This window comes from Eulemur rufifrons, chromosome 14, assembly GCF_041146395.1.
Source record: "Eulemur rufifrons isolate Redbay chromosome 14, OSU_ERuf_1, whole genome shotgun sequence".
Classification (NCBI taxonomy): domain Eukaryota; kingdom Metazoa; phylum Chordata; class Mammalia; order Primates; family Lemuridae; genus Eulemur; species Eulemur rufifrons.
In genome coordinates, this window is record NC_090996.1 from 17,642,577 (window position 1) to 17,700,239 (window position 57,663).

Sequence of the window (57,663 nt, forward strand, 5' to 3'; positions counted from 1 at the left end):
AGGTCAAAACTCCCGTGCTGGTCGGTAGCAGGATGGAACCTGTGAATAGCCACTGCACTCCAGCCTGGGCAACACAGCAAGACCCTGTCTCTTAAAAAAAAATTAAAAATTTAAAAAACAAGCAAAGCTTTCCACCTTCTCAAACCACAACCCTCTCTCTCTCCCCTTTTCAGGCCCATTCCTCCTCCTACCTGGCCTTCCATTGACTCCTCAAACCACTACCATTTGGCTTCTGCTACCACCACGTCCCTAAAATTACTCTCACCCAGGTGGCTGAGCAATCTCTTCATTATCAATGTCTTGGTTTTTTTTTATGTTGTTTTCTCATCACTATACTAATGAGGAATCAACGTCTTCTGTAGCAGACAATGGCAGTGCACAGCCCTGATCCCCAGGGATCCCTTTTTACCATTTGGGTATGTGTTTGCCCATTTCTCCCGACACGCACACATCCTATACTCCCACACTTCCTGGTCTTTGGTGTGTGGTCTAACAGTTAGGATTATAAGATTTTTTTTTTTTTTTTTTGGAACACCCTCAAGCTATTGGAGGGCTTTGTCATGATGGAAGTACCTGGGAACTAACATCTCCCAGGGCATAGTAGCCCTTTGGTTAACGGCTGAGGGATGTTTGTGTCTGAAAGGCCCAGCTCCCTCGTCTCTGGACAAATCTGAGGCATATTTATATCTCGGGCTCCACTGTGAGATCAAACAGAACTACATTCCACCTGATATCACACACTTGATTGGCTTCCCCTCCTTCCCTCTCCTGCTTCTCCCACTCCCTTACTGGTTTCTCCTGGTAGCTCTTTCTTAATTAATCATTTGCATACAAATCCTCATCTTAAGGTGTTTCTGGGAAACCTCACCCAAGACATCATCTCAGCACTTTTTACTTCTCTTTCTTTGCCTGTTAAATGTTGATTATTCCCCAGACTAGGCCCTGGGCCCTCTTCTCCTTTCTATATATGTGGCCTGGACAATCTCATTGACGGCCATGGCTTCACCTATTTCTCATGTCTGATCACCACCAAACTGCTTTGCGCGGCTCACTATAAATTCATCTCTGCTGGACAGCTCCACCTAGTTGTCCAAGGATACCTCGTGCACTGTCTAGTAGCCACTAGCCACCTGTGGCTGTTTTAATTTTAATTAATTTATTTTTAGAGACAGCGTCTTGCTCTGTCACCAAGGATGGAGTGCAGTGGCACAATCATAACTCACTGCAGCCTGAAACTCCTGGACTCAAGGGATCCTCCTGCCTCAGGCTCCCAAGTAGCTAGGATTACAGGTATGTGCCACTATTTTTTTTTTTTAATTTTTTGTAGAGATGGGGTCTCACTGTTACCCAGGCTGGTCTCTAAACTTCTGGGCTCAAGTGATCCTCTCACCTTGGCCTCCCAAAGTACTGGGATTACAGATGGGAGCCACCATGTGAGAACTGTTTTAATTTTAATTAACTAAAACTTCAGTTCTTTAGTCACATTAGCCACATTTCAAGTACTTAATAGCCACATGTGGCTAGTGGCTACAATATTGGACAGTGCCAGTGTGATGTAGAACATTTCAATCATATCCCAGAAAGTTTTATTGGACAGCTTAGACATAACACTTTCAAACCCAACTCATCATCGCTAGCCTCTTGCCTTTCTGTAATCTTCAGCTGTGTGTCTCTCTCCCAGGCAATGATGGACCAACTACAGAAAAAGGGTGTGTAAGAGTATGTGGGGCGAAGGTGGGTGGACCACAGGAATAGGGTCCTTTTCATTGACATCTTCCTCTGAACTGGGAAGAGGGATGAACCAAGCTGGTGTGTTGTGAGCTGATGTTAGTTTGGTTAGAGCTAGGGGCTAAGATTGCCTGAGCCAGGCCTTTCCACAAGTTCTTCCACCTCCGTCTGGCAGTCACAGCTGTGAACAAACATGGTTATGAGAGTCAGGGTATTTATCCATCTCCATTCTTTGGGTTAGTTGCCTCTGTAAGGTTCCAGGATGGGCACTTGATTCAATCAGCTGGTCAGTTCTGGCAATTTCATTGGGAATCTCAGAAAAGAAGCGTTTTCCTTCCAGAGTTGCTAGGCTAGTAGGACTTAAATTTGGAGCTATAGAAAGCCACCTTGCCACTAAGAGAGGACAGCCTGCCTTAGAGTGAAGCGAAGTGCACAGGGAAAGCAGGACCAGAGATAGTGAACCACAGGTTCCTGATTATCTTTTGGCCCCTGTCTTCAGCTGTCTGGAAGAAGTTTGATCCACTCTGGACTTTTCAATTACTTGAGTCATAGGTTTCCTATTGTTTAGGCCAGCTGGAGCTGGGTCAATGAGAGACAAGATTGATAGAGGATCTCAATATGCTCACGATTTCGACCAACCCTGTATACCTTAATTGTTCTCAGTTTCAGCTGGCCTTGATGTCTCTCTTGAGCTCTGGGCTGTATGTCCACCTGCTTCCTGAGGTCCCACAAGCACATCCAAAATTGACCTCATTATTTCTCACCCCTATCTTTATTTCCCCTCTCAGAGAAACCAAGGTCGTAAGTTCAGGCTCCGCCTCCCCGCGGGGCCTCCCGAAGGTCACCCGTTTCTTTCCTCGTCCAGATCCTTGGGGGCGGTGTCCGCGTCCCCCTAAGCGGCCGGGCCGGCCGGGCGCTCTAGGCTGCAGCGGGCCCTTCAAAAAGCCTCATCATCTCGCTGGTTTCCGGTACTCGGCGGCCACTCTAGCCTTCAGCAGGGCCGCAGGACTCTGTTGCCTAAAGTGCCCTCTCTATGGTTGACGTATCTCCTTTGTCCCGAGTGTCCTGCGGGAGGACGTTCTGGTGGCATCCCACCCCTTCCCACGGCTGTCTCTGTGGTCCCTTTTAGGTGCAACCGGAGAAGTCCCTGAAGCCCTACGAGGTTGACACCTATAGGTCTTAAGGGTCTGTGCGAACTAGGAGGATGGCGGAAGTTAGTATGAAGGTAGCCTTCCCTTCGCCGCTCTTCTCTATGGTCGCTTCCTTCTGCGACAGGAAAAGGGGTCCCGGCGCCTGCGCAAAACCGGGCTGGGCGCTCGTCGCGGAGGGGGTGGGGGTGCGCAGGGAGCGGGAGGTGCCGCCGCCGCCGGAGCTAACCGCGGGGACCGAGATGCAGGTGGGACCGGAACCGGAACCCCCCCTCTTCAAGTGCCTCTTTCCTCTCCGCGTCCCGGCCCCGGCGCCTGAGAACGAGCCCTGGGTGGGGGTGGGCGTGGAGGGCCGGGCTGGGGGGCGCTCGGCCCCGCAGAGTGCAGCAGACAGGGCTGGTTCTGAGGAGGCTGTGTCCCCGGAGAAGGGACGGGTGCGGGGTGGATTGACCACCGGGCCCGGAGGGTCCGAGCCAAGGAGCGGAGCCTGCACTCTCCACCACCCGCCCTTCGGGAAATATCAGAACTGAGCCAAGAGGCAGGTGCACCGGGAAAATGTGTCTGAGTCCTGCTTGGCAGGAGAGAAACTGAGTCACCAGCTCAGGAGCCGCAGGGTCAGCGGACCTGAAGGGGGCTGGCTGCCTGTGGTGCAGAGGGTTGGGTGGGCCTGTGCAGGCTGAGGTGGCCTCTGGCTGGAGATTGGTCTCTGCTGTGTCTGCACCTCTTGGCTCGGTTCCCCGGTGCTCCATGACTCCTGCATCTTCTGGCTGCTTCTCGTTGGTTTGGAGTTATCCCTGTGGTTGGGGCCGTCTGAGTGTGTAGGGCTTAGGCCGAGGTGATAGAGGGGGAGTCGCTGACTTTCAGCCTGGCTGTGCGTTTGAGTAGGAGTCAGGTTGCGGAGGATTTGGGGAGAGTTTTCTGAGCTGCCCTAGCCCCAGTTACCTTCCAGTACGGCACGGAGGAGCACTAACAAAAGAGCCGTGGGTTGTAAATTCCACGCCCAGCTCTGCCACTTTCTAGTTGTAAGACCTTGGGAAGGCTCTTCCTTTCTTTAATTTCTCTTTTAGAGTGTTAGAACCGTGATACTCTTGTCCTCCACGAAGAGAGTAACAATGGCAGTCATTTCTTGTGTGCTTACTTTGTGTCAAGAACTGACATATTCCACTTAATTCTCCCAACAATTCTAGCAGGTGGGGATCATTAACTCTGTTTCACAGATAGGAAAACTGAGGCTCAGAGAGGACATGTAATTAGTTAAGATCACACAGCTGATAGGTGGCTGACCTGAGGTCTCAGCCTAAGTCTGACATCAGGACCCCTGGCCTTTAAGCAGCAGGCTAGCAGCCTTTAGGGCACACTCCAGTGAGAGAAGAGCGAGAGGAAATATCTTAGGGCCCCAGCTCCCTGTGATATTTTGGCCAGCAGAGACTTGCCCTGACCCAACCCACAGTCTCTCCTCGGGTGCTGCCACCTCAGGGCCCCAGGCTGAAGGGGCACCGAAGAAGTGGGCTGGGCTGTAGCTATTCCAAGTCTCCTGCACGCAGTCATTGGGTGCTGGACTCCGGGGTGAGCTTTCAAAACAATTGCTGTTTCAATCTGTCATCCATCCATCCCCCTTAATGAGTAACCTCCCTCCAAAAAGCTGGACCATAAGGTGCACGAGGCAGGATCTCTAAGCTCTGTGGTCCCCGCTCTTCTCTGGCCCCGTGAGAGCTGGAGCGGTAAGGCACTCCCTGGGGACAAGGACTGTGCAGTGGGAAAACAGTAGACCTGGAGTTCTGAAACTTTTCTGAGCTTCAGTTTCCTCATCTGTTAGAGCGGCTATTAAAACCTCTCACAGGTAAGGGTAAGATAACCACGTGGAATCCTCTAGAATGTCACATGGGAAGTGTATAATGAGCATTGGAGGATCCATCATAGAGAAGGAGGTGATCTGGAAAAGTTGTTTGTTTGTTTGTTTGTTTGTTTTGGTCGGGGGCGGGGGAGGGGGGCGCAGGGGAAGGTGCTCCACAGTCCTCTGTCACTTGTAGATCTGAAGCCAGGGGAGGTGGCCAGGAAAGCAGCAGGGTGTGGGCAGGCTAGACCTTAGGGCACCAGTTGAGTGGGGCTTGTGGGGTGCGAGGGTCTGGGAGAGGGAAAGGCGGTTTGGTTCTCTTGCCCATTGCTCTATGAGGAGTCTGAACTGGCCTAGGGAGTCTGGCTTGGGGTGGGACTCTCCACTAGTCCCACCTGAGCAGTGACCTGGTGTATGTGCCTCTCTTTCCTGCAGCTGCTGCCGCTCAGCCCGTGTCTTCTGGCCGCTTCCCTCTTTGCTGCCCCTCCCCACAGGCTCCCCCTCTCCACCTCCTGGGGACCATCATGAATGGTGCCCCTTCCCCGGAGGATGGGGCCTCCCCCTCCCCTCCCCCGCTGCCACCACCTCCTCCCCCTAGTTGGCGGGAGTTCTGCGAGTCCCATGCCCGGGCTGCCGCCCTGGATTTTGCCCGCCGTTTCCGCCTCTACCTGGCCTCCCACCCGCAATACGCGGGGCCGGGGGCTGAGGCCGCCTTCTCCCGCCGTTTTGCCGAGCTCTTCCTGCAGCACTTCGAAGCGGAGGTGGCCCGGGCCTCTGGCTCCCTCTCACCACCCATCCTGGCTCCCCTGAGTCCTGGTGTGGAGATCTCGCCACATGACCTGTCCCTTGAGAGCTGCAGGGTGGGCGGGCCCCTGGCTGTGCTGGGCCCTTCTCGATCATCTGAGGACCTGGCCGGCCCCCTCCCTTCCTCGGTCTCTTCCTCTTCTACGACCTCCTCGAAGCCGAAGCTAAAGAAACGCTTCTCCCTCCGATCAGTGGGTCGCTCCGTCCGCGGTTCAGTCCGTGGCATCCTGCAGTGGCGGGGGACCGTCGACCCCCCCTCCCCAGCGGGGCCCCTGGAAACCTCATCAGGCCCCCAAGTCTTAGGTGGAAACAGCAACTCCAACTCCTCTGGCGGGGCTGGGACCATTGGTAGGGGACTGGCAAGTGATGGAACATCCCCTGGGGAAAGATGGACTCACCGTTTTGAGAGGCTGAGACTGAGTCGGGGAGGGGGGACCCTGAAGGACGCAGTGGGGACGGTACAGAGGGAAGAGCTGCTGAGTTTCATGGGGGCTGAAGAGGCAGCCCCTGAGCCAGCGTGCTTGGGCCGGGGAGGTGGGGCAGCTGGACCTACCTCAGGGGGAGGAGGGCAACCTCAGTGGCAGAAGTGTCGCTTACTGCTTCGAAGTGAAGGAGAAGGAGGAGGAGGAAGTCGTCTGGAGTTCTTTGTACCACCCAAGGTGAGCCCCCAAGGAGGGTGGGTGACTGGGAGCGAGTGATAGAGCAGCCGGGGTGGTAACTCAGCCCTGCACGTAAGCCCTAAGCCGCGGGGTTTAGCAGCCCACTTGCAGAGTTTTACTTACTGTTTGTTTTCAAAGCTAGCTCCAGGCTCTGTGTTAGTAGCTGCGGGCAGGATGGAGAAAGCAGTGTTACTACCTCTGTCTACCTCCCCTAGGATGCAAAGGGAAAGATGGTCCCTGCACACCAAAAACCTGGATTTTCTTCTCCCTCCCAACCTAGGCATCTCGGCCCCGACTCAGCATTCCCTGCTCCACGATCACAGATGTCCGGACGACCACAGCCCTGGAGATGCCTGACCGGGAGAACACGTTTGTGGTTAAGGTAGGAGCTCTGAGGTCCCCACCCCCTGGGAGTGCTCATGTTGGGGAGAAAGCTCTCAGTACATTTAAGCAAGTAACATTAGCAGAGTGGGGTATGTACATGTCCAGTGCCTTGAGAGTGTGTGCCTGGGGCTGTAGCTTTTCTGGAAGGTGGGTAGAGAGGGAGATTTTTTTTAGACAGGGTCTTGCTCTGTTGGCCAGGCTAGAGTGCAGTGGCATCACCATAGCTCACTGCAGCCTGCCAACTCCTGGGCTTAAGTGATCCTCCTGCCTTAGCCTCTTGAGAAGCTGGGACTGCAGGCACACGCCACCATGCCTGGCTAATTTTTCTGTTTTTGTAGAGATGGGGTCTTGTTCTGTTGCTCAGGCTGGTCTGGAACTCCTAGCCTCAAGTGGTCCTCCCACCTCGGCCTCCCAGAGTGCTGGGATCACAGGCATGAGCCACCACACCTGGCCCATGTTTTCTTTTTAGACAGCCTACATGTCTTGTTCTCATTAGGGGTGGATTAAGGACTCAGGATGTGGACATGGCTTGTGGGCCTCCTCCCTGCACCCTGCGCTGGGTGAAGCCCTCCACTTGTGTCCACAGGTGGAAGGCCCCTCGGAGTATATCCTAGAGACAGCTGATGCTCAACATGTGAAGGCCTGGGTGTCTGACATCCAAGAGTGCCTGAGCCCAGGGTGAGGAGCCTGACTTCTGTTACTGAGGGGACCTGGAGGTGGGGGTGGGGAGCAGCCTTGTGCCTCTCACCTGGTGACTTTCCTCCCAGCACCATTTTCCCTGTCTCTGCAGACCCTGCCCTGCTACCAGTCCCCGCCCCATGACTCTCCCTCTGGCCCCTGCGACCTCATTCCTTACAAGGGAGAACACAGACAGCCTGGAGCTATCCTGTCTGAATCACTCAGAAAGTCTGCCCAGCCAGGATCTGCTGCTGGGACCCAGCGAGAGCAACGATCGCCTGTCGCAGGGTAAGGATGGAGCCTTAGAGGAACTGTGAGCCTCAAAAGCTGCCACGTGAGCCCCTGCCGTACTCTCTCTAGGCTCTGCTGTGTGTCCCATCCCTTCCCCCAGCTGCCCTGCCCCCACTGAATGTCTGTCTTTTGTCTCTGAACATGCCAGGCACTCTCAAGCCACAGTTTGCCATTTAGAACTGTCACCATCCCCACTACACACAGGCCCCAAGCAAACTCCAGTTCAGTCTTCCACACCCAGCCCTGTCACTTTTACCATAAGTCTCCTGCAGGCCACCACTCTGGCTGGAGATGACAGTTCTCTGCTCCAAGCTTCCCGAACACTTTGTAGAAATCTTTGTTTTGCTCTTAGGTTTGTGTCTCTGTATGTACGTTGATGGCACTAAATTTTCTTTTGACTCTACTTTTTGGTCTGACCAAGTGCACATACCCTACCCACACAGATACGCACAAAGACGTACAATGCCTGGTCCCAACTCACCTCTCCAGACTCGGCTTCCACTGTACCCTTTTCTCCTGATCCTCCGTTCTGAGTTTCAGCTGCAGAGTGCCTGGCACACAGGCTGTATTCAGCGAACGAACAAATGAACCGTAGAATTTTAGAGCCAGAATGGACCTTACGAGTTATCAGCTCTCAGGCAGCTAAGATCAGGGAGAGGAAAGGGCTTTTCTGGGGTCACCTGAGTGTCATTGACAAAGATAGGGGCTGTGCCAGCCTGATTCCTGAGTCACTGCTCTCTGCTCTCCACACATACCTGTCTTCTGTGCACCGACTATGTACGACGTCCGTGTCGGCTCAGGCCTGCTGCTCCCCAACACCCAGGAAGGCAGGCCTAGTACTTCCCTGGCCCTGTGCTGGTCTCAGATGAGGGACCCAGAGATGCCTGAGATGAGCTCCTTGCCCTCCACGGGCTCACAGTCTAGCTGGATTGACAAGACATCACTCCCTATAAAAAGCAGGTACCCAAGGCTGAGAGTCTATGCTTAGTGTCCCCTGAGCAGCACAGGCAGGAGGCATGTTGGGAGCTCAGAGGAGAAAGAGAATGGGAAGGTAGAAGAGGTGAGAGAAAGAACACGGCTTGAAGGAGGCGAATGATGAGGGCAGAGACTTGAGGTGGGAGGGCTCAGGATATCTGGAAAAATTAGGATGATTGGGCTGAAGTGAAGGATACGTGAATACAAGTTAAGGTAAAGATCAAGAGGCCGGGCGCAGTGGCTCACGCCTGTAATCCCAGAACTTTAGGAGCCCCAGGCAGGAGGATGGCTTGAGGCCAGGAGTCCAAGACCAGCCTGGGCAACATAGTGAGACCCCGTCACTACCAAAAAAAAAAAAAGTTAAAGATGGAGTTGGAGGCTGGGCACGGTGGCTCACGCCTGTAATCCTAGCACTCTGGGAGGCCAAGGCGGGTGGATCGCTCAAGGTCAGGAGTTCGAGACCAGCAAGACCCCATCTCTACTAAAAATAGAAAGAAATTATATGGACAACTAAAAATATATATAGAAAAAATTAGCCGGGCATGGTGGCACATGCCTGTAGTCCCAGCTACTCGGGAGGCTGAGGCGGTGGGATCGCTTGAGCTCAGGAGTTTGAGGTTGTTGTGAGCTAGGCTGACGCCACGGCACTCACTCTAGCCCGGGCAACAGAGCAAGACTCTGTCTCAAAAAAAAAAAAAAAAAGATGGAGTTGGTATAGGTTGGGGGGATTAATAGAAGGAAGATCTTACAGTTGGAGGCTTTGTTCTGTAGTCCAAAAAGGACTCCTTTTTAATGTCAAAATATTTGAGGCATTCAACCCCCCGCCTCTGCAACCATTTTTCAGCTGTTGATTGAGAAAAGATAGAGGCATTTGGATTCTGGGACCTCCTTGCAATAACTTGGAGCGATTGGTGACAGGCCAGCAGGGGTCACCGCCTGCAGGGGTGTTGGCGATAGGCCCGCCCGCTGACCCTGCCAGTGCACACGGGGGAGGCTGCTGGCGGGGGCCCAGGAGACCAGTCCTGTGCAAGAGGAGCTTGTTGAGTTCTCAACTTTGCCCTCCCGTTTTTTCCAGGGGCATACGGGGGCCTCTCAGACCGCCCCTCGGCATCCATCTCCCCCAGTTCCGCCTCCATTGCCGCCTCCCATTTTGACTCAATGGAACTGCTTCCCCCAGAGTTGCCCCCTCGCATCCCCATTGAAGAAGGACCCCCAGCAGGGACAGTTCATCCCCTCTCAGCCCCCTACCCTCCCCTGGACACTCCGGACACAGCCACAGGTACCAGAGGTGTGAGTGTGTGTCCCCAGGCCCCGGTGCCTGCCTTCCTGAAACTCATACCTTGGGGTCCTGAGGGATCTGACCCGGGGGAGGGAGATGCCACGTGGGGGGAGGAGGCGCCTCGAGAGGATAGCAGGGCTCTTTTCTCCCAGGATGGGGGAGGCTTCCCTGACACCCCGGTTTCCCTCCCTCTCTCCTTCCTGAAGGGTCATTCCTGTTCCAGGGGGAGTCAGAGGGAGGTGATGGGGACCAGCCCCTCTCCGGATATCCTTGGTTCCATGGGATGCTCTCTCGACTCAAGGCTGCCCAGTTAGTGCTGACAGGAGGCACTGGCTCCCATGGTGTCTTCCTGGTGCGGCAGAGCGAGACGAGGCGGGGTGAATATGTCCTCACTTTCAACTTCCAGGGCAAGGCCAAGGTGAGTGGCTGAGGAACAGGCTCTGTGTGGGTGGATGGGGGGCGCCGTCCCAGGGAGCTTGGGCTCCTGCCTAACTGCTCATCCTGCCCTCAGCACCTGCGTTTGTCCCTGAATGAAGAGGGTCAGTGCCGGGTCCAGCACCTGTGGTTCCAGTCCATTTTCGATATGCTCGAGCATTTCCGGGTGCACCCCATCCCTCTGGAGTCTGGAGGCTCCAGTGATGTTGTCCTTGTCAGCTATGTCCCGTCCTCCCAGCGACAGCAGGGTGAGCAGAGCAGGTCTGCAGGGGAGGAGGTGCCCGCGCACCCAAGAAGTGAGGTGTGTGCGCCAGAAAGATGGGGCGGGGGGCTCTGAGGAGAGGCTTTGCGTGGGAGAGCAGGGTAGGGAAGGTTCCTCCCAAGGGGTTTGGGAGGGAAAGAAACACGCTGATAGGACGTAGGAAGGCAGAGGGCTCCCTGCTGGAGCGGGAGGCAGCTGTGAGGTGGGCTGGTGCATCCCCATTCCATCGGACCCCTCTGTTCCATCGTCTGTCTGTCTCCTGGATCCATCCTTCCCGGCCGTGTCTTTGCCCTGCAGCACAGCCTGGCCTCGGGCCTGCCCTCCTTGGGGACACTCGGTCTGCTCCCCTCCCTGCTCCCTTGGTGTCTGATGCCCCTGTCTGATCTCTCCCTTTCCCCCTGCCCCAACGTCCCATCTGTCCCCACGTTGCCCCTCCCCCCAGGCCGGGAGCAGGCCGGGAGCCATGCAGGGGTGTGCGAGGGAGATGGATGCCACCCCGATGCCTCCTCCACCCTCATGCCCTTCGGAGCGAGTGACTGTGTGTAAGTGTGGTCCTCCTCTCACCACCGCCCATGATCCATCTTCCATGGACGGGGGGTGGGGGTGGGGTCACTCAGGAGATGGGGTGCGGGGGAGATAGCACATGGCTCCTGGGGCCCCAGCGAAGGGGAGGCCGCCGCAAGAGCTCGCCTCCCTCCACAATCGGTCTGTCTTCTTACCGTTCCTATCCAGAATCGAACACCTCCCATGACCCACCCCAGCCCCCTGAACCCCCTTCATGGACAGATGCCCCACATGCTGGGGCAGAAGAGGCGTCGGGGGCGCCAGAAGTGGCGGCAGCAGCAGCCGCAGCAGCCAAAGAGAGGCAAGAGAAAGAGAAAGCGGGCGGTGGAGGGGTCCAGGAAGAGCTGGTCCCCGTGGCTGAGCTGGTCCCCGTGGTGGAATTGGAAGAGGCCGTAGCACCTTGCACGGAGGCCCAGGGAGGCGCTGGATCTGGTGGGAACTCTGGGCTGACCCTGATGGTGCAGCTCCAGCAGTTACCACGAGGGGGCGATGGAGAAGAAGGGGGCCACCCCAGAGCCATTAATAACCAGTACTCGTTTGTGTGAGACGCCCTACCCACCCTTCCTCCACTCGTTGTTCCCCAGCCCTCAGTTCCTGAGACCGGGCTGGGCAGGGACATAGAGGTAGAAACCCCTCCCACGTGCTTCCTGACCTCATTGGCCAAGGGCATACGTGTTGGTACAAGCAGAGGTTCAAGAGCCCTGTTGCCCCCCCAGTTCATACACTACAGGCGCCCCTTCCCCTGGGCAGAGGATTTGGGCTCCATTACCTCCCTGAGGGGCTCTTGTGGTTAGCCCCACCCCTGGGGGCCATCTCCCCATGAACCACCCCTCAGCCCAAGGAAGGGTGAGGGGGGAAGGGCTGTCAGTTATATTAAGATTGTTGTTGTTGTTGTTTTAAACAAAATGAAGAAGCATAAATAAATAAAAGGGTTTATCTCAGTTCCATCACGATGGCTGTGGCCAGTGTTTGCAGCAGGGACCGGGACAGGCGGGTTGGGAAGGCAGTGCAGCGCTGTGAGGCCAGAGAGCTGGCCCAGGCCTTGCCCCTGTCACCCTCCAGTCCAGTGCTTCCAGGGCCGTCCCTCTCTGAGGCAGTCTTGTTTATCGAGAGGTAAGTGCACAGCTAAATGGTGCTTCTTGGGGTCTCCAGCAAGTTCTTTCAGTGCGATAAGACAGGGAGCGCAGGACTGATGATCTAGGGCCTTTCCTGCGCGAGGGAGAAGGCAGGCAGAGAGACAGAGGGACACATCGTGTTGGGAGAGAGTTGATGTGGCAGAGTCTGGCTGCAGAGGGGCCTAAGGGCAGACTGGTCGCCTGTCCCCCTCTCGGAGCCAGGCTGGAGGACCGATGACAAAGGGCATTGGCTTTGCTCCTGACTGCCGCTCATTGGCTGTGAGCTGGGCAAGGTGTAGTCACTCTGGGCCTTCCTGCCCTCATCTGTAAAATGTGAAGTTTCCTCTAAGTCACGGCTGCTGACATGATTTGTTTGGCATGGATAGTGTTTCCATGTGAGGTGCACGTAAAAATCCAGATGACCGGCTTCCACACTGCTCCACCTTCCACTCCTGCTCCAGCCCCACCGGCTCATCGCTCACCTGTTGGGTTTGCAACGCCTCCCCCCTTGCTGCACCCCCTTAAACACAGGCTCTGCCCTCAGAATCTCCAACAGAGGGCACACCTGGGCTTCCCAGCCACGGGGCTGGCGGGTGCCAACAAGGAGGGGCTGGCGTTTGAAGAATCCCACCTACTGCGCTTGGCCCTCTCCCCACCTCCATCCAGCTCTGCCTCTGACCATCCTGCCTCTCTCCCTCCAGGCAGCGTGGAGCCCGCACCCACGCCGCTCAGCCTCGGCCCCCACCGCCACGCGGCCCTACCCACGCTCATGACCTTGCTATTCTGGGCCTCTCGTCCTGTCAGGAGATGGACAGGAGACAGCTGGGCTCACAGGCCACCCAGACTCGGAGCTAGCCGGGGGAAGCCTGCTGGCTCTCCCTGTTCCATCTAATCCCTGGGGCTCCCCCAAACCTTGGCCTTAGGAAACTGGGGATAGAATCAGCCTTGAAAAGGAGGGGGGATGCTTTGGAGATCTAGGTGCCCTGTTCTCCAAGTGAGATGGTGAGCGAAAGCCATGGTGCCCTGGGGTAAGCAGGGCCTGATCCTCCTAATCTAGCAGCAACTGGTGCTCTGAGGCTCCCCCTCCCCCAAACCCTGCCAGCCTTCGGCACTTGCCTCCCAAAGATGGGGCAGGGGAGGGGTATGAGGACACCCACCCAACAGGCACATCTTGTCTGTTGGAGCCTGACACAGTATCTCCCTCTAAGTCTTTCTTTGCAGATGGTTAAACCCAAGTTCGGAACTGGCCAGGGATCGGCCAGGCTCTGTCTCCATATCCTTCAGACCCAGGTCTCTCCCGTTCTCTCAGCTCCAGTCTTCAGGTGTGGGAGGAAGAGCACCTTCCAGCCCCGGGCTTGCAGACCCCCGCGGGAAGGGACGGGACCCAGCAGAGAGCCTCTTCGCGCAGCCTCCCTCCATCCCAGTTCACACCCACAGCCTCCCTGCTGGTGATCCTGCTGCAGCTCTGAGCTGGTGGCTTTCCCTCTCTGGCTTCAGTTTCCCCCTCTGGGAAGCTGGGGGAGGTAGGAACGAATAACCTTAAAGGCCCCCCGTTGGCAGGAATGTCCTGTAAAGCCTGCCTCCTGTCCTGGGTCTCATGCTCTCAACTCCCTTGAAGCTACCCATCTCCCCTGTCAGCCCTCTCCATATTTGGGCATTCCTGCTGCTGTAAGACAGTGGCCCCTGTCACTCCTCCAGGTGCGGGTGGGGAGAAGCCAGCCAGTGCCAAAGCCAGAAGGCTTGGTGGGTGTTGAGCCTGACTCTAGCCTGAGACAGTGGGCGCTGGGCCAGGTGGAGATGCCGCGATGTGACCCCCAAAACTTACACCCCATTGCCTAAGCCCCCTCACATTCCAGGTCACAGCAGGACTCTGCTTCAGGGGAGGGGTTTGTTGGAACTGTGAAAAGGGGGCGGGAAGGAGTACCTTGTCCTCAACTCACCCAGGAGGCTGTGCCTCCCCCAAATCTAGGCAGAAGAAGGGATGAGTCTGGGAGGCTAAATCCTCTAGTTCATCCACCCCTGGGGGCCCCATCTCCCCAAAAGTGGGGGCTCCCCTTTTCTCTGCCCTTGTGTCTTCTATGATGTTCTCTGCCTAGCATCCTGAGCCCGAGTGAGGAATGCTTTCATTAGTCCATACTCCTCCTTGCTCATTTCAGGAAACTGAGGCCTGGACAGAGGAAAGACTTGAGCCCAGGGTCACCCTGCTCCTTCCCCTCACTGACCTTTCCCCAACACTCTGATCTGCCTTCGTTTCCTCCCCTGCCCATACCCCATGGTACCCTCCCTCTGTTCCTCCAGCAGCTGCCCTGGTGGTAACCAAGAGACGCCCCCATCTTGGAGCAGGGGTGGGGAGGGCTGGCTCAGAGCAGCTGCTTCTCTGAGGAAGCTGACACCAAGGCCAGCCGCTCAGCAACAACTTGTGGCTTTGCACCCAGCCCCGGGGTCCCCGCCCACCTGGCTGCTGCTAGCCAGCTCCCTGCTGTCCCTTTTCCCCACTGCTCTCAGACTTCCCTCTGACCCTGGTGGCCCTGTCTCTCTGCTCCACCCCCTCCCCAGCTCTCTTCTGTCCTCATTTCCCCTAGACGTGTCCCAGAAATCTGCGCCCACCGTTCCTTTGGTCTGGAGCCTCTGCTTTACCCGGCTTCCCCAGCCCCCTTCCTTGCCGCCTGTCAGCGGGGCGTGCCCGATCCCCATTGCCCCCACCGACATACGCAGTGGCAGAGTGGAGTGAGGACCAGGCACCCCTGCGCTCTGCCATGTGAACCTCTTGGGTTAAAGAGAGTGCGGTGTGGGGTGAGGTGACCCTCATTTCATGACTTGGGGTGACCCCTGCCCTCATCCTCAAACAGTTATCCTTCCCCCTCTGCCATCAGCACATTCTGTAGCCTCTTGGGTTACCTGGCCGCCTGGGTGTCCCATTTTCTTGGCGGGGGGATACTCCGTCAGGGATGGGGGGGCCCTGAAGGCTGCGTTCCCAGAGGCTGAGTTAGAGCAATGGGGGGAGAGACAGGCAGTGCAGCGCTGGCTTTGCTCACCCGGGCCTGGACACTAAATCCCTTGTTGATGGCTGTGGCAACCCCTCCCTAGGGTAGGGTTACCATCTTCTGCCCTGTCCCCTTGACCCTCTCCCCTCCTTACTTCCCCTGTCCCTCTAGGGCCACTTCCTCTGGCCCCTAAAAGATGTCTTCCCTGCTTCAGTGCCCCAGGGCTTGGAGTGTCTCTGCCACTCATTCACAACTAGCTGAGGGAGAAGGAGATGGGCAATGGCAACAGGCTCAGGGCAGATGGGGCAGGAAGGGGGGGTGTGGAAAGCGAAAGGTGAGGCCCGGTGTGGAAGAGGCCTTAAGGGAAGAGCTGGGGGGATGAGTTTGGAACAGGAAATTCAGTGCAACTGGGGAAGTCGAGGCACCTGGGGGTGAGGTCAGTAGCAGATGACAGAAAGTGAAGTCTCCCTGTCCCCCCCCCCCCGCCCCATTCCTGGGGCTGGGGCCACCTTTGCTTCCCTCATGAGTGACATCTCAGGCTGCAGCCCCACTGTTCCCCCTCTGTCAGCAGAAATATCTCTCTACTGACCCCTCCTGCTGGAGTCTCAGCCAGCCAATCCTTGATCTAGGGGAGGGGGGAGCCTGGGCCCCCCCCACTCCCTCATAAGGACCAGCTGGGGGCCGGGGGGGTGGCCGGCTGCTGCAAGTGGGACGGGGGTCAGAGCTTCATAGAGGAAAGAAAAACCTGGGGGGGGGCAGGAGAGGAAAAGGAGGAAACCCAGGCAAACAGGCAGGTGGACACACTGAGGAAGGACCCCACGAGTGAGAAGCCCCCAGAAGAACACACCGCGCCCTGGCCCCCAGGAAGGGAGCACAATGGATGCCGCACACGCCAAGACCACAGAGGAATGTTTGGCCTATTTTGGGGTGAGCGAGACCACAGGCCTCACCCCGGACCAAGTTAAGCGGCATCTGGAAAAATACGGCCCCAATGGTGAGTGTCCCTTGGAGGAAAGGCTGGTAACGCCCTCCTGCAACCCCAACACACACACGCACACACAAAGTTTCTCCCTCCAGAGTATCTCAGGGAAGAGCTGGGCCTTGGTCCAATGATTGCAGGGGGAAGAGGACACTGCGAAAAGAGGGTGCCTGAGATCTAGAGTTTTGGAAGGTTTTGTGGGATGACCTTGATGAACCTCAGATGCCCTTTTGACAGCCTGATTCTCTTACCTTTGCCACAAAGTCCTGGATGTGGGGGGCATGAGGCCAAACCCCAAAATGAATATGTCCTTTTCTTCTTTTTCCTTTTTCCTGGGAAGAGCTCCCTGCTGAGGAAGGTAAGTTACTGGAATCCCTGGGCTCTCATAAATAACCCTCCCTCCTCACTGTGTCCCATTCCCTTCTCCATAGACTCCCTGGGCAAATACCCCTCCCCAATGATTAGAGTCCGGGGGGTGGGGGGCACTTTCTCCTGGAGGCATCCAACCATTGAACAACTGCCTACCACTTGGAGGAGCCTGTTTTTGGACTCCTGGCGAGCTCCCTCAGCCCTTCTCGCCTACCAAGCTGCCTGCCCATCACCCTGGAGCCTCCCCGCTCCAGGCCGGAACTCAGGGCATTCCAGTCCCTGGACCCCAGCCTGCACGCGCAGTCCCAGACCCTCATCCTCTAGACCTTAACTCCGGGCCCCTCTCCGTGCCTTTCCCCCAGGGAAGTCCCTGTGGGAGTTGGTGGTAGAGCAGTTTGAAGACCTCCTGGTGCGGATTCTTCTCCTGGCCGCCTGCATTTCCTTTGTAAGTGTGAGAGGGCGTCTGGGGCTGGCTGGGGGTATGAGCGAGGGGCATCAGGAGCGTCTGCTCGCGGCAGAGGACAGCGGGGCTCCCAGTCACCGGCTCCTCTAGCCCGAGCCCCGAGCATCCTACTTTACAGACGGGGCGGGGAGGGGCTGAGTCGCGTCCTCCCCTGTCCTCCCCTACACCCCACAGGCAGGTTTTATTTTAAGCTTTAAGGGTGTTCTCGGCCAAAACACTGAAGCTAAGCCACCCTCGCAGCTTGAAGGGCTTGGAGGGCTCGGGTTACCCCCCAAGCGCTGGGCTCGCAGCAGGGCTCTAATGCCGACTGCGGCTCCCGGGCCACTACCTCTCCCGGCATGCCCCAGGCCGCCCGCTCCACCAATCCCCGAGCATTCTGGTACCCCTGCCCCGCCCTCCCCGGCCTCCTGACGCTGATTGGTCGAGGGAAAGACTCGCTCATCGAGGCGGGAAAGCTAGCGTGCGAGGGTGACTCCAGACACGCCCCAAGGCCCCGCGCCCTGGCCCGCCCCCATCAGGGCTGGGACTCTGGATCGCTCTCTTCCCTGCCCAGCCTGACTTGCCACTACCGCTTCCCCGCCCTCCTCAGGGCCTGCCACCTCTCCTGCCGGGGCGTTCCCCTAGTTCCTCCAGCCCCGTGGCACCCACGACCCCAGCAGTCCAGCCTTAGTATCTCAGTCCTGCTGGAAGACGAGACTCTGGGGGCAAAAAAGGCTCCCTGTCCCTTGGTCTCCTTAAGGGAGGCCCCGTCCGTCCCTGAGCACAAGCTGGCAGGGCCTCACTCCTCCCCTCTCAGATTTGCTCCTTGACATTTGCCTGTGTCTGTTGCCTGGCAGTGGCAACAGCTGGGGCGGGGCGTGTACAGGAGGCCCCAGTAACACTATCCCCCCTCCTGCTCCCTCATGAAATCGGAGCTCCCTTGCCTTGGCTGTGGGGGAGGGCTGCGGGTGGGCCAGGCGCCCATGAGGACCACAGGGTTTTTCCTATGGGTTTTGGCTCCCTCGGGATGGATGTGGCCGTGGGGGTAGTTGGCCTGGGTGGCCCCTGATGCTGGCTTCCAAGCCAGCGACACAGCCAGGGGAACCTGAAAGCATTCGCAGTTAATCCCCAAGTTGTGCATGTCTGTGCCCGCCTGTTCCCGCTGAATAATGGCAGTGGTGGTGCGTGCCGAGTCTGAGCCTGGAGTGTGCAGAGCCTCAGACAGATGTGGGGCAGCAGTACCCCCAAGATGCCCTGCCCTGTTAGCACCTGCACATGGTCTCACCTCCGCAGTGGCCCCTGGAATCCTTCCACTTCCTTTCTTCACCCTTTTTGGGGGCTTTATTACCTGTCATTCTCCTCTCCCCTGCTTCCCAGGTGCTGGCCTGGTTTGAGGAAGGTGAAGAGACCATCACTGCCTTTGTTGAACCCTTTGTCATCCTGTTGATCCTCATTGCCAATGCCATCGTGGGGGTTTGGCAGGTTAGCTTCAACCTCTCCTCGCTCCTTCATGTCCCAACACTGAACGTGAAGCCAGCCCTCCCTCCAACCTCCTCCATCACTTCCCCAGGGCTTGCCTTTTCCTCGGGTCCTATCGCCCGGTTTGGAAGTGGGATGGGGTGTTGGGAAAAAGGTGGGAGAATGTGACCCACTATCACTTGCTGGCTATATGACCCTGAGCAAGTTTCCTTCATCCTTCTGAGCCTCAGTTTCCTCATCCATAAAATGGGGCTAATAATCCCAACCCTTGGGCTCGTGGTGAAATCAAACAAGATGGTGAGTGTGCCTGGTATAGACTAGGAATTCAATAGATGCTAGTTTAATTTCCTTCTTCCTCTTATCTCACCACCACCCTCTACTTTTCCTGTCCCCTGCTTTCTGATTTTCTTTGATTCTTATTTCTTCTTTCCCCAAAACCTTCTCGCCTGTTTTCAGCCATAGGTGACAGTTTCCTCAACACCCACCCCCCACACACCCCTGCCTTCATGTGGGGTTTTGTCTCCTCCCTTGTGCCAGGAGCCAGGACTGCATGACCCTGCCTCCTGTGCGATGTCCCTGTTTCCCCCAGGATCCTGGTCACTGCTCCTCCATCTCTACCCCCCCCCACTCCCCAAATCCTCCCCTCCCCTATCCATGAGCTTCCTTCCTCTGATGGCCTTCCTCTCCCCTGCCCTGTCCCCTCAGGAGCGTAACGCAGAGAACGCCATCGAGGCTCTGAAGGAATATGAACCCGAGATGGGGAAGGTCTACCGGGCTGACCGAAAGGCAGTGCAAAGGATCAAGGCTCGGGACATCGTCCCAGGGGACATTGTAGAGGTGGCAGGTGAGTGTTGGGAATGAGTGGTCCAGGACGGGAGGCCGTGGGTCCAAGGCCAAGAAGAAGGTGGGGGCTGGTCAGCCCCTGACCCTGGTGTCCAGGAGGATGGTGGAGTCTGCTTCTCCTTCCCAGACTCCTCAGAAGGTCAGCCCAGGGCACTCCGGCCACGGCACCTTCTCGCCGTCAGTCTCAGCAGGAACAGCCAGTCCTGTCCCTGAAGCTGCAGGCAGACCCCCTGCTCCCCCTGCTCTCAGCCAGCACTTGCAAGCAACAGGTGGAACCCAGGCCGTGCCAACAGCCCCGTCTCCACCCCCTCCCGAGGAGGCCTGGCTTCTCTCTCCTTCCACCCACCCCCAAGCTTGGTCAGCTTTCAGTCTTGACCTCTCCATGCCCTTGAGGCCTCTCGGAGGGGAAGGAGCGAGTGTGGAAGGGAGGAGGGAGGCTGAAGGCTCAAGCCCCCGGCCATGTAAGGGAAACTCAGGCCCAGCAGAGAGCACGGGACCTGGGAGGAGGGGAGCTCAAGGAGGTGCCCCGCCCCTCCGGTGAGGGACACTTAATGCCTGACCAGGGAGGGGTGGGGGCCGGTGGCTAAGATTACTGGGATTCTGCCCCCTTCAGCGGTTTTTATATTTGCCCCGCACAGGCCTTCTCACAACTCCGGGCCCCTGGCAGGCGGCGTAGACCTCCCTAGGCCTCCTTCCCTCCACCAGACACCCACGTCACTGCCCCGGGAAGCTTGAGGAGAGGGAGCGGGGGTGGGCTGAAGACCCCGGTGCCCCATGGCAGGGCTGTCCTACCGCGGTGACAGTGTGGAGCCAATGCCATAAGCATCTATAAATATCACTCAGGCTTGGGTGTCAGGGTGTCCCATCTGTACCTCCCCCTCTCCTCCATCCTCCATCCACTTCCTCTGGCACAGGAGGGACCTTAGAAATGGAGGGAAAGGAGAGCGGTGGGACCCTGTCCCCAGTACCGTCCTTGGGCCCAGGCGGAGCTGGGCAGAGGCCCTGGGAGGTGTGTACCCTGCAAAGGCCTCTGAGTCTGGGGGGCGTCGGCCTCTTCAGCCCCTCCCAAGCTGGTTTCTGTGGTCGCCCTGCCCCACCTGTGCATCCCCCCCCAGCTCCGCAGCATGTCGCTTTTCCTGCTCTGCCACACCTGTCCTGTCTGTCTCCCCAGCTCACTCCGCCTGGCTCCCTGCCTGCCCTCAGATGCTTGGCCCGGCTGGCATGGTTCTGTCACCAACCTGCGCCCCCCTCCCTCCGCCATCCGCTGCTCACACCTCCCTCTCACTCTCTTGTCTCCAGCTGCACCCTCCACTCCGTCTCTCAGTTGACCTTGATTTTCTCAATTCCCGTATTTTCTTCTGTCTCTTCCTGTCTTCCCCGGCTGTCCCCTTCACTCTCTCACCCTGACGTCACTTCTCACCCTGTTTTCTCCGAGTCCTTTTCTTGCCTTTCCCTCCCCACCTTTCTCACCCTCGTCTCCCTGTCTGTTTCACCCGTTCTCAGTTTTACTGTCTCGTCCTACAGCTGGACTGTCCCTAAGTTTCCCTTGAGTCACTCAGCGTGCATTTGTCGAGCACATAGCATGTGTCAGGCAGGACGCAGGCACTCCCCTCCCGGGGCTCACGGCGGGAAGAGAAGCCATTGACAAGGGGACAGCAGGGATGGGCGCTACAACAGGGGTCCCTGAGACCTGCAGGATTGATGAGGGGGGTATCAGACATGGACGAGGTTTTTCTTAGGAAGGAAGAGAACTCCACTCTCAACTGACCTCACTCTTCTCTTCTGTCTCCGCAGTGGGGGACAAAGTCCCTGCGGACATCCGCATCCTCTCCATCAAGTCCACCACGCTCCGGGTGGACCAGTCCATCCTGACAGGTCTGCTGGCCGGGGGGGAGGTGCGTGGGGGAGGGTGCAGGGAGGAGAGCTGGGTGGACAGACAGGGACAGAGTCCAGGTGGACAGAAAACCCCAGCACCAGGCCTCTCCTGGCTCCGTGGTGGCGGCAGTGTCAGTGGTGGTCAACTTGGTTCACTCTGTCACAAGCCTGAAACACAAGGGGTCATGGAAGAGGGCCAGACGATTGTGCCCATTCTCTATGTGGCCATCAGCCCACCCCTTCCCCATGGACACAGGGGTGTACACACCCAGAGAACTGTCCTGTCTCCTCCAATGTCCTCAAAAGTCCTCAGAAGAGGAACCATAAGATTCTAGGACAAGATGGAAGGTTCAGATGCAATTAAAACCATGGCTGCTTCTGTTTCTCCCCTGGGAAGGAGAGTGTGACGAGCAGAGAACATTCTCCGTGGCTCAGTGGTTCAAGGCGGCAAGGCTGGGCTGGCCCAGGGTGACTGCCCTGAGCCCCCGCTATTAGGATGAGGGAGGCAAGGTCCCAAGGGCGGGGACTCTGGCCTCCCAGGCACGTGCTTGACAGTTGACAACGCACTTTCAGACACATCAGTTTATTTGATTTCCACCAAGACATTGCTCTGAAGTGCACATATTCTGGTCCCCGTTTTACAGGGGAGCAAATGGAAGTTAAGTGATCAAAGTCACGCAGCTTGTAAGTGGTCACGCTGGGGCTAGGACCAAGGTCTTTTTGCTCTAAGTGCAGTGGACCTCCCGTTACCTCCAGGGACTTCCTCTGGGGTCCAGACGTCCTCCAGGATGGCTGGTCCTCATCAGGCCCTGTCTTGCTGAGCAGGGGGACAGTCAGGAGTGAGAGGTCAGGCAGAAGGACATGATGTCATCTGAAAACCCCTTGGCCCCTTCTCCACAGGCGAGTCTGTGTCCGTAATCAAGCACACAGAGCCTGTCCCTGACCCCCGTGCCGTCAACCAGGACAAGAAGAACATGCTTTTCTCGGTGAGCAATCCAGGGCCGGCTGTCACGTGCCCCAGCCAGAGACCCTGGTCTGGGAGAAGCATGGTGGCGTGAGAAGAGATGAGGCTCTCGGCTGGGGGGATGTGACATGAGGGTCACCTCTCACCTGATTTCTGGCCTCTTCTCCTTCCCCAGGGCACCAACATCGCCGCCGGCAAGGCCTTGGGCATCGTGGCCACCACGGGCGTGGGCACCGAGATTGGGAAGATCCGAGACCAAATGGCGGCCACCGAACAGGATAAGACCCCCCTGCAGCAGAAGCTGGATGAGTTCGGGGAGCAGCTCTCCAAGGTCATTTCCCTCATCTGCGTGGCCGTCTGGCTCATCAACATCGGCCACTTCAACGATCCCGTCCACGGGGGCTCCTGGTTCCGTGGAGCCATCTACTACTTCAAGATTGCCGTGGCCCTGGCTGTGGCTGCAATCCCAGAAGGTATGGCGGCTTCTTTCTCCTCCCGTTTGCTAATCTCACCTGCAAAGACCCTTTTTCCAAGTAAGGTAATATTGACGAGTCCCAGAGATTAGGACCCGGTATCTTCGGGGGCCGTTATGTAGCCAACCACACTGGTCTCCCTCCCTCCCCCCACACTGTCCGCTCAGCTCCTCCCTCCGTCCCCGCAGGTCTTCCTGCCGTGATCACCACCTGCCTGGCCTTGGGCACCCGCCGGATGGCCAAGAAGAACGCCATCGTGAGGAGCCTGCCCTCCGTGGAGACCCTAGGCTGCACCTCTGTCATTTGCTCTGACAAGACAGGCACTCTCACCACCAACCAGATGTCCGTCTGCAAGGTCAGGAGCAGTGAGGGCGGTGCTCCCCGTGAGAGGGACGCCTTTTGGGGTGACATGAGCTCTCAGGAAACGGGGTTGCCCCTTCATCATTTTGGCCTGTGAAACGCTCAAAGGGCAGATAGAGCAGCATCCTGCCGGTGACGAGGGCATCAGAGAGGACCTTTATGCAACAGCCAGATGGCTCGCTGTGGCCACCGTCCCCGCGCCAGACACCACCACGCATGGTTTCTAAACCTCCGTAACGGCCTGTTCAGGGAAAGGTCTCTTTAACCCCGGTTTTCAGAGGAGGAAACTGAGCTCTGGGAGATTTGGTGACTTGCCCAAAGATCCACGGTTAATAAACAGCAGAGCTGAGTTTCAAACCCAAGTCTGTGTGGCCCCAGAGCTCCTGCCGGTGCAGCTCACTGCTCTTGAGAATGGTCACTCCACGGCAGAGCGCAGCAAGCTGGCCGTTCTGATCTTGTGTAGCGTTGCCTAAACCAGGTCTCTTTTTTTTTTTTTTTTTTGAGACAGAGTCTCACTCTGTTGCCCGGGCTAGAGTGAGTGCCGTGGCGTCAGCCTAGCTCACAGCAACCTCAAACTCCTGGGCTCAAGCAATCCTACTGCCCGAGTAGCTGGGACTACAGGCATGCGCCACCATGTCCGGCTAATTTTTTCTATATATTTTTAGTTGTCCAGCTAATTTCCTTCTATTTTTAGTAGAGACGGGGTCTCACTCTTTCTAAGGCTGGTCTTAAACTCCTGACCTCGAGCAATCCTCCCACCTCAGCCTCCCAGAGTGCTAGGATTACAGGCGTGAGCCACCGCGCCAGGCCTAATATTTTTAATGTATAAAATAAAGCACATAGGATTCTGTTTTAAAAATACATACGAAAAATATGTAGGATTACACAGGAAACCAATGATTGAAATAGAGTTATATCAAAATATTTTAAAAACAAATTTCTAATTTGAACATAGATGTTTTATTAATGCATTAAATAGCAAGTTCTAGCAGTGGATCTGAGAACTATCATGTTGAAGCAGTGATGAACGTGAATTATGCTATTTTGAGAGATCTGCGACAACAGTGATATGATAGGAGGAAGGTATTGGTGATTATATTGGTGACAAAGTCACTGGTTTTGCTGATACTAATGTAGTCCATTCACTGCATGCATAACTGGAAGGAAATGCTAAATGTCAGCTACAGAAAATATAAATGATGTCATTTTTTTTTTACTGTCTGAGTTCATGGACTATTTGAGGGGCCATTTGTGGACCCCAGGCAAAGAACCCTTGCCCTAAACAGAGTCCTGCAAAATAGTACGTCCATGAAATACAAATTGCTAGTCTGAGAAGCAGAGGCTGGGTGGGCTTCGGGCAAGAAAGGTTGCACCTTTGCGCCCTTGGGGAGATCCACAATGCTTACTGGCATCAGAAAACCGTGGAGAAGGCTGACTGTGTAAAGAAGATGGATTCCACCTTGTTCATTTTTATTTTTATTTTTATTTTTTTGGCATAGGTGAGGCACTTCCAAAAGATTCCACATTGTTTAACCCACAGTTTGCCAAGTTTTTATTTGACCACAGAACCTTTTGTCTTGGTATCCGTCTTTACCATTTCTGTTTTTGAGAATGAAAAGCCCGATGGATCCCTTTTGCGCTGGCTCTGGGTTCAGGGTGGGCCACTGACTCTGGGCACCGCCTTCTCCCCAGCCCTCGGGGCACAGGCCGCAGGCTGGTGTGACTCGGCTCTTATCGTGGTTCATAAAAATGAATTCATTGCCCACATTTGAAAGTCAAGAGATTTCATAGGAAAATAACTTGAATTTCTAGCTCTTTTCGCAAAACTGGAAGATCTGACCACAGCGGGCTGGCGCTGTCAATGGGCCAGGTGCTAACAGGTGGGCTGTGAGCCGCAGTCCTCACCATACCTTTAATGTTCCTCTTCTTTTATTAACGGATCTAAAGAAGCTCCAGTGTGGCATGCAGTGACTTCTGTTTTAAGGCCGGCGACACAGAACATGGACAATGGTTCCTGAGGCACGGTGGGAAGGGGGTGATGCAAGGAGGGGCAAGGACAGGCAAAGGGGGGGCAATGGCAGGTGGACATCCCTGTGCGTGCCCTTCTCCCCTGCAGATGTTCATCATCGACAAGGTGGACGGGGACATCTGCTTGCTGAACGAGTTCTCCATCACCGGTTCCACCTACGCTCCAGAGGGAGAGGTGTAAGTTGCCCCGACGTCCTCTCCCAGGACTCCTGCCCTGCCCCACCACCACCTCCCTCCCCGGGGCCCTCCCCGGGTCTTGTCTTCCTTTCTCTCTGCCCTTCCTCCTCCGACCTGTGCTCTCCCGCTCCTGATGTCCACGTTGCCATCTGCCCACCTGTGCTTCCTGCTCTCCCTGTGCTCTCATTCCCTGTTCTTCTTCACTGTCTCTGCCCCTTCCTCCCTCCCACCGGCTGCCAGCTTGAAGAATGATAAGCCAGTCCGGACAGGGCAGTATGATGGGCTGGTGGAGCTGGCCACCATTTGTGCCCTCTGCAATGACTCCTCCTTGGACTTCAATGAGGTAACCCCCCAGCCCCAAAGCAGCCCTCCTTCCCCTTCTGATTGGCGCAGTCTGGGCCTCGTCCGCAGGCCAGGAGCAAGGGGTCGGAGGAAGGGGCCCAGGACACCAGTCCTCTGCTGGGGTGCGAGGCAAGGGAGTGGTTTGCTTCCTTCTCACTCCAGGTTGGGAGGAGGGTGTGACAGGTGGGAGCGTGGGGCAGGCAGCTCAGGTGCCAACTTCCTCTTCCTCCTCTGCCCATCCCAGGCCAAAGGCGTCTATGAGAAGGTTGGTGAGGCCACTGAGACAGCGCTCACCACCCTGGTGGAGAAAATGAATGTGTTCAACACCGACGTGAAGAGCCTCTCGAAGGTGGAGAGGGCCAATGCCTGCAACTCAGTGAGTCTGGGGACCCCCGCCTTGGGGGCCTTCTTTGCCCCATGTCATGCAGACCAGGGTCTAAGCCACCTCAGGAGGCAGAGGCAGGGCAGGCAGGGCAGGGCCTTGTGCCTGTGCTGGGACCCCAAGCAGGCTGGTAGACGGCCTCCCTTAGCTTGTCTGGGCCAGGCCGGCTGTGGGTGGGACCTACTGCCCCTGGAGCCGGCCCTCGCCCTCTGCTGCCTGGCTGCAGTGCCCCGGATGGATGGATGGATGGATGGATGGATTTACTTACTTACTTTACTTACTTACAGAGTCTGGCTCTGTTGCCCAGGCTAGAGTTGCCATGGCATTAGCCTAGCTCACAGCAACCTCAAACGCCTGGGCTCAAGCGATCCTTCTGCCTCAGTCTCCCGAGTAGCTGGGACTACAGGCACACGCCACCATGCCCGGCTAGTTTTTTCTATATATATTTTTAGTTGTCCAGATAATTTCTATTTTTAGTAGAAATGGGGTCTCACTCTTGCTCAAGCTGGTCTTGAACTCCTGACCTCGAGTGATCTCCCGCCTCGGCCTCCCAGAGTGCTAGGATTACAGGCGTGAGCCACCGCGCCCAGCCCCTCAATGGATTTAAGATCACTCTGTCTGGTGTGTCCCAAGTTGAAATGGACAGAGCTGGACACAGAAACCGCAGTGACCCATCCCGGGGCAGCCCTGATGTCAACCATGACCCCTTTGTGTCTAGAAGCACTCGTTTTCATCAGAGGTCAAGTCCCGATTTAGGATTTGGGAAATATGGCTGCTGACCCTACAGGGGAAGACTGTCCTTGTCCAGATGAACCAGGCTAATCCTGTTACTGTCACTCTGAGTTCTACTGACATTTGCTAAATGTCTGTATTGAGTTCCTCTCGCTAAGGAACTATATTCCCCACATCTCTCATTTTTTTTTTTTTTTGTTTTTTGGGTTTTTTTGTGTATGCAAGATGCTCATTGCTGCTTTAATATAACAAAAAAACCTAAATATCAATAGAGGATTAATTTTTAAAAATTTACAAATAAATTTAACTTTTTGTTATTTTTGTTTTATTTTGTGGAGAAATATACACGATGCATTCAGTGAAAAAACACTTTCATTCATTTTTATGAAGTGCTTATTTATCACCGAGCACCAGGCACCAGGCCTGCACTGTCCAATCACCACACGTGGTTATTTACATTTAAATTCGTTCAAATTCAAAAAAGGTAATAATTCAGTTCTTCAGTCACGCTGGCCACACCTCCAGGGCTCCACAGTGACCGCTGGGTTCCACCACGTGGGATAGTGAGGATTAGAGAACATTTCTACCATCACTGAGAGTCCTACTGGACGCTGCCACACGAGGCCATCCTGTTTGTGTTGTGCTTTAGACCGGACACCAGCCCTGAAATTCTCTCTTTCTTCTCAGCCTCAGCTTGCAGTCTACTCTGACCTCCAGATCCTTTTTGACTATTTTAAAAGGCCTAGTCTCTCTGTCTGTGTCTTCTCTCTCCCAGGTGATCCGTCAGCTCATGAAGAAGGAATTCACCCTGGAGTTCTCCCGAGACAGGAAGTCCATGTCTGTCTACTGTTCCCCAGCCAAATCTTCCCGGGCCGCTGTGGGCAACAAGATGTTTGTCAAGGTCAGAAACAGGAATGTGCCTCAGCCCCCTCTTCTTCCTAATCCTGGACCCTTCTCCTACCTGTGCTTCCTCTCCCTGCACCCTGGAAGACAGGTGGGGGTCTCTGAATGCCGTCCTGGTCTCCCAGGGTGCACCCGAAGGGGTCATTGACCGCTGCAACTACGTGCGTGTTGGCACCACCCGGGTGCCGCTGACAATGCCAGTGAAGGACAAGATCATGTCGGTGATCAAGGAGTGGGGCACTGGCCGGGACACACTGCGCTGCCTGGCCCTGGCCACCCGGGACACGCCCCCCAAGCGAGAGGAGATGGTTCTGGATGACTCTGGCAGGTTCATGGAGTACGAGGTGAGCTGGTGGGAGCCTCCCTCGTCCTGGACCCAGCCAAGGTCAGGTTTCCAATTGTCTGGCTTGTACCCTCCACCACCCCGGTCATTTCCTACCTTGTCAGTCAAATCAGTGGGTCCGTAGCACAGGCCATAAGATCACAGGACGTTAGAGTTTGAAGGCACCCTGAGAGCTGTCTAGTCCAGTGCTACTTTAAGTGTGATCTGGGAGCCAGGCACGGTGGCTTGTGCCTGTAGTGCCAGCGACTCAGAAGGCCACGGCGGGAGGATCGCTTGAGCCCAGGAGTTTGAGGCTGCAGTGAGCTGTGATTGAGCCACTGCACTCCAGCCTGGGTGACAGAGCAAGACTCATCTCTAAAAAAAAAAAAAAGTGTGATCTGGGACCTGTCTTTGACGTGGCAAGGCACGTGCACCAGAACAGGAATTGATGTCACGCGACACACTGCAGGGCTCGGAGGACGAGTTTTCCATAGTGCGACTATCTCGAGGCTGCTGACCTGTGTTCTGGCGCAGGCTCCTGACTTGTGGGGGACTGACCCCTGAACAGCACCAAAGTCCCCTCCCTTAATTTTACAGAAGGAAGACAACATCCCAGCAGGTAACAGGGGATTTGCTCAAAGTCATGGGCCAAGTGGTGGCACTGAAAGCAGAACCCGCCGCCCTCACTGCCAGCTCGCAGTGTCTTTCTATGAAAGACACGATCTGGACCTGTCAGGGGCCTGGCACCACCAGGCCCTGCAAATACACAGATGAAAGAGAAACATCTGCTTCTGAGCGCCAAGGCCCCGCTGAGCTCTGACACCAGGCCCAGGCTGAAGCCCAGGGCTCGGGCTCCCCCCGGCTTCCCGAACTTTCCCCCCATCCCACCCCACCAGCTTCCTCCGGGGCTCGTTTTTCAAATCCCTCCCTGACCTGTTGCTCCCTGCTGTCTCCCCAGACGGACCTGACGTTCGTCGGTGTCGTAGGCATGTTGGACCCCCCGCGCAAGGAGGTCACCGGCTCTATCCAGCTGTGCCGGGATGCTGGGATCCGAGTGATCATGATCACTGGAGACAACAAGGGCACAGCCATTGCCATCTGCCGACGAATCGGCATCTTCGGGGAGAACGAGGAGGTGGCAGACCGCGCCTACACGGGCCGAGAGTTTGACGACCTGCCCCTGGCTGAGCAGCGGGAAGCCTGCCGCCGCGCCTGCTGCTTTGCCCGCGTGGAGCCCACGCACAAGTCGAAGATCGTGGAGTACCTGCAGTCCTTCGATGAGATCACGGCCATGGTGAGACCCCCACGGGGCTGCGTGACCGGCATGGGGAGTGCGGGCTCAGGGCGGGAGACGCACGAGGAGGAGATGGATTCCGCCCTGACCCCCCACCTCCCTCAGACAGGCGATGGCGTCAACGACGCCCCTGCCCTGAAGAAGGCCGAGATCGGCATTGCCATGGGCTCTGGCACTGCCGTGGCCAAGACTGCCTCTGAGATGGTGCTGGCCGATGACAACTTCTCCACCATCGTGGCTGCCGTGGAGGAGGGCCGCGCCATCTACAACAACATGAAGCAGTTCATCCGCTACCTCATCTCCTCCAACGTGGGCGAGGTGGTCTGGTGAGCGCCCGGGCGGGCATCCCAGGGGAAGTGGGGGCTGGCCGGGGGGGGGGGGGGGGGCGGGTGGCCACAGGTCTGGGAGGCGGGACAGACGTACAACCACCTCCTTCCGGCAGCATCTTCCTGACGGCTGCCCTGGGGCTGCCCGAGGCTCTGATCCCTGTGCAGCTGCTGTGGGTAAACCTGGTGACCGACGGGCTCCCTGCCACCGCCCTGGGCTTCAACCCACCAGACTTGGACATCATGGACCGGCCCCCCCGGAGCCCCAAGGAACCCCTCATCAGTGGCTGGCTCTTCTTCCGCTACATGGCAATTGGGGGTGAGCAAGATGGCACCCCACAATCCTTCCCAGCCTTTGGGACTGACCCCTTCTCCAGGACACCCGCTCCCTGCGTGTAGCCACCTCGATGGGTCCCCTTCCACCAGTTGTCTGTGGCCGTGCGAGGCCCCCTGGATGCCTCCCACCTCCCCAGCGCTGACCCCCGACTCCTTCCTCCCTGCCGCAGGCTATGTGGGTGCAGCCACTGTGGGAGCAGCTGCCTGGTGGTTCCTGTACGCAGAGGACGGGCCTCAAGTCAACTACAGCCAGCTGGTAGGGGGAGGACGGAGAGGCAGGGACCAGGAGGGTGGCGTGGGGGTGTCTCTGGGATCTCAGACTCCCCTCCCTTCCCCTGCAGACTCACTTCATGCAGTGCACGGAGCACCACCCTGACTTTGAGGGTGTGGACTGTGAGGTCTTTGAGGCCCCCGAGCCCATGACCATGGCCTTATCTGTGCTGGTGACCATCGAGATGTGCAATGCGCTCAACAGGTGGGCCTGCCCGTCCACTCTGGCTGCCCTCCCCCGAGGCCTGTCCTCGCCCCGGCCTGCCTCCCTCCAACCCCCTCACTGTCTCTGGTCCCGTGTCTCCCGCCCGCTGCCTGCAGCCTGTCTGAGAACCAGTCCCTGGTGCGCATGCCACCCTGGGTCAACATCTGGCTGGTGGGCTCCATCTGCCTCTCCATGTCCCTCCACTTCCTCATCCTCTACGTCGACCCCCTGCCGGTGAGCCTCCCCCAGCCCCCACCCCAGCCTGGGGAGCACCCCTAGGGGCTGTGACCGGCACCCCTGGAGGTGCGGACAGGGAGGAAGGTGGGACCCGGCTGGACAGTGCGTCCCGGCTCCTGTCCTTCCTCACGCCCTGCCCCACCCCCCCCAGATGATCTTCAAGCTCCGGGCCCTGGACACCACCCAGTGGCTCATGGTCCTCAAGATCTCACTTCCTGTCATCGGGCTTGATGAAATCCTCAAGTTCGTTGCTCGGAACTACCTGGAGGGTAAGGATCGCCCCTCCCTGCCCCTGTGGGCCCGACCCCCACACGGCCCCCGCCCTCTGCGCCGCGAAGCGCCTGCCCCCCCCCTTCCTTTGCAGGTGGGTAAATTCTGGCTCGGCAGGACCAGCGTCCACCAGGGAGGAGCCCCATCCCCTTCCCTTCCCTCTGTGCCCAGTGGGGCCACATTGTCCAGGGCCTCCCGCCACCTCCTCAGCCCTCTCTGCCCCCACGCTGCCTCCCCTCCTTGACGACAGTGTCTCTTGTGCTCTCTGGCCATAGGATAACCGTCCCCCCTCCTCCAACTCTTTGAACCCGTGTCACAGGTATCACCCCCCCTTCTTGCCTTCACCCCAGCTGCTGTGTCCCAGCTGCTGTGCCCCTGCCGCATCCAGATCACTTGCGCTCGCGGCTCCACCCAGAGCCCCTGCCGCTGCTGCCACTGCCGCGCCGCGCCGCGCTTCCAACCGGGGTGGGCCTCGCCCACTCCCAGACGCCCGCCCAGCAGTGCCGCCCGCCCAGCAGTGCCGGGCCTCTGGGCGCCAGTGTCTGCCGTGCTGCGCTGCGCCGCGTCGCGCTGGCTGGGCTGTCTCTGTTGCTGGGGCTGCGGGGTGGGGGGCAGGGTCTGGGGACACAGGTGAGTAGGGGGAGTGGGACTGGGGTGACCCCCCCCCAGCTGGCCAGGTGAGCGTGCCGCGTGTTGGGGACGCAGCTGGGGGGGACGTCTCTCCCTCCTGCCCGCCCTGCAGCCTGCGTCATCCTTCTCTTTCTCCTTCCAGATCCAGAAGATGAAAGGAGGAAGTAACCATCCTTTTGCCCCGTCTCCCCCACCTCCCCTAGTGACGCATCTTCAGCCAGAGCTGTGGCACAGAACCCTCCCCCGACGTGTTTCTGTTTATAAACACAACGTCCCCTTCCCTTCTCCTTCCCTCCCAGTGATCAACCCTCCCCTCCAACCTTGTAAATCCCCCCTTCCCGACCCTGAGGGGCTTGCAGGGACAAGGCGACCGACTGAGCTGAGCTGCTTATTTATTGAAAATAAATGACAGAAAAGTCTGGCCTTGCCTCTGTGCTCATCGTGAAGCCTGGGTCGAGCCCCTGCGGACAAGCGTCTTAAGGCCATGCAGACCGGAGAGCAGCTGCCTGCCCCAGGGCCCAGTGCAAGGGCCCCACGGACACAGGACGGCTGTGCTGGAGCAGGGCACACCGCTGCAGAGGCTGTGAGCTGGCTGGGGACGGTGGCACAGCAGCCAGAAAGCCGCAGGGCTGAGCCTGCACCTTTGGTTCTGGGAGGGGGGTTGGGACCCTCCCCCGGGTGTCATCCCTGAGAGCAGGAGGCCCAGCCACCCCTGGGAGGAGAGGCCGGAGGAGCAGGGCTGGGGCAGCCCTGTCACCTCAGCCCCCAGCTTGGAGAGGGTGAAGACTCCATCTGAGACCCCAAAGCCTCACGGTGCAGGAGTGGAGGAAAGAGTCTTCCCCGGGTGGGGGTGGTCCTCGCCCTGGCCCCTCAGGTGTCCCTGAGGTCCCTGACGTCCTTCGGGGGCACCTCGTCTAGGATGCTGCGCACCTGCTCCAGGGTCTCTGCCTGGCGGATCCGCTCCAGGCGCACCTGCAGGTTGGGCAAGGGAAGCAGCGGCTCCCAGTGGTGACACGCGGCCTCGACGCCACCCGCCAGCCCTCTGCGGTGGGTGGCCGCCCACCTTCCCTAACCCATAGTGCAATCAAGGACAAGGAAAGGGCCCTGTGAGAGCAGCCTGAGCAGTTCAGGAGCGGTGGGGCCAGGAACGCGCTGCACACCCACACAGCGGGCCCGTGCGAAGGGCTTCCCGTGACAGGCCAAGATGCGCACAAAAGAGCGTCAGGTTTTTTGCAGCAATAGCTCGGAGGGAAGGACCATGCCAGTCCCGGAAGGAGGAAGGGCCTCCCGCAGTCGGGGGCTGTGTTTGCAAGTCAGCCAGCCTGGTGGGGCGGGGACACGCCGTACCTGCAGGGCCTGGGACAGTCGTACAAAATCCCTCTGCACCTGTACGCTGGTCTCCAGCTCTGCCTGCAGCCGCATCACTTTGACCCTCTGTTCTATGGGGTCTGGGGGCTGGGCCTGGGGGACAGGACACTGAGCCAGACTGGCTCAGCCTTGGGCCAGACTGAGGGGTGGTGGAGGGTGTGTGGCCAAAGCACCAGGAGGTCCGGACAGGGTTTGCCCCCTCCACACCATCCCGATTCTGACCTCCTCTGTCTGGCAAGAGCCTGGCGGCTGCCCCAGACCTCCCTGCCACTTGGCTTTAGGGAGACATAAAGCGCCATAGGAGGGGCTGGTGAGGGTCTTCTCTGCACAGCCGCCCTGTCCCCCAGGGGCCTGGCCCACCCCAGAGCTCAGCCTCACCTTGCTCTGCTCCTGCTGGAGCCGCTCCATCTCTGTCCTCAGGCTGCACAGGGAGGCTGGGAAGTCAGGCCACGGCCAGACGTCAGGCCCACACCCTCTCCTCCACCCGCCCCAGCCCCCACGCGGATGCCAGTCCAGACTCACCCTCCAGCACCTCTGTGTGGGAAGGAAAGAAGGAGAGGTCACGGCCAGGGCTCGTGCCGCCTCCTCTCCCCTCCCGTGGCCCATGATGGGCCCAGAAGGTCCCCACAGGGAGGTCGGGTGCCCTCACCTGTCTCCTCCCGCTGCACCCTCAGCTGCCCCTCCAGGCTGGCCCTGGCTGCCGTCTCCTCCTCCAGCGCCTCCCGCAGCTTCACGATCTCAATCCGCAGGCGCTCGGCCCCGTGCTCCTGGGCCTGCTGCCGGGCCCGCGCCTCCTGCCGCGTGCGGCGCACCAGCAGCTGCAGCTCCTGGAAGGCACTCGAGTCACCTGCCGGGCCGGGCATGGGGCAGGAGGGCAGGATGGCAGGGGCCACGGGGCCCTCCGGCCAGATGGAGATTGTGGGGAGGAAGGGAAAGGAAGGAAATGGCTAAAAAGGGGAAGCGGGATGAACGCACTGCGGTACAGAAGTGCACAGGCCACAGTGCCAGCGTGGTGACGCTTGGGAAGGGTGCTGAGTGAAAGTTCCAGAAGATTACCTAGAGGCAAGACACCCTCTTGCAAAGCCCCAACAACTAAAGCTAAGCAGCACTCCACTGCTTACGTGGGAACACTACACCGAAGGGGAACAGGAACGCCAAGCACAGCCCAGGAAACACGGGGTCGGCTGCGCAGAAGCAGATGCCAGCCGCAGTTCTCGGGGTGGGGAGTCCTGGGTGGCCACTGTAATTTCTTTTCTTTCTTTTTTTGTTTTGAGACAGAGTCTAGCTCTGTCGCCTTGGCTAGAGTGCCGTGGCGTCATCATAGCTCACAGCAACCTCAAACTCCTGGGCTCAAGCGATCCTCCTGCCTCAGCCTCCTGAGTAGCTGGGACTACAGGTGCGCACCACAATGCCTGGCTAATTTTTCTATTTTTAATAGAGACGAGGTCTCGCTCTTGGCTCAGGCTGTTCTCCATCTCCTGAGCTCAAGTGAGCCTCCCACCTTGGCCTCCCAGAGTGCTAGGATTACAGGCGTGAGCCACAGCGCCCAGCCTATGATTTCTAATATATTAACTTATTTAAAACCATAATATTGGTAAGTCAACAGAAGCCATGCATAGGTCAGTGACAACAGGTTGCTATGAACCAAAGATTACAATGGATTCAATATTGTGGATCTCATGTCACTTCAAAAGAGCAAACAGACCAGATTACCCTTCCTCTGGGTCAAGCATTCTGTCAGCTCACGTTCCCTTCATGCCAATGCTGGGAAAGGTATATATAAGGCCCCATTTTTCAGACGAGGAAACTGAGCCTTCAGGAAGTCAAATGCGTAGGCCAAGCTAACACATAGCAGCCTGGGGCCGTTCCCAGCCCTGTGGTCCCGGACAATGCCTGGCTTTGCCCGGGAACAGGGGCCCTCGGGCACCCCAGGCTCTCAGCGCCCACACCCCACTTACGGGCACCAGGCTAGGCAGCGACTCCTCCTCGTCCTTGTCCTGCTCCAGGCCCGGGGGAGCCGAGGATGGCGGCTGCTCTGCCCGGAGCCCTTGGTTTTCCTCATTCAGCCGCTTTACCTCGTGGTGCAGGCACTTGTGGGAGGTGACCAGCTCTGCCTGGGGACCGACAGTAAACACAAGGCAATGAGGGCGACATGGCATCTCCTGTCCCTGTGAGGCCAAACCCTGAACCTTCCTCCGTCTGGACTGACAGCCAGAAAGCCACGCCCCGGTGGCACCTGCGAAAGGAAAGAACATCCTTCACTGGGCGCCTCTGACTGCCCAGCTCCTCAGGTTCCCCCTGCCGACTCAGAGGTCACACCCGGGCCACCAGAGCCCAGGACGGCTATTTTATTTGGTCCACGTTATTTTTAAACCTTAAAGTAGCCGCCAACTTTAAAAGGTGGGAGACAATACACAAATATCCGGATTCTGGTTTCTCTTGAAAAAATCAAAAAATCTGGCAGCATCGAGCCCAAGAACCCAGGTGGCCCCAGCCAGTGGCGCCAAGGAGCAGCAGCCCCTCCTCTGCGTGGGCCTCTCCCACCGGGCTGCCTTCCCCTTCCTGTCCCGCACCTGGCCCGACTCAATCACCTGCAGCTCCTCTCCCGTCTGGGTAGTGTCTGATTTGCTTTAGATCCTCATGACTCCACACACTAGGCCATTGTCTCCATTTTACAGATGGGAAGGTGGAGGCTCTGAGTTTGTGGGATTAGCTCATGATCACACAGTTCTTGTGACTGCAGGGCCTGTTCTGGCCATGGCGCCGGCTGCCCCTGAAACCCTCTTCCCTACCTGGCACCAACTCCAGGATGAGGCCAGGGCAGCTGCGAGCAGGACAGGTGCCTCAACATCCCACACGCCCCAACCAGCTCCCGTCTGACCCCTCTTCCTCCCTCCCTGGCGCCCCTGGCACTCACCATCTGCAGCTGGACCCGCTCCTGGGCTTGGCTCACTGTCCCCTGCAGGGTCCGCAGCAGCTGCTCTGAGTTCTGAACCTGGGCCAGGAGAACCTGCACCTGTAGGTGGACGGAGAGCGAGGGTGAGGCCAGGGCAACCGCAGGAGGCGGCAGGCGGCCAGAGGCCCTGTGCAGGCTTGAGCAGAGGTGGGGACCCACCTGCTTGGCACAGTCCTCATTGCTCCGTCTCAGGCCTTCTTGCAGCTCATCCCGCTCACGGCTGACGCTTTCTAGGTCCTTCCGCAGCTGCTGCCCCTGCCACAGAACCTGACCTCAGTCTCAGCCTTCAAGGGGGGGTCCCTCCCTGCCTCTGTAGGGACGGACACGTCATCGCCCACGCGCCGGAAGGCCAGGACTGATGCCGACTCTTCCCTTCACCTCCCACATCAACCCATCAGCAGGCCCCGCCCCGTCTACCTGCAAGCAGATTCCAGACGCACCCACTACCTTCCCACCTCTGCTGCTATCTCCGGGTCCCAGTCACAACCGCCTTCGCCACTATGGTCCCTGCCCCAGCACAGGCTGCCCCTACACACGGGCCCAAGTGAGCTTCCAAAAGCCTGGAGCTGGGAGGCCTCTCCCTGCAGACGCCGCCCACTTCTCCTCCATGGCAGGCCCATGAGTCCTACTCATGTGGTCCCTGCCCTCCTTCCTGATCTCTGCTCTACTCCTCGGTGGCCTTCCTGTTCCTCAGATACACCGTGGTCTATCCATCCTCAGGGCCTTTGAACTTGCAGTAATTATTTCTGCTCCAGATCTCTTTTTTCCTTTGAGACAGGGTCCTGCTCTGTCGCCCAGGCTGCAGTGCAGTGGTACGATCACAGCTCACCGTGGCCTCCAGCTCCTGGGCTCAGGTGATCCTCCCACTTCAGCCTCCTGAGTAGCTGAGACTACAGGCACGCACCACCACGCCCTGCTAATTTTTTTTATTTTTTTAGAGAAGGGGTCCTGTTATGTTGCCCAGGTTGGTCTCTGAACTCCTGGCCTCAAGTGACCTTCCTGCCTCAGCCTCCCACAGTGCAGGGATGACAGGCGTGAGCCGCCATCCCCGGCTCTGCCCCCAATCTTTTTTTTTTTTTTTTTTTTTTTTTTTGAGACAGAGTCTCACTCTGTTGCCCAGGCTAGAGTGAGTGCCGTGGCGTCAGCCTAGCTCACAGCAACCTCAAACTCCTGGGCTCAAGCGATCCTCCTGCCTCAGCCTCCCGAGTAGCTGGGACTACAGGCATGCGCCACCATGCCCGGCTAATTTTTTTTCTATATATATTTTTAGCTGTCCATATAATTTCTTTCTATTTTTTTTTTTTTTAGTAGAGATGGGGTCTCGCTCTTGCTCAGGCTGGTCTCAAACTTCTGAGCTCAAACGATCCGCCCACCTCGGCCTCCCAGAGTGCTGGGATTACAGGCGTGAGCCACCGCGCCCGGCCATGCCCCCAATCTTTAAGAGAGTCTCCTTCTCACCACCTGGGGCTCAGCTCCAGCCTGAGCTCGGGCTGGCCTCCCTCCTTGCCAGCCTCTACCCCATAACCCTATTCAATTCTGTCCTGAGCATCTCCCCATGACACTGCCTTCCTCCTGCGTCCCCGTGCCTGCTTACGTGTGACTCCCTTCACTAGGAGCAGCTGGCTGCTCTTCTCCCCCAAGGAAGCCACAGCCCCAGCTCAGTTCCTGGGTGCAGGTGACGGCGACGCTCAGTACACGTCAGCCACTCGACCACGCCACTCACCTCCACCTGCAGCTGCTCCCACTGGGTGTCTGGGACAAGCTGGTAGCCAGGAGGGGGCAGATAGATGCCTTCGGGGACCAGGGTACCCGTGGACACCAGAGAGGCTGTCTCTTCCTGCTCAGGGCTCAGGCCCTGGCGGCTGCGGGGCAAGGAGGCACTGCTGCTGGCCCCGCCACCCAGGGAGAAGGAGGAGATGGAGGCACTGTCGTCACAGTTGTGGGCAAAGGCCTCGGCTGCCGCGCCCCCGTCTCCACTCAGCTCCTCCAGAGGCTCCAGCGGGGGCGACGGGTCCCGGGACAGGGGCAGCAACTCCGTGGAGCCATGCAGGGAAGGGGGCTGCTGGGGCTGTCTCTAGGGAAGAGGCAGGGAAGAGGCTGGGGGGCCAGGGTCCGGCAGGGCCCTTCTTCCCGCAGCGCCCCCTGGCCACCCCCTTACCTGCATCTCTTCAATCACCTCCTCTGCCCTTAGCAGTTTCGCCTTCAGCTCCCTGATCTCCTGCTCCATGGGCAGCACGATCTCCCGCAGCTTCTCCGAGTCCTCGTGGGCCTGGAGGCAGGGGGGGTGGGCAGCAACAGTCCCGTGCCGCCCCTGCTGCTGGACACCCCCGGTCTGTTCAGACCTGCCTCTCCCAGCACATCAGCTCTCCTAATCCTCCCATTTCAGAGATAAGAACACAGAGGCTCTGCAAGCTTACACGACTCGCCCCAGGGCATAAGGTAAAGGGGCCAATGTCATGACTTCCTCTGGGGCTCACTTACTCACCATGCCTTTCCTCCCCAACATCCATTTTTATTTTTATCATAGAACCTCACATTTTTAGTTGGGCATGTGGCCTAAATTCTAGAATACCATCCACATTTCTTAGCTTCCCTGCAACTAAACACAAACATCCAACTAAGTTCCAGCTAATGAGATGGAAGCAGATGTGCCAAGGGCACCTTCCAGGACAACTCCGTAAAGGAACAGGGTGTGCCTTTCTTTACTCCTCCCTCCTCCTTCTTGCTGGCTGGAATGTGGACACGACGGCTGGCACTCAAGCAGTCATATTGGACTATGAGGCAATCTGCTACCTATGGCAAAACAGCAATATAGGAGGAGCCTGGATTCCTAATGACTTGTTGAGCTGCTACATCAGTTCTGGAATGTCTACATCTGGACTTTAAGAATAATAAACTTCTATCTTATTTAAGCCACTGTTAATCTGGGTTTTCAATCACATGGAGGCAAACCTCATGCTAACTGATCTGTTCTCCCACACTCCCATCCACCACCATAAGGCTGGGCTGATCTTTTTTTCTCTTTTTGAGACAGGGGACAGGGTCTCACTCTGCTGCCCAGGCTAGGGTGCAGTAGCAACATTATAGCTCACTACAACCTCAAACTCCTGGGCTCAAGTGATCTTCCCACCTCAGCCTCCCAAGTAGCTGGGACTACAGGTATGCACCACCACACCCAGCTAAATTTTTTTTTTTTTTTTGAGACAAGAGTCTCGCTCTGTCACCTGGGCTAGAGTGCTGTGGCGTCAGCCTAACTCACAGCAACCTCAAACTCCAGGGCTCAAGCAATCCTCCTGTCTCAGCCTCCCAAGTAGCTGGAACTACAGGCTTGCACCACCACCCCCAGCAATTTTTTTCTATTTTTAGTTGTCTGGGTAATTTCTTTTCTATTTTTAGTAGAGACAGAGTCTCACTCTTGCTGAGGCTGGTCTCAAACTCCCTGACCTCAAGGGATCCTCCTGCCTCAACCTCCCAGAGTACTAGGATTACAGGCATGAGCCACCACGCCTGGCCTTTTTTTTTTTTTTAATAGAGATGGAATCTCATTACGTTGTTCAGGCTTATCTCAAACTCTTGGCCTCAAGCAATCCTCCTGCCTCAGCCTCCCAAAGTGCTGGGATTACAGGCGTGAGTCACTGCACCCGGCCAACTGACCATTTTTTTCCCCATCTGTTTCCAAGCTTGGGATCTTGCTGAACTTGTGCAGCCTCTGGACAGCTACACTTGGATGTCACAGAGGTTCATCTAAACGAACTCAGCCAACACTGAACCTCTCACCGAGGCTGTTCCTTCTGCCACCGCACTAGGTCAGCACGAATGGCCCTGCCAGCCATTTGCTGTTCAAGGCAGAAATCTGCCTGTCATCCTTGTCTCTGTCACCACCTTCTTCCAGCTCATGTCACTTCTCTATCTCTTGAATCACTCAAAAACTCCCCAAACAAGCTCAGCTCAACCCTCCAAATAAATCTCCTATATGAACAGTTCCAACAGGCAAGGTGAGCCTGTGTGACCCAAACAAAACCCCTCCAACTGGAGGCTTGGAATCCAGGCTCTGTGGATGCCCTTGCACAGAGGGGCAACGGCTGAGCACAGGGGTTGGCCGGGACACAAATCGGGCTGGCCGTAGACTGGCTGTCTCGCTGTGCCAGGTGGCTTCACTGGGCAGGGCCCTCTCCTTCACCTCCCTGTGGAAGTGTCCCCTGAGGAACCCTCTGGATGCACGTGGCAACCTCTGCTGGGAAGCTATGGGCTGGAAGCCCTCCTTTCTTGGGCTCCTGTTTTGATCTTTGTCTTTCTAGTCAGGTCATTTATTCCATCTCCCTGAGCCTCGGTTTCCCCAGCTATGAAATATTAATTTTTTTTTTCAGTAGCCAGTAACCAGGCCTCAGCACCCAGACTGCAACCTCCAAGATATTAATTTTTCATTTATCTATCTCGCAGGGCTGCTGTGAGGATCAAACGAGGTGACGACGTAAATTTGCTCTCAAGCATTGGATAATATGTACTTCCTGTTATTGTTCATAACAACAACAGTAGTAACGGAGATTCTTTAATCGTAAAGATTAAGAACAAAAACTTTAGGACCAGCCTGCCGAGATTTTAAAATCCCAACTCTGCTCCTTTTTCTGCGGCTAACTCGGGGAGAACTACTCAACTTCTCCGAGCCTCGCCTGACTCGTCTGTTAAATGGACGTGATGGGTGTCCCTGGCAGGGGACGGCTGGGGAGACTGAGTGTGCTGAGCACCAAGCACAGTGTTAGCTCACATGTCGGTTCCCTTTCCTCGACACCACTTACCTTCATTCTGGAGGCAAACGAACCGGGTCGCCCACTAGCAAGGGACAAGCCGGGACCTTGCCGAGCGCAGAGCCAAGCCCTCAACACCACGCGCTAGCTCTGTGCTATTCCTGGAATCATGACTGGGGGCCCTGAGCCCGGTGACCAGGGAATGGGACATCCCAGGGGGGTGAGGCAGGCGTCCCAACCCCAACCTTTTCCATCTGCTTCTCCAAGGAGTCCAGGGGGTGCGTGCGGGACAGCAGCTGCTTCAGACGGACCAGCTCCCGCTCCTTCTCCTCCCAGTCCTGCTGCTGCTGCTGCCGCTCCTGCTTCAGGGAAGCGATCTGGGCTTCATAGCTGCTGATGGAGTCTGGCGGGGCAGGAAGGGCAGGGGAGAGGGAGGGTCGGTGCCGCCAGCCTGCCTGTGGGCGCACAGGGGCTCTCAATGCACTGAGTCTCCCTGCAAGGCAACCTGCCACAGCGGCTACCACGGTGGGCTTTGCAGAGACGGACCCAGGCAATCGCTTAGCTTCTCTGTGCATCAGAGTCCTCGGGTGCAAAATGGGGCTGCTACTGACAACCCTGCTTCGCTGCTGTGGGATTAAATGACATACGTAAGCCCTGTCCCTGGTACACAGTCAATGCTGAAGACACGATATCTACACTCCTATTAATATATACCAGTAACAATCAATATTTAATAATAAGGCCAGGGCCGGGCGTGGTGGCTCATGCCTATAATCCTAGCACTCTGGGAGGCCAAGGCAGGAGGATCGCTTGAGGTCAGGAGTTCGAGACCAGCCTGAGCAAGAGCGAGAGCCCATCTCTACTGAAAATAGAAAGAAATTATCTGGCCAACTAAAAATATACATAGAAAAAATTAGCTGGGCATGGTGGCGCATGCCTGTCGTCCCAGCTACTCGGGAGGCTGAAGTAGTAGGATCACTTAAGCCCAGGAGTTTGAGGTTGCTGTGAGCTAGGCTGATGCCAAAGCACTCTAGCCTGGGCAACAGAGCAAGACTCTGTCTCAAAAACAATAAAACAAAATAATAATATTGCCAGGTGCAGTGGCTCACGCCTGTAATGCTAGCACTCTGGGAGGTCGAGGCTGGTGGATTGTTTGAGCTCAGGAGTTCGAGACCATCCTGACCAAGAGTGAGACCCCATCTCTACTAAAAATAGAAAGAAAATTAGCCGGGCAACTAAAAATAGAAACAAAAAATTAGGCAGGCGTAGTGGCTCGCACCTGTAGTCCCAGCTACTCGGGAGGCTGAGGCAGGAAGATTGCTTGAACCCAGGAGTTTGAGGTTGCTATGAGCTAGGCTGATGCCATGGTGCTCTAGCCCAAGCAACGGAGTGAGATTCTACCTCAAAAAAATATATGTATATATATTTAATAATAGCAATAAGTATTTACTCTGGAGTAGACTCTGAGCTGGGCTCTGGAAATACACAAATTAATCAAACACAAAACTTGCCCCCAGGAGCTCACAGACCAAAGGGGAAGGTGGCCACGGCCACCCTTAGGATGCCGTGTGAGAAGAGTTACAGGAGAGGGCCATTCCTGGGCTTGTGCGGCCCAGTGGAAAGAGCCCTCATCCTGTCTGCTTGGCCAGGTGAGGACACTGGCAGATGGTGAAGGAGGGAAAGGACACATTAGGTAAGAACACCAGCACGAGCAGAGGAAAAGTGGCTTGTGCACCTGGAGCAAGAGTGAAGGTAAGAGATGCTGGAAAGGGTGCAGCTGATGGCTCCTGGGGCCTTGAATGCCATGCCAAGAGGTTTGGAACTTACCCTACAGGTCAGCGGGAGATGCAGGTGATACTGGCGGAACAGACATTTTTTTTATTTTGGGTTGGACATGGTCATCTTTTACTTGCATGGGTATTAATATGTGCTAATGTTAGAAGTAAAGAGTCAGCTGTCAGACTGCCCAAGTTCAAATCTTCTGCCGCTTTCTAGCTGTATGAACTTAGACAAATTATTTAACCTCGCTGGGCCTCAGAGCCTCCTCTGTAAAATGGAGATGGAAAATAATTCCTGCCTCATAGAGTTTGTTATGAAGAGTAGATACTCATAGAGCATTTAGCTCAGTGCCTGGCTTAATAAATGCTAACTACTGTTCTTACTTACCACACATTTGGTTTTTTGTATACAGTAGAGATAAGAAGTTTCCTTTAATAAACGTATGTAAGCTTTTTTTTTTTTGAGTCAGAGTCTCACTCTGTCACCCCAGCTAGAGTGCAATGGCATCATCACAGCTCACTGCAACCTCCAACTCCTGGGCTCAAGCGATCCTCTCACCTCAGCCTCCAGAGCAGCTGGGACTACAGACATGCACCACCACGCCTGGCTAATTTTTCTATTTTTTTGTAGAGATGGGGTCTTGCTCTTGCTCAGGCTGGTCTTGAACTCCTGACCTCAAGCCATCCTCCTACCTCAGTGTCCCAGAGTGCTAGAGCTTTTAAAAAGCAGATCTATTTAAAGAACAAACATTAAATACCTAGCAGGGTGAGCTGTAATGAGGACACAACTATGCTGCACAGGTGTGTGGATGCCTGCAACGCGGGAAATACAGTCCTGGAGTAGTCTGGAGCCAGGAGTGGTTGTTAGAAAGCAAAATGGCATGATGGGATGGGAATTTTAGGAGATTTACTCTGGAAGCCAATGTCAAGCCCAGACTACAGAGGAAGATCTGTGAGAAGGTTGGGACAAAAGTCTAGGAGAGAGCTGACCAGAGCTCCACTACAGCAGGGGCAGTGGTGGCAGAGGGGTGGCAGTGGGCAGCTCCGACATCTGTTTCAGAGACTCTGGTCTCAGCTAGAGGAGGGGGAGGAGAAAACAGAAGAAGCAGCTGAGGCATCTGGGGCCCAGGGAGCCGGAGCTTCCCAAGCACAGAGAATGTGAGGCGGAGGGAGGGAAGCTGGTGCACGGGGAGGGGGGGCAGATGTAGGGATGTCTGGGGAAGGATGGAGACCAGAGGATTCGTCTCACAGAGACTGGGCCTAGGGCTGAGTTAGAGCCCAGAGGCCCACACTAAAATGAGGCTGATTCAGGGAACTGAGAAGTTTCTTCTCATCTTCAGGGTTGATCAGTCATCAGTGAGGCACAAGAAATGACACCGGGCAAGGGAACAGATAAAAGCTCGGAGCTAAACTTAGCTGTAACTGACAGGGCTGCTGCTAGGTATGCAAATTAGAAAAGGGAGCCCCTTCCTCTGGGCCACAGGCATGCCCCTTGCTAGGCAGCCCTGCTAACCTGCCCCACAGCTTCTCTGTGCCCCCGGACCCCTTTCTCTCTCCTCATGCACTTCTCTCTATGGGGCTGATGGGGAGCGGGGGGAGCCCTGGTCTCACCTTTCAGGATGGTCTGCAGCGAAGCCACCTCCTCTTGGCACTGCCGCTGCACTGCAGCCACAGCCTCGGCCTTCGTGCTCTCGCTCACCTCCGCCACAGCCTTCATGGTCTCCATTTCTGCCAGGGCGCCTGCCAGCTCAGCCCGAAGCCGGCCCAGCTCACCTGACTCGGCCTCAGCCTTTGCCCCTTCCTGGGGCTGCGGGTCCAGCGCTGTAGGGGACAGGAGTCAGCCTCTCTTCTCTTCCATCACTTCTCGGAACCACAACACCCCAAGCTACTCACCAAATCAGCAAGTTCTGCAACCTAGTACTGCGGTCACGGTTATACCGCCTTCACCTGGTGCCGCCCTGCTCACCTGGCCCCGCCCCTTCCCCGCCTCCTTCCCAACTTGCTCGGCCTTGCGTTGCCCATGGCCCACCTCCAGGTGAACCGTTACCGGATTCACCTAGCCCCCTCTTTTCTCGGACACGACCCCTCCCTTACAGGGGCCCCGCCCCTTCCCTCACCGGCCCCACCTCTCACCTGCCACTGGCCCCGCCCCTTTCGCCCGTGGCTCCAGGCTCCGCCTCTCCTTCCCCAGCGGCGTGGCCCCGCCCCTTTCTCCACTCGCCCCTCTCCACCCCCATCCGCCAGCCACTGAGCTTGGCCCTGCCCCCAGCCTCGCCGCCTCCGGCGTGCATGGCCGCCCCGCACGTACCGGCGCCCGGCTGCTGCCGCCGCCCGTCCTCGCCCGCGGCCGCCGGCGCAGCTGCCGCCATCGCCTCAGCTCAAACGGCGGATTCCCGCACTCCCTGGAGACGGCTCTCACCGCTTCCGGGTCCTCTCGGCTGTTTCCGGATCCGCTCGGCTGTTTCCGGATAGGCCCCGGGGCCGAGGCCCCCGCCGGAGGTGGGGGGATTGCCGAGCCTCGGCCGAAGATGCCCGAGTGGGCCCCGGCCCCGCCCCTCTCCCTACGTGGCTGGGCCACGCTGTTAGTGTGGACGCCTGCCCTCGAAACCCAAAGGAGGTTTTTTGCTTCAGAGGCTTTCCCTAGCGTCTCCCCGTGACCTTGGAAGTTCTGCTCCAATTACAACTCCTTCGGGATGCCGAGTGGCCTCGGCCTGGAGGACGAAGCACGCTCTCTCTCCCTCTCCCCCAGCCTGGAGCCGAGCTTTGATCGGCCCTGGCCGCGCTTCCGCCGCAGCCTGGCTGGCTACAGCGAACCGTGGCCCGGCCCTCCCTGCACCTCCGCCCTCGTGGAGCGTCCCTCGGGGCAGGGCTGGGTCGGCTTCATTTTTCTGGGCGCCTCTGAGTCCCTGTGTCGTCAGTCGTAGAAGTCCGAAACTTGCACGTCCTTACCCCGATGTTGATATTCAACCAGTCACCGCTTCCTACTAATCCTCCTCCCTCTCCAATCCCTGCTCTCCTCTCGGCCTCTGCCTAAGTCAAGCTTATTATCTGTGACCTCCACCCTTGCATGGTGACTGGCAATCCAAACTTAAGTCCAGAGCCTCCATTCCCCTTCCCCCAACCTGTTTCTCCCTCTGTAAAGGACACCCCGGGCACCTGGAAGTCCTTGATTCTTCGTATCCTTCTGCAAGTCCTGGAAACTCTCCCTCCAGTGTACTGAATATTCCAGAATGTGTCCCTTTTCCTCCCTCTCCAGCGCTAGCACCCAGTTGGAGCTCCCCTCATCTCTCTCCTGGACGGCCATAGCTCCTCTCCTATCTGCTCCACAGGTGTGTCAACTCTTGGCCCCTTAGTTAATTCTTCTCAAAGCAGCTGGAGTGATTTTTGTAAAACATAAATTATGTCTCGTCCCTGCTAAAAAAAAAAAACAAAAAAAAACCCTAGTTATTCGGTTTGAAAATGGAAAAAAGACATGAACAGACATTTCACTGAAGTCACAGGTGGCAAATATACCCATAAAAAGATGTTCAACATTAGCCATTAGGGAAATGCGCATTAAAGCTGTGAGGTCCGTAGCAGAGAGAGAGAGAGGGGCGAAGCCTCATGTGTAGCAAAACGCTGTTTATTTTGAGCATCTGGGTGCAGATGGGTGGAAGCTGGAAAAGGCGTCCACGAGAGAAAAGGGGAGAGCTTTGGGTTTTACAGAGGGTTTTTCTGGAAGGAGTAAAATACTTTTAAAACAAATGGGAGGGATAAGGAAAGTAAGTTCCCTTTTTGCATTTCCTGTATCTCCCTAGGGGTCTGGCATAAGGCTAGGTGCCTACTATACATACCCCTAGGACGGGGAGAGCAGTGGGTTTTATAGGAGGTTTGCATGGAAGTTTGGGAAGGGTGAATTCTTTAAGCCTAACATTCCACCCTTTTTTATTATTATATACATGAAGAAAAGGAAGGGCAAGGCATGAGAAAGGGAAAAAAATTAAAAATTAGGAAGATCGGGAAGCAGATGTCGTCGTCTTTCCCAGCAGGTTGCCTGCTAGTTTGGGAGAGCTCAAGGTTGATCTTTAGCTGTTTTTAGAAAATTAGGAGATTCGAGGCCGCCCTAACAAAAGCCACAACCGCTTTCATTAGCCTTTCAGAATGGCTAAAAGAGTGATAACACCAAGTGCTGGTGAGTTTCCAGAGAAATTGGGTTTTTCATATATCGTTGATGGGAATGTGAAACGGTACAGCCACTCTGGAAGAATATGGAAGTGTCTAACTAAACACGCACTTACGTGAACACATGAAGCTTTTCCCCACCTCAGGTCTCAGGTCTCAGCTCAAATGTCACCTCCTATCAATGAGGCCTTCCCTGCCCACCCTGTCTAAAGTAGCCACCTCCATCACCTGTTCACCATTATATCACATCAGAGCACTTCTCACCACCTGAAATTGTTTATTGGTTGTTTACTACCTGTCCCCTTTATCCTTCCTTGGCCCCAAAACTTGCATCAAAGCCTCATGAGATTAGGAACCCTTTCTTGTCGCCTGATGTTTCCCCAGCCTATAGCAAGGTGCTGGTAAATAAACACAGTAGTAAATAAATGTTTGGTGAATGAATGGATGAACGAGCACTTTTCACACCGGTGTCTCGGGCCTCCCTCCACCCCACCCTCCACACGGCAGCCAGGGGGAGTTGCGGAAAAGACAAACCTGGTCAGGTCAACTCCTGATGTATAGACCCTCAATAGCTTCTTGCCCTCAGAATTAAGTCCGCACTCCCTGTGAATGTGGCAGCGTTTCTGGGGGAGAGGGGAAATGAAGACTAGGAAATAAGGCTCCAGTCCATCTGGGGAGAGTCTTCATGGCAGCTCTCAGGCTTGGATTTTATCCTGAAGGCCTTGGGAGCCATTGAAGGCTATTGAGCAGGGAAGCACATGACTAATATCAAAGAAGTTCTCTTGATATGCAAGTTCTCTTGATATACAGAATGTAGGTGGGAAGCAAAAGACAGGAGAGGGGACCCAGGATAGAGGCTGTTGAATTGGTTCTAGTTGTGAAGGAAGGGTCCACAGAGAGAGGAAAATTTATTCTAGAAATATTTAGGATACAAAATGGACTAGCCTTGGTGACGGAGTGCATGTAGGGGAAGAGAAAAGAAAGTTTGCTTTCACTCTTCCTACTTCTTTCCTTCCTTTATTCCACAGATAACTTACTGAGCACCTACTAGATGCTAGTGTACATCTAGGGACAGTAAAGATCCCTGTTCTTGAACAGCGAACATTCTGGGGCAGGAAGCAGATGAGAAAGCTAACAGATAAACAAGCCTAATTTGAGACTGGGGCAAGTGCTGGGAAGCAAATAAAATGATGTGAGATCAAAAAAGTACCTAGGGGGAGGAGTCAGGGAAGGCCTGGCTGAGGAGGTACCCTGTGAATTGACACCTGAGTGAGAAAAGCAGCCAGTCAAGCAAAGAGCAGAGCAGAGACCCAGGAAGAATGGCAGCAAGTGCAGAGGCCCTGCAGTGGGAAAGCCCTGGGCAAGGTGGAGCATGGTGTGCGAGGAGAGTGGTGGGGGGACCCAGTAGAATTACCAGTAGGGCCAGCGTCACCCGGTCTTGTAAGCCATGGCTTGGAGTTTTTTTATTTTAGGTAGATGAAAAGCTACCGACATGCGTTAAGCAGGGGAGTGACACGCTCTAGCAAGAGCTAGACTGAGCAACTAGGGAGCTAGATGAAGGGGATTAGAGAGATTTTGTTGAATGAAAGGCAGATGGGGGTCCCGCTACTCGCCCTCTTCATTCCCCAGTGCCCCACTCTTCCTCTCCCAGCCCCCTCGGTGGCCAAAGGGAAGTGGAGGCCCTGCCACCTGGAGGGTCCCCTGGGGTTTGCCCCAGAGCAAACAGGAAGCCACAGCCTGGTGAGAGGGGCCTGGGAATCGGCCACTGACAAAGTAGGTCTCTTGGGTCTCTGGACTCTTTCTCTGAGTGCCTGCAACAGTGAAAGACACAGAGCAAGAGAGGAGAGGGGATGAGGAGGAATGGGGCAGAATAAGGGCAGACTGTGGTGTCAGGACTCCTGGGTTCTAGTCCTCACTAGGCCACCAGCTCAGTGTGTGACCTTAGGCAAGGCCCTGCCTTTTTTGGGGCTCCAATTGCCCCATTTCTAAATGGGTTCTTTCCCTAACTGAAGCAGGGGCTTCTTGGGGGAAGAACTGAGTGAGAAAAGGACATGAATCATGTCATTTCTAGGACTACTCCAAAGGAACTACAGTGGCTGCTGCTTTCTCCAAACAGCTGCCAAGCCCCCTCTCAACTTTATATATATTGACTGATTTATCCTCAAAACAATCTATGGGGTAGGTTCTCTCATCACCCCCAATTTATAGATAAGGAAACTTGCCTCATTTTGTTTATTTATTTTTTTAGAGAGAGTCTCGCTATATTGCCCAGGCTGCCGTGCAGTGGCTATTTACAGGCACAATCATAGCTCACTGCAGCCTTGAACTCCTAGGCTCAAGTGATCCTCCTGCCTCAGTATCCCAGTATATAGCTGGGATTACAGGTGTGCACCACCATACCTGGCTTTTGCCTGGTTTTGAATCCAGGCAGTCTGACGAGCTCCTAGCCATGATGTAATGCTACCTCTCATTAACTGAGGGCCTACTATGTGCTGGGCGCCAGGCTAATAATGCGTCACGTATATTGTCCTGTTTCACCTTCACAAACAATATGTTTGTAGTACTATTATTACCCACAGTTGATAGGGAAAGAAACCGAGGCTTAGAGTGATAAAGAAATGTAGCCAAATGGTGGAGGTGGAGGATTCAAACTCAGGTCTGCCAGATCCCAAAGTGTGCTACGGGTGGTTGCATGGAGGCAGAAGGCCCAAGATATGTCTGTGGAATGAATGAATGGCAGGGTGTGTGTGTGAACAGAACCCGGGGTGGGAGGAGGAAGATGGGGGAGAAGGAGGAGCCCCTAAGGCTGAATCCACTGATGCAACAAATATTTCCCAGGTGCCTACTATGTGCTGAGCACTGTTCTAGGGCACTGTGCATTTAGTGGTGAAAAAGACAAAGTCTCCAGTCCAAGGGGCTTACCTTCTAGTGCCGGAAACAAGTGAACAAGTAGACACACAAGTAAGATCATTTTACAGAGTGGTAAGTGCCGGGATGAAAATAAAACAGTGTAGCAGGAAGGAGGCAAGTTTTGTGGGTCTGGAGGGGTGCCTGGAGGAGGGGGCCTGAGGCGTGACCACCCTCTTCCTCTCGGGGGGACTGCCTGCCACCCCCACAGACACCCATGGTTCAGTGCCCTCCAGGCCCCCGCCTGCCCCGGCATCCCCTGCGCGAAGCTGGGTGTCCCAGGGAGTCTGGCCACCATGCCACCTCCTCTCCTCCTCTTCTTTCTCCTCTTCCTTGCCCTCATGGGGGTCAGGCCCCAGGAACCGTGGCGGGTGAAGGTGGAAGGTACGTGCCAAAGGCAGAGAGGGAAGGAGTTGGGGCTGGAAACCTGGGTCGGAGCTGGGTGCCCTTCGATGAGTAACTTACTCTCTCTGAGCCTCCATTTTCTTATTTGTAAAATTCGGGGAGGGTTTGGAAGGACTCAAGGGCTCATCTACTCCCAGCTTGTGGGGTCCTTTGCTTTACGACCCAATGTGAGCAGTGAAGGGGGCTAGGGCTCCCCACCCGTCTCTCTCTTCCTCTCTCCCTCTCTCTCCACAGAGGGAGAAGACGCTGTGCTGCCGTGCCTCAAGAATCCTCCAGATGGTCCCCCTGAGCAGCTGGCCTGGCAGCGGGGGTCCCAGTCAGAACCCTTCTTAGAGCTGAACCTGGGGTTACCAGGCCTAGGCCTCCACGTGGGGTCCCTGGGCGTCCTGATGTTTATCTTCAACGTCTCTGAGCAGATGGGGGGCTTCTACCTGTGCCAGGAGTGGCCCCTCTCTGAGAAGGCCGGGCAGCCTGGCTGGACAGTCAGCGTGGAGGACAGCGGTGAGGGCAGGGCTGGGCTGGGATGAGGGCCCGAGGAGAGGAGGGAGGCCCGCTGTGGACACAGGAGGTCCGGTGGCCACAGTGGAGTGGGGGGAGGGGCTGGAGGACCCGCAAGAAGCAAGTTGTAGCTGGGCACACGCCTGCAGCTCTGTGACTTCAACACAGGCTGCTCCACGGCTCTTGGTCTCTCACTCTTCTCTCATTGTCCAAGTTGCCGCTTCTCTCTGTCTCTCTGTCTCTGGGTCTGTGTTTCTATTTGTCTCTGCCTCTCTGGGTCCCTATCTCTCCCCCTCTCCTAGATGTCTCTGCATCTGGTTCTGGGTCTCCTTCTTCCCAGGGGAGCTGTTCCGGTGGAATGCTTCAGACCTACAGGACCTAGACTGTAGCCTGGGGAACAGATCCTCAGAGGATCCCAGGCCCTCTTCTGATCACCCCAACAGCCCCCAGCTGTATGTGTGGGCCAATGACCGCCCTGAGATCTGGAAGGGAGAGCCTAAGTGTGCCCCACCTAGGGACAGTCTGAACAAGAGCTTCAGCCAAGGTAAGGTGACAATGCTGGGAAGATGCCAGAAAGTGGGGGTTCAGGGATGGGAAATGGTGAGTGGAAACTGGAGGGTTTGGGATAGATGAGACCCCAAGGATTAGGCTTTCCTAGTCTTGTCTCTCCCTGCCCCAGACCTCACCATGGCCCCTGGCTCTACACTCTGGCTGTCCTGTGGGGTGCCCCGTGATGTGGTGGCCAGAAGCCGCATCTCCTGGACCCATGTGCACCCCAAGAAGCATAAGTTCTCATTGCTGAGCCTAAACCTGACGGAGGGTCAGCCAGCCAGAGATATGTGGGTCCTGGGGACTGGTCTGTTGTTGCCCCAGGCCACAGCTCAAGATGCTGACATCTATTATTGTCACCATGGTAACCTGACCATCTCGATGCACCTGGAGATCATTGCCCGGCCAGGTAGAGTTGCTCTCAATTGTGGAGCATCTGTGTAGGGCTACTGGGAAGAGGAAACCAGTCAATCGTGGACCCCCAACCTGAGGACTAGTTCCAGCCTCATTCCAAACTCCAACTTCTACACAGAATGCTCACTCCCACCCTTTCCTCCCTTGCTTCCAAGACATTACTTTGCTGGGACTTCTACACTGGTTGTTCCTTCCCACCAGCTTTAGTGGAGCCTTTCTTCCAGCTTCCTGTTGGAGCCCTGGGCCCTCTTCTCACCCCTGTCTACACACTTTTCCCATTTGATTTCCTTCACTCCCATGGCTTCTTGGGTCACCATGCCTCGGTGTCTCTATTCCAGGCTTTACACCCCCACCCCCAGCCATATCCTGGAATTGCCATTTGATATCCCATGGACACCTCAGGCTCCACATATCCCAAATCAAACCATCTTCCCCCAATGTAGTCTTCTGGGTGGCCCTGCGTACATGAAGGACACTACCACCTGCCCACTTGTGCAAGCTGGGATCCTGGTCATCCTTCCTTTTCCTCACCCCATCTGTCAAATTGGTCACCATGTTCTGCCCATTCTGTCTCCCTCATACAATCTTCCCATGCCATCCTAACCACAATTCTCAAACTCAGCCTCAACTTTCACTCTAAACTTGAGTTCAGCAACATGTTGGATCCAAACTCTAACCTTGTGAACTCAATTCTGCCCTTTACTTTGACCATGACTGCCCTTAACTGCAGCAGGAAGCTGATCATTATGCTCCTCTCACTCCTAACACTGCCTCTGACTATAGGTACGGCTTGTCCCTGGTTTGCTCAATAGACACTGCCCCATGCCCTGTGCCAGGCTCTGTAGCACAGTCTCTGTCCTCCTGAGACATGGCTCCTTAGAGGGAGGGAGGACTTGAAGACTGTGCCTCACCCCTGTCCCTCAGACTTATGGTCCTTTGAGGTCTTGAGGTTGGAAAGCAAGATGCCAGCCTGGGGTCCTCGTCTCATAGCCCCTTTCCCCCAGCACTATGGCACTGGCTGCTGAGGACTGGTGGCTGGAAGGTCCCAATTGTGACTTTGATTTATCTGATCTTCTGTCTGGGTTCCCTGCTGGGCTTTCTTCATCTTCAAAGAGGTGAGTCATGCCCCTCAGCTGGTTGGCCAAAACCCTACCCCATCTTCCCCAGGATAAGCCCACACTGGCCAGTCTGACAACCATCTTTCTCTCCTCCCATTCTGCCCCCACAGACCCCAGAACCCTGTCCCCTCATTGCTCCTCGAACCCCCCTCAAGTTTCCCAAGCCCCTTGCAATTTGAACTCCCATCTCCTCTATTAACCCAAATGATTTCCCCAGCACCCCCCAAATCCTCACCCTGACAAGTAGCCCCTCCTCTGATCACTACCCTTAACTCCCACCAGCCCTGATCCTGAGAAGGAAAAGAAAGCGAATGACTGACCCCACCAGGAGGTAATGCAGCAAGTGCACCCTACCCCGTTCACTTTATGCTTTGCACTTACTGTTTCCTCTGCCCAGGGTGTCTTTGCTCCATTTCTACCTGTTGAAATACCGCACAACCTCAAAGCCCAGCTCCACAGCTACCCCCTCTGTGAAGACCTCCTTGGAGCGATCGCAGACTCCTCTGTAGGCTGTCCCAGCCCAGAAGAGCTAATCACAAGTGACCACGTTTAACCTCTGAAGGCCTTGTCTGAATCTTGAGGGTGTCCCCCAGTCCCTTCCAGGGTTGGCCTCACAGTGCATCTCCCCTTCTCACGCCAGGTTCTTCAAAATGACGCCTCCCCCAGGAAGCGGGCCCCAGAACCAGTATGGGAACGTGCTGTTCCTTCCCACGCCCACCTCCGGCATGGGTAAGAGGCACCACCTGGCCTCTAATCCAGGCCCTCCCGCCTATAGCTCCGCCCCAGAGCTAGAGCTCCACCCCCATTGTCCTCCTCCTTCCAATCCCCTGAGCGCCAAGTCTTCTCGGCTCAGAGCTCCGCCCTCGGGGAGGGGAGTCCCTCCCAGAAGTGAGCCCCGCCCCTGGAACCAAGCCCCGCCTCCAGGGCTCTGAGCCCCGCCCAAGGACCTGAGCCTGAAGTCTTGTTGCAGTGCAGCACTTTGCTCCAGAACTTGAGGTCTCGCCCCTAGGTTTAGATCCCGCCCCCATGGATAGCGACCCAGAGTCCTTTCGAAGAGCCCCAAGCATCCTCTCTCCCTTCACCCCGCGCGGACTTGGGTCCTGACCGCCCCCATCTCTTCCGACCCCGCCTTACAACGCCCCTCTGGCCAGGACGCGCCCAGCGTTGGGCGGCAGGCCTGGGGGGCGCAACACGGTCCCACGGAAACCTGCGCAGTGACGTCCAGGAGGCTGGAGCCGCGGGGTCCCGGAGCCCTCCCGGAGCCGGTGAATGAGGGGGTGTCATTCCTTACATGGAAGATGTTGGGGCTGTCTGTGGCTGGAATAGGGGACTGGGGCCTGAAGGAGGGGGCGTGACGGTTCCCCACCCCCATCCCCAAACCCCCAGGCCCAGAACAGGAGGAAGGGGAGGGCTTTGAGGAGCCAGACAGCAAGGAGGGCTCTCAGTGCTACGAGAACGACTCTAACCTTGGGCAGGACCAGCTCTCCCAGGGTAAGGCTGCCCTCCCCCGTGCCTCCCCCACCTCTCAGCGGGGGCTCTGGACCCTCGCTGGACGCCCCTCCTTCTCCACCAGATGGCAGCGGCTATGAGAACCCTGAGGATGAGCCCTTGGGTCCTGAGGATGAAGACTCTTTCTCCTCTGATGGTAACTTGGGGTCCTCGTGGGGCCTCAGAGACTTAGGAAGACCCATGGCACTGCGGAGCCCTTATCAGGCAGGGGTTGGTCCCTGGAGTTCTCGTTCTTTTGCAGGAGCTGAATCTTACGAGAACGAGGATGAAGAGCTGGCCCAGCCAGTTGCCAGGACAATGGGTGTGTGTGAGAATGGCCACATTCCTGGGGGAAGGGAGGCCTGAAGGCCAGGAGAAATAGTGACCTCCCTCTTCCTTCTCCAGACTTCCTGAGCCCCCATGGGTCTGCCTGGGACCCCAGCCGGGAAGCAGCCTCCCTTGGTAAGAGATGCTTGGGACCAGCCCTGCCTTGCCCAGCTTGGGCTGACCTGGCCACAGCTCTGACACCAAGGCCATGCCTTGACCTGCCTCTGACCCCAAACCCAAGCCCAACCCTGATCTTAGATTTGACTCTTTACTCTCAATACTGACCACATGCCCCATCCTGACCCCCAATATTTATACCTTTCCTAATTGTGAACATCAACACGGATCCCAAACCAGTTCCAGCCCGAACTTGACCTCCACTTCACCCCAGCCCCAATGCAGACTTCAATTTTGACCCCAGCTCTCTCTCTACAACTTCCTCATGACTTTGGCTTTGACTCCGTCCAGTTCTGTTCTTGGCCCTTTCTCTGACCGTAAGCTAACCTGTACCTAACCCTGACCTCATACCTGTCCAGGCCCCCCAGCGTGACATTGACCTAATCGCCCCTTCCCAATACAGCATGGGTGAAACCTCCCACCTTCCTCTGCCCCTCAGACCCCCTCCACACCAAGCCTGCACTTCCCTTCCCCAAACTTCCAATTCTCCATCCCCTGCCCAAGCAGGGTCCCAGTCCTATGAGGACATGAGAGGGATCCTGTATGCAGCCCCGCAGCTCCGCTCCCTCCGGGGCCAGCCTGGTCCTGATCATGAGGAAGGTGGGTGCTTCTGCCACTGTCCCTACTGTCCTCTGGGCTGACTGTGCCTCCCAGCCTACTTCCAGCCCTACCTATGTCCTACTCCTTCCTGGTGCTGTCCAGATGCAGACTCTTACGAGAACATGGACAATCCCGATGGGCCAGAGCCATCATGGGGAGGTGGTGGCCACATGGGGAGCTGGAGCACCAGGTGACCCCCAGCTGACCAGGTGAGCTGGGACTGTCCCTAGGGAAGGGGGAGAGGGAGAGAGAGAGGCAGGGATGGCAGTGTGCACTGGCTCTCAGGGAGGGAGAGGGAACAGGGATCCCAGGGCCCGGTGGGCAGGGGGAGGGCTCCTGGCCCCTTCCCCATCACTATTTCTTCTACATAGCCTAGGCCTCCTCCGGCCCCTGACATCCACACCTGACTCTGAAATCTGAGGACACCAAGCAGATAATGTCAACCTCTGGGGCGACACTGCTCAGGATGTGTGTGTGTCTGTGCGCGCACGTGTGTGTGTGTGTGTGTGTGTGTATGTGTACATGCCAGTGAAACTTCCGGCCCCTTTTGTGTTCCCTAAATAAACTCAGTGAACTCTTTCAATCCTATGAAGTAGTGCCCTTGTGTGGGAGGGGAAGGAAGGAAGGAAAGGGTGGGTACACACCTGTCCCCTCTTGAATCCTGTAAAGGAGGGAGGGCTGCATTCTGCGTACGGGAAGACCGTCCCCTCCTGTGGCCACCTTCACCCATTTCCCTCACTTGCCCACCACCCACCCAAGTCCCCACATCGGCCACATTCCCGCCATCTGCTTATTCGATTGCTGTTCATGCAGCAGTTGTATGCTGGAGAAGCAGACTGGGTGTGGTGTCTCGCACCTGTAATCCCAGCACTTTGCCAGGGCGGGAGGATCACTTGAGCCCAGGAGTTTGAGACCAGCCTGGGCAACATAGGGAGACCCTGACTCTACTAAAAATAGAAAAAATCAGCTGGGCATGGTGGTGCACACCTGTAGTCCTAGCTACAGGGAGGCTGAGGCCAGGACTTTGAGGTTGCAGTGAACTCTGATGACATCATTGTACTCTAGCCCAGGCAACACAGCAAGACCTTTTATCAAAAAAAAAAAAAAGAAGAAGAAGAAGAAGAAGAAGAAGAAGAAACAGTCCAGGAATTGGCAGTCTAGTTAGAAAACGTCATCCATCATCACTGAGTATTTATTTATCATCTACTATATTCTAAGCACTAGCATCAATGAACTCAATCCTTACAATAACCTCACAAGGTTATTGAGCACAAAGTTATTATGTGCTGGGATTGTATCAAAGTATTTTATATGTGTATTTATTTATAGTAACTCATTTTGTCTTCACAAATAACCCTACAGAGAGGTATACTATTATTATCACCATTTCACAGAAGAGGAGACTGAGGCTGAGAAGTTAAATACACATGCCCAAGGCTTGGCTCGTTAATAAGTGGTAGGGTGAGAACTTGAGTTGTGACCATCTCATCCTGAGCCTAACTCAAGTTGACTCTCTCCCTTCTGGGTGCGGGACTACAGGTGGGACACTGAACATCAGAGAGGCCAAGGAACATGTCTGTGGTCACAGGGCTGGATGTGTATCAGGAAATCTGGCTGCACATGTAGTCACCCTACCTTCCTACCTGATATAAACCATGAACAAGGAGTTTCAGAGCTAAAAGTCCTCAGTCCCTGGAACCACTGTGTAGCAAGCCCCACCACGTGCAAATTCTTGCCTTAGGAAAAGGTGGAATCAGTCACTGAGATTCCTGATGGCTTCGACCTGGTCTCCATGCCACCATTCTCCCCAGCTCCAGCGGTCTTCTGAACCCCGGTCCTTCCTGCTCAAGAAATTTCAACGCTTCCTATAAGACTGGCTAGAATTGTCTAATGTCTACATTTTTATTTCTAGAATTCCTTTTCTTAAAGTGCCAGTTCTTCATAATATCCTGGTTTTGTTTGAGAGATTCCTTCTTTATTTCTAAACATTTAAAACTCACTTTATCTGTATTAACATTACTGTGATGCTCCAGGCATCACTCTAACTGCTTTGCAGGTAGCATCTCACTTTATCTTTACAACAATCCTATGAGGAAGATACACTAAAATTGTTATCATCTTATAGCTGAGGAAATTGCTAACTGGCCTTAGGCAACTTAACCTCTCTGACCCTTAGTTTCCCCACTTATAAAGTAGCCTTAGGGAGGACGCATGGTGTGGTTATTGTTATGTTTACAATGGTGTGGATCTTCTCGTGGCTCATGTGTCACCATGGAAGGCTTCTTTGACTTCTTTGTGTTTCTTCTGCCTATGGGAGGCTGTGAGTTCCCTGGGCCCCACTGACACCCCCTGGGGCTGGCTTTGGTATCTGCCTGCCACAGTCTTACAGGCTGTACAGGTTTCTGATCGTTTTTATTCACGAGTTCCTCAGAGCAGGTTTTTGCACTAGAGGTTTGGTCTGAATCCAGGCCTATGCTTTGGGAAGTCTTGGGATTCTGATTGCCCATGATGGCTTTTTCCATTCACTGCCTATTGGGGGGCTTGCTTCCCTGCTGCATGCCAGGGCCTTTTGGATGGATTTTTTCCTTCTCCGTCTTCTGTTTCCAGAAAAGAAAGCCATTTTTTTTTTTTTTTTGAGACAGAGTCTCACTTTGTTGCCCAGGCTAGAGTGAGTGCCGTGGCGTCAGCCTAGCTCACAGCAACCTCAAACTCCTGGGCTCAAGCGATCCTCCTGCCTCAGCCTCCCGAGTAGCTGGGACTACAGGCATGCGCCACTATGCCTGGCTAATTTTTC

At 56.0% G+C, this 57,663-nt stretch overlaps 4 protein-coding genes across 10 annotated transcripts; 3 read left to right on the forward strand and 1 right to left on the reverse strand.

Moving 5' to 3' along the window:
• Positions 1 to 3,029: 3,029 nt before the first annotated feature.
• SH2B1 (SH2B adaptor protein 1) lies at positions 3,030 to 11,986 on the forward strand. 4 transcript variants are annotated; one of them, XM_069486739.1, is made up of 10 exons: positions 3,030 to 3,124; positions 5,146 to 6,173; positions 6,454 to 6,555; positions 7,144 to 7,235; positions 7,348 to 7,523; positions 9,577 to 9,780; positions 9,987 to 10,198; positions 10,292 to 10,516; positions 10,920 to 11,019; positions 11,210 to 11,986. In XM_069486739.1, coding segments are annotated over exons 2-10 (2,052 nt in total). In that variant the 5' UTR covers positions 3,030 to 3,124; positions 5,146 to 5,234; the 3' UTR covers positions 11,212 to 11,986. The 4 variants fall into 4 exon arrangements, with proteins under 4 accessions (XP_069342840.1, XP_069342841.1, XP_069342843.1 ...); XM_069486740.1 differs by having other exon boundaries at positions 10,292 to 10,463; XM_069486742.1 differs by lacking the exon at positions 5,146 to 6,173 and having other exon boundaries at positions 6,497 to 6,555; positions 10,292 to 10,463.
• Positions 11,987 to 15,831: 3,845 nt separating this feature from the next.
• ATP2A1 (ATPase sarcoplasmic/endoplasmic reticulum Ca2+ transporting 1) lies at positions 15,832 to 31,799 on the forward strand. Of its 2 annotated transcripts, XM_069486745.1 has the most exons (23): positions 15,832 to 16,134; positions 16,460 to 16,477; positions 16,851 to 16,933; positions 18,308 to 18,412; positions 19,115 to 19,253; positions 21,047 to 21,127; positions 22,028 to 22,113; positions 22,267 to 22,564; positions 22,753 to 22,919; positions 25,041 to 25,129; positions 25,370 to 25,472; positions 25,716 to 25,847; positions 27,361 to 27,486; positions 27,614 to 27,832; positions 28,769 to 29,104; positions 29,210 to 29,430; positions 29,547 to 29,749; positions 29,937 to 30,022; positions 30,108 to 30,241; positions 30,358 to 30,475; positions 30,630 to 30,747; positions 31,024 to 31,067; positions 31,521 to 31,799. In XM_069486745.1, exons 1-22 carry the CDS (start codon positions 16,017 to 16,019, stop codon positions 31,026 to 31,028), a joined length of 2,985 nt encoding a protein of 994 aa, XP_069342846.1. In that variant the 5' UTR covers positions 15,832 to 16,016; the 3' UTR covers positions 31,029 to 31,067; positions 31,521 to 31,799. The 2 variants fall into 2 exon arrangements, with proteins under 2 accessions (XP_069342846.1, XP_069342844.1); XM_069486743.1 differs by lacking the exon at positions 31,024 to 31,067.
• On the reverse strand, positions 31,775 to 44,985 carry RABEP2 (rabaptin, RAB GTPase binding effector protein 2). The gene is made up of 13 exons (XM_069486746.1): positions 44,534 to 44,985; positions 43,837 to 44,046; positions 40,693 to 40,850; positions 37,861 to 37,971; positions 37,426 to 37,776; positions 35,862 to 35,957; positions 35,664 to 35,762; positions 34,705 to 34,860; positions 33,396 to 33,573; positions 33,269 to 33,280; positions 33,125 to 33,180; positions 32,726 to 32,839; positions 31,775 to 32,350 (listed from the first exon to the last, which is right to left on the reverse strand). The coding sequence occupies exons 1-13, from the start codon at positions 44,592 to 44,594 to the stop codon at positions 32,249 to 32,251; spliced, it is 1,704 nt and encodes a 567-aa protein (XP_069342847.1). The 5' UTR covers positions 44,595 to 44,985; the 3' UTR covers positions 31,775 to 32,248.
• A 4,574-nt stretch (positions 44,986 to 49,559) lies between these two features.
• On the forward strand, positions 49,560 to 55,452 carry CD19 (CD19 molecule). 3 transcript variants are annotated; one of them, XM_069486100.1, is made up of 14 exons: positions 49,560 to 49,677; positions 50,537 to 50,740; positions 50,876 to 51,154; positions 52,164 to 52,274; positions 52,560 to 52,608; positions 52,918 to 53,006; positions 53,429 to 53,542; positions 53,664 to 53,768; positions 53,851 to 53,922; positions 54,031 to 54,087; positions 54,171 to 54,227; positions 54,777 to 54,869; positions 54,972 to 55,078; positions 55,241 to 55,452. In XM_069486100.1, the coding sequence occupies exons 1-13, from the start codon at positions 49,590 to 49,592 to the stop codon at positions 55,061 to 55,063; spliced, it is 1,410 nt and encodes a 469-aa protein (XP_069342201.1). In that variant the 5' UTR covers positions 49,560 to 49,589; the 3' UTR covers positions 55,064 to 55,078; positions 55,241 to 55,452. The 3 variants fall into 3 exon arrangements, with proteins under 3 accessions (XP_069342201.1, XP_069342200.1, XP_069342199.1); XM_069486099.1 differs by lacking the exon at positions 55,241 to 55,452 and adding an exon at positions 49,933 to 50,199 and having other exon boundaries at positions 49,590 to 49,677; positions 54,774 to 54,869; positions 54,972 to 55,063; XM_069486098.1 differs by lacking the exon at positions 55,241 to 55,452 and adding an exon at positions 49,933 to 50,199 and having other exon boundaries at positions 49,590 to 49,677; positions 54,972 to 55,063.
• Positions 55,453 to 57,663: the final 2,211 nt, after the last annotated feature.

What these genes read in the sequence shown, in the direction of transcription:
- SH2B1 (XM_069486741.1), top strand. Translation starts at nt 5,235, where the DNA reads ATGAATGGTGCCCCTTCCCCGGAGGATGGGGCCTCCCCCTCCCCTCCC. An exon ending in AGAACACGTTTGTGGTTAAG is followed by an intron (nt 6,556 to 7,143) that starts GTAGGAGCTCTG and finishes TTGTGTCCACAG; the next exon opens with GTGGAAGGCCCCTCGGAGTA. An exon ending in GTCCTCCCAGCGACAGCAGG is followed by an intron (nt 10,464 to 11,209) that starts GTGAGCAGAGCA and finishes GTTCCTATCCAG; the next exon opens with AATCGAACACCTCCCATGAC.
- ATP2A1 (XM_069486743.1), top strand. Translation starts at nt 16,017, where the DNA reads ATGGATGCCGCACACGCCAAGACCACAGAGGAATGTTTGGCCTATTTT. An exon ending in CCATCGTGGGGGTTTGGCAG is followed by an intron (nt 18,413 to 19,114) that starts GTTAGCTTCAAC and finishes CTGTCCCCTCAG; the next exon opens with GAGCGTAACGCAGAGAACGC. An exon ending in AGAAGAACATGCTTTTCTCG is followed by an intron (nt 22,114 to 22,266) that starts GTGAGCAATCCA and finishes CTCCTTCCCCAG; the next exon opens with GGCACCAACATCGCCGCCGG.
- CD19 (XM_069486099.1), top strand. Translation starts at nt 49,590, where the DNA reads ATGCCACCTCCTCTCCTCCTCTTCTTTCTCCTCTTCCTTGCCCTCATG. An exon ending in GGAGATCATTGCCCGGCCAG is followed by an intron (nt 51,155 to 52,163) that starts GTAGAGTTGCTC and finishes CCTTTCCCCCAG; the next exon opens with CACTATGGCACTGGCTGCTG. An exon ending in TGGTCCTGATCATGAGGAAG is followed by an intron (nt 54,870 to 54,971) that starts GTGGGTGCTTCT and finishes GGTGCTGTCCAG; the next exon opens with ATGCAGACTCTTACGAGAAC.
- RABEP2 (XM_069486746.1), bottom strand. Translation starts at nt 44,594, where the DNA reads ATGGCGGCAGCTGCGCCGGCGGCCGCGGGCGAGGACGGGCGGCGGCAG. An exon ending in AGGTGATTGAAGAGATGCAG is followed by an intron (nt 37,777 to 37,860) that starts GTAAGGGGGTGG and finishes CCTCTTCCCTAG; the next exon opens with AGACAGCCCCAGCAGCCCCC. An exon ending in AGCGGGTCCAGCTGCAGATG is followed by an intron (nt 34,861 to 35,663) that starts GTGAGTGCCAGG and finishes GTCGGTCCCCAG; the next exon opens with GCAGAGCTGGTCACCTCCCA.